This window comes from Phyllobates terribilis, unplaced genomic scaffold, assembly GCF_046119375.1.
Source record: "Phyllobates terribilis strain yellow unplaced genomic scaffold, ASM4611937v1 Scaffold_24__1_contigs__length_18792416, whole genome shotgun sequence".
Lineage (NCBI taxonomy): Eukaryota > Metazoa > Chordata > Amphibia > Anura > Dendrobatidae > Phyllobates > Phyllobates terribilis.
The window spans coordinates 8,597,921-8,670,009 of NW_027362784.1; positions in this window are offsets into that span (position 1 = coordinate 8,597,921).

Below are 72,089 nucleotides of genomic sequence, written 5' to 3' on the forward strand. Positions count from 1 at the left end.
TCACTGACATTTGCCCTATCTGAAAGTCTGATAAACTCCGGAAAAATGACTAAGTCCAAAAAAAAATTTTTTTCAACTTTTTTCAATTTTACCCCCGTGGGATATATATTCTACCCACACACATTTTTAACTCTCCTGGGGTACCCTCACACATATTATTCCCTCATTTAGTGGATATTTAAAAAAAAAAGTGAAATTTTCAAAAATCCAGAAAATTGGCTGAAAACGGCTAAATATCATGGGCTCATTAGGCGAATCGCTCTGGAACTGAAATCGGAATGCTCACTGACATTTCCTCTATCTGAAAGTCTGATAAATGCCGGAAAAATGACTAAGCCCAAAAAAAAATTTTTTTCAACTTTTTTCAATTTTACCCCCGTGGGATATATATTCTACCCACACACATTTGGAACTCTCCTGGGGTACCCTCACACATATTATTCCCTCATTTAGTGGATATTTTCACAAAAAAGTGAAATTTTCAAAAATCCAGAAAATTGGCTGAAAACGACTAAATATCAAGGACTCATTGGGCGAATCGCTCTGGAACTGAAATCAGAACGCTCACTGACATTTCCCCTATCTGAAAGTCTGATAAACGCCGGAAAAATGACTAAGTCCAAAAAAATTTTTTTTTTTACTTTTTTCAATTTTACCCCCGTGGGATATATATTCTACCCACACACATTTTTAACTCTCCTGGGGTACCCTCACACATATTATTCCCTCATTTAGTGGATATTTTCACAAAAAAGTGAAATTTTCAAAAATTCAGAAAATTGGCTGAAAACGACTAAATATCAAGGGCTCATTAGGCGAACCGCTCTGGAACTGAAATCGGAATGCTCACTGACATTTCCCCTATCTGAAAGTCTGATAAACGCCGGAAAAATGACTAAGTCCAAAAAAAAAAGTTTTTAAACTTTTTTCAATTTTACCCCCATGGGACATACAGTACAGACCAAAAGTTTGGACACACCTTCTCATTTAAAGATTTGTCTGTATTTTCATGACTATGAAAATTGTACATTCACACTGAAGGCATCAAAACTATGAATTAACACATGTGGAATTATATACTTAACAAAAAAGTGTGAAACAATTGAAAATATGTCTTATATTCTAGGTTCTTTAAAGTAGCCACCTTTTGCTTTGATGACTGCTTTGCACACTCTTGGCATTCTCTTGATGAGCTTCTAGAGATAGTCACCAGAAATGGTCTTCCAACAATCTTGAAGGAGTTCCCAGAGATGCTTAGCGCTAATGGCCCTTTTGCCTTCACTCTGCGGTCCAACTCACCCCAAACCATCTCGATTGGGTTCAGGTCTGGTGACTGTGGAGGCCAGGTCATCTGGCGTAACACCCCATCACTCTCCTTCTTGGTCAAATAGCCCTTACACTGCCTGGAGGTGTGTTTGGGGCCATTGTCCTGTTGAAAAATAAATGATGGTCCAACTAAACGCAAACCGGATGGAATAGCATGCCGCTGCAAGATGCTGTGGTAGCCATGCTCATTCAGTATGCCTTCAGTTTTGAATAAATCCCCAACAATATCACCAGCAAAGCACCCCCACACCATCACACCTCCTCCTCCATGCTTCACGGTGGGAACCAGGCATGTAGAGTCCATCCATTCACCTTTTCTGCGTTGCACAAAGACACGGTGGTTGGAACCAAAGATCTCAAATTTGGACTCATCAGACCAAAGAACAGATTTCTACTGGTCTAATGTCCATTCCTTGTGTTCTTTAGCCCAAACAAGTCTCTTCTGCTTGTTGCCTGTCCTTAGCAGTTGTTTCCTAGCAGTTATTTTACCATGAAGGCATGCTGCACAAAGTCTCCTCTTAACAGTTGTTGTAGAGATGTGTCTGCTGCTAGATCTCAGTGTGGCATTGACCTGGTCTCTAATCTGAGCTGCTGTTAACCTGCGATTTCTGAGGCTGGTAACTTAGATAAACTTATCCTCAGAAGCAGAGGTGACTCTTGGTCTTCCTTTCCTGGGGCGGTCCTCATGTGAGCCAGTTTCTTTGTAGCGCTTGATGGTTTTTGCAACTGCACTTGGGGACACTTTCAAAGTTTGCCCAATTTTTCGGACTGACTGACCTTCATTTCTTAAAGTAATGATGGCCACTCGTTTTTCTTTACTTAGCTGCTTTTTTCTTGCCATAATACAAATTCTAAACGTCTATTCAGCTGTATATCCACCTGACTTCTGCACAACACAACACAACTGATGGTCCCAACCCCATTTATAAGGCAAGAAATCCCACTTATTAAACCTGACAGGGCACACCTGTGAAGTGAAAACCATTTCCGGTGACTACATCTTGAAGCTCCTCAAGAGAATGCCAAGAGTGTGCACAGCAGTCATCAAAGGAAAAGGTGGCTATTTTGAAGAACTTAGAATATAAGACATATTTTCAGTTGTTTCACACTTTTTTGTTAAGTATATAATTCCACATTTGTTAATTCATAGTTATGGTGCTTTCAGTGTGAATGTACAATTTTCATAGTCATGAAAATACAGAAAAATCTTTAAATGAGAAGGTGTGTCTAAACTTTTGGTCTGTACTGTATATTCTACCCACACACATTTTTTAACTCTCCTGGGGTACCCTCACACATATTATTCCATCATTTAGTGGATATTTTCACAAAAAAGTGACATGTTTGAAAAATCCAAAATATTGGCTGAAAACTAGTCAATATCAAGGACTCATTGGGCGAATCGCTCTGGAACTGAAATCGGAATGCTCACTGACATTTATTCTATCTGAAAGTCTGATAAATGCCGGAAAAATGACTAAGCCCAAAAAAAAATTTTTTTCAACTTTTTTCAATTTTACCCCCGTGGGATATATATTCTACCCACACACATTTGGAACTCTCCTGGGGTACCCTCACACATATTATTCCATCATTTAGTGGATATTTTCACAAAAAAGTGACATGTTTGAAAAATCCAAAATATTGGCTGAAAACTAGTCAATATCAAGGACTCATTGGGCGAATCGCTCTGGAACTGAAATCGGAATGCTCACTGACATTTATTCTATCTGAAAGTCTGATAAATGCCGGAAAAATGACTAAGCCCAAAAAAAAATTTTTTTCAACTTTTTTCAATTTTACCCCCGTGGGATATATATTCTACCCACACACATTTGGATCTCTCCTGGGGTACCCTCACACATATTATTCCCTCATTTAGTGGATATTTTCACAAAAAAGTGAAATTTTGAAAAATCCAGAAAATTGGCGGAAAACGGCTAAATATCAAGGGCTCATTAGGCGAATCACTCTGGAACTGAAATCGGAATGCTCACTGACATTTCCTCTATCTGAAAGTCTGATAAATGCCGGAAAAATTACTAAGTCAAAAAAAAAAATTTTTTAAACTTTTTTCAATTTTACCCCCGTGGTATATATATTCTACCCACACACATTTGGAACTCTCCTGGGGTACCCTCACACATATTATTCCCTCATTTAGTGGATATTTTCACAAAAAAGTGACATGTTTGAAAAATCCAAAATATTGGCTGAAAACTAGTCAATATCAAGGACTCATTGGGCGAATCGCTCTGGAACTGAAATCGGAATGCTCACTGACATTTATTCTATCTGAAAGTCTGATAAATGCCGGAAAAATGACTAAGCCCAAAAAAAAATTTTTTTCAACTTTTTTCAATTTTACCCCCGTGGGATATATATTCTACCCACACACATTTGGAACTCTCCTGGGGTACCCTCACACATATTATTCCCTCATTTAGTGGATATTTTCACAAAAAAGTGAAATTTTCAAAAATCCAGAAAATTGGCTGAAAACGACTAAATATCAAGGACTCATTGGGCGAATTGCTCTGGAACGGAAATCAGAACGCTCACTGACATTTCCCCTATCTGAAAGTCTGATAAACGCCGGAAAAATGACTAAGTCCAAAAAAAATTTTTTTTAACTTTTTTCAATTTTACCCCCGTGGGATATATATTCTACCCACACACATTTTTAACTCTCCTGGGGTACCCTCACACATATTATTCCCTCATTTAGTGGATATTTTCACAAAAAAGTGACATTTTCAAAAATCCAGAAAATTGTCTGAAAACGACTAAATAGCAAGAACTCATTGGGCGAATCGCTCTGGAACTGAAATAAGAATGCTCACTGACATTTCCCCTATCTGAAAGTCTGATAAACGCCGGAAAAATGACTAAGTCCAAAAAAAATTTATTTTTAACTTTTTTCAATTTTACCCCCGTGGGATATATATTCTACCCACACACATTTTTAACTCTCCTGGGGTACCCTCACACATATTATTCCCTCATTTAGTGGATATTTTCACAAAAAAGTGAAATTTTCAAAAATGCAGAAAATTGGCTGAAAACGGCTAAATATCAAGGGCTCATTAGGCGAATCACTCTGGAACTGAAATCGGAACGCTCACTGACATTTCCTCTATCTGAAAGTCTGATAAATGCCGGAAAAATTACTAAGTCAAAAAAAAAAATTTTTAAAACTTTTTTCAATTTTACCCCCGTGGTATATATATTCTACCCACACACATTTGGAACTCTCCTGGGGTACCCTCACACATATTATTCCCTCATTTAGTGGATATTTTCACAAAAAAGTGACATGTTTGAAAAATCCAAAATATTGGCTGAAAACTAGTCAATATCAAGGACTCATTGGGCGAATCGCTCTGGAACTGAAATCGGAATGCTCACTAATATTTGCCAAATCTGAAAGTCTGATAAACGGCAGAAAAATGACTAAGTCCAAAAAAAATTTTTTTTCAACTTTTTTCAATTTTACCCCCGTGGGATATATATTCTACCCACACACATTTGGAACTCTCCTGAAGTACCCTCACACATATTATTCCCTCATTTAGTGGATATTTTCACAAAAAAGTGAAATTTTCAAAAATCCAGAAAATTGGCTGAAAACGACTAAATATCAAGGACTCATTGGGCGAATCGCTCTGGAACTGAAATCGGAACGCTCACTGCCATTTGCCCTATCTGAAAGTCTGATAAACGCCAGAAAAATGACTAAGTACAAAAAAAAAATTTGCAACTTATTTCAATTTTACCCCCGTGGGATATATATTCTACCCACACACATTTTTAACTCTCCTGGGGTACCCTCACACATATTATTCCCTCATTTAGTGGATATTTTCACAAAAAAGGGAAATTTTCAAAAATCCAGAAAATTGGCTGAAAACGTCTAAATATCAAGGACTCATTGGGCGAATCGCTCTGGAACTGAAATCAGAATGCTCACTGATATTTCCCGTATCTGAAAGTCTGATAAACGCTGGAAAAATGACTAAGTCCAAAAAAAGAATTTGCAACTTTTTTCAATTTTACCCCCGTGGGATATATATTCTACCCACACACATTTTTAACTCTCCTGGGGTCCCCTCACACATATTATTCCCTCATTTAGTGGATATTTTCACAAAAAAGTGAAATTTTGAAAAATCCAGAAAATTGGCTGAAAACGACTAAATATCAAGAACTCATTGCGCGAATCGCTCTGGGACTGAAATCAGAATGTTCACTGACATTTCCCCTATCTGAAAGTCTGATAAATGCCGGAAAAATGACTAAGTCCAAAAAAAAAATGTTTTCAACTTTTTTCAATTTTACCCCGTGGGATAAATATTCTATCCACACACATATGGAACTCTCCTGGGGTACCTTCACACATATTATTCCCTCATTTTGTGGATATTTTCACAAAAAAGTGAAATTTTGAAAAATCCAGAAAATTGGCTGAAAACGACTAAATATCAAGGACTCATTGGGCGCATCGCTCTGGAACTGAAATCAGAACACTCACTGATATTTCCCCTATCTGAAAGTCTGATAAACGCCGGAAAAATGACGAAGTCCAAAAAAAAATTTTTTTCAACTTTTTTCAATTTTACCCCCGTGGGATATAAATTCTACCCACACACATTTGGAACTCTACTGGGGCACCCTCACACATATTTTTCCCTCATTTAGTGGATATTTTCACAAAAAAGTGAAATTTTCAAAAATCCAGAAAATTGCCTGAAAATGACTAAATATCAAGGACTCATTGGGCGAATCGCTCTGGAACTGAAATCGGAACGCTCACTGACATTTGCCCATATCTGAAAGTCTGATAAATGCCGGAAAAATGACTAAGTAAAAAAAAAAAAATTTTTCAACTTTTTTCAATTTTACCCCCTTGGGATATATATTCTACCCACACACATTTGGAACTCTCCTGGGGTACCCTCACACATATTATTCCCTCATTTAGTGGATATTTTCACAAAATTGAAATTTTCAAAAATCCAGAAAATTGGCTGAAAACGACTAAATATCAAGGACTCATTGGGCGAATCGCTCTGGAACTGAAATCAGGACGCTCACTGAGATTTGCACTATTTGAAAGTCTGATAAACGCCGGAAAAATGACGAAGTCCAAAAAAATAATTTTTTCAACTTTTTTCAATTTTACCCCCGTGGGATATATTTTCTACCCACACACATTTGGAACTCTCCTGGTGAACCCTCACACATATTATTCCCTCATTTAGTGGATATTTTCACAAAAAAGTGAAATTTTCAAAAATGCAGAAAATTGGCTGAAAACGACTAAATATCAAGGACTCATTGGGCGAATCGCTCTGGAACTGAAATCGAAACGCTCACTGACATTTACTCTATCTGAAAGTCTGATAAACGCTGGAAAAATGACTAATTATAAAAAAAAATTTGCAACTTTTTTCAATTTTACCCCCGTGTGATATATATTCTACCCACACACATTTTTAACTCTCCTGGGGTACCCTCACACATATTATTCCCTCATTTAGTGGATATTTTCACAAAAAAGTGAAATTTTCAAAAATCCAGAAAATTGGCTGAAAACGACTAAATATCAAGGACTCATTGGGCGAATCGCTCTGGAACTGAAATCAGAATGCTCACTGACATTTCCCCTATCTGAAAGTCTGATAAACGCCGGAAAAATGACTAAGTCCAAAAAAAAAATGTTTTCAACTTTTTTCACTTTTACCCCCGTGGGATATATATATTCTACCCACACACATGTGGAACTCTCCTGGGGTACCCTCACACATATTATTCCCTCATTTAGTGGATATTTTCACAAAAAAGTGAAATTTTCAAAAATCCAGAAAATTGGCTGAAAACAACTAAATATCAAGGACTCATTGGGCGAATCGCTCTGGAACTGAAATCAGAACGCTCACTGACATTTTCCCTATCTGAAAGTCTGATAAACGTCGGAAAAATGACTAAGTACAAAAAAAAAAATTTGCAACTTTTTTCTATTTTACCCCCGTGGGATATATTCTACCCACACACATTTGGAACTCTCCTGGGGTACCCTCACACATATTACTCCCCATTTAGTGGATATTTTCACAAAAAAGTGAAATTTTCAAAAATCCAAAATATTGGCTGAAAATTACTAAGTATCAAGGACTCATTGGGCGAATCGCTCTGGAACTGAAATCGGAATGCTCACTGACATTTCCCCTATCTGAAAGTCTGATAAACGCCGGAAAAATGACAAAGTCCAAAAAAAAAATGTTTTCAACTTTTTTCAATTTTACCCCGTGGGATAAATATTCTACCCACACACATTTGGAACTCTCCTGGGGTACCCTCACACATATTATTCGCTCATTTAGTGGATAATTTCACAAAAAAAGTGAAATTTTCAAAAATCCAGAAAATTGGCTGAAAACAACTAAATATCAAGGGCTCACTGGGCGAATCGCTCTGGAACTGAAATCGGAATGCTCACTGTCATTTTACTTATCTGAAAGACTGATAAACGCCGGAAAAATGACTAAGTCCAAAAAATAAAATTTTTCAACTTTTTTCCATTTTACCCCCGTGGGATATATAGTCTGCCCACACACATTTGGAACTCTCCTGGGGTACTCTCACACATATTATTCCCTCATTTAGTGGATATTTTCACAAAAAAGTGAAATTTTCAAAAATCCAGAAAATTGGTTGAAAACGACTAAATATCAAGGACTCATTGGGCGCATCGCTCTGGAACTGAAATCAGAACGCTCACTGACATTTCCCCTATCTGAAAGTCTGATAAACGCCGGAAAAATGACGAAGTCCAAAAAAAAATTTTTTTCAACTTTTTTCAATTTTACCCCCGTGGGATATAAATTCTACCCACACACATTTGGAACTCTACTGGGGCACCCTCACACATATTTTTCCCTCATTTAGTGGATATTTTCACAAAAAAGTGAAATTTTCAAAAATCCAGAAAATTGCCTGAAAACGACTAAATATCAAGGACTCATTGGGCGAATCGCTCTGGAACTGAAATCGGAAAGCTCACTGACATTTGCCCTATCTGAAAGTCTGATAAACGCTGGAAAAATGACTAAGTCAAAAAAAAAAAATTTTTCAACTTTTTTCAATTTTACCCCCTTGGGATATATATTCTACCCACACACATTTGGAACTCTCCTGGGGTACCCTCACACATATTATTCCCTCATTTAGTGGATATTTTCACAAAATTGAAATTTTCAAAAATCCAGAAAATTGGCTGAAAACGACTAAATATCAAGGACTCATTGGGCAAATCGCTCTGGAACTGAAATTGGAAAGCTCACTGACATTTCCCCTATCTGAAATTCTGATAAAAGCCGGAAAAATGACTAAGTACAAAAAAAAAATTTTTTTCAACTTTTTTCAATTTTACCCCGTGGGATATATATTCTACCCACACACATTTGGAACTCTCCTGGGGTACCCTCACACACATTATTCCCTCATTTAGTGGATATTTTCACAAAAAAGTGAAATTTTCAAAAATCCAAAATATTGGCTGAAAATGACTAAATATCAAGGACTCATTGGGCGAATCGCTCTGGAACTGAAGTCGGAATGCTCACTGACATTTCCCCTATCTGAAAATCTGATAAACGCTGGAAAAATGACTAAGTCCAAAAAAAATATTTTTTCAACTTTTTTCAATTTTACCCCCTTGGGATATATATTCTACCCACACACATTTGGAACTCTCCTGGGGTACCCTCACACATATTATTCCCTCATTTAGTGGATATTTTCACAAAATTGAAATTTTCAAAAATCCAGAAAATTGGCTGAAAACGACTAAATATCAAGGACTCATTGGGCGAATCGCTCTGGAACTGAAATCAGGACGCTCACTGAGATTTGCACTATTTGAAAGTCTGATAAACGCCGGAAAAATGACGAAGTCCAAAAAAATAATTTTTTCAACTTTTTTCAATTTTACCCCCGTGGGATATATTTTCTACCCACACACATTTGGAACTCTCCTGGTGAACCCTCACACATATTATTCCCTCATTTAGTGGATATTTTCACAAAAAAGTGAAATTTTCAAAAATGCAGAAAATTGGCTGAAAACGACTAAATATCAAGGACTCATTGGGCGAATCGCTCTGGAACTGAAATCGAAACGCTCACTGACATTTACTCTATCTGAAAGTCTGATAAACGCTGGAAAAATGACTAATTATAAAAAAAAAATTTGCAACTTTTTTCAATTTTACCCCCGTGGGATATAAATTCTACCCACACACATTTGGAACTCTACTGGGGCACCCTCACACATATTTTTCCCTCATTTAGTGGATATTTTCACAAAAAAGTGAAATTTTCAAAAATCCAGAAAATTGGCTGAAAACGACTAAATATCAAGGACTCATTAGGAGAATCGCTCTGGAACTGAAATCGGAACGCTCACTGACATTTCCCCTATCTGAAAGTCTGATAAACGCCGGAAAAATGACTAAGTCCAAAAAAAAAAATTTTTCCACTTTTTTCAATTTTACCCCCGTGGGATATATATTCTACCCACACACATTTGGAACTCTCCTGGGGTACCCTCACACATATTATTCCCTCATTTCGTGGATATTTTCACAAAAAAGTGAAATTTTCAAAAATCCAGAAAATTGGCTGAAAACTACTAAATATCAAGGACTCATTGGGCGAATCGCTCTGGAACTGAAATCAGAACGCTCACTGACATTTCCCCTATCTGAAAGTCTGATAAACGCCGGAAAAATGACTAAGTCCAAAAAAATAAGTTTTTAAACTTTTTTCAATTTTACCCCCGTGGGATAAATATTCTACCCACACACATTTTCAACTCTCCTGGGGAACCCTCACACATATTATTCCCTCATTTAGTGGATATTTTCACAAAAAAGTGAAATTTTCAAAAATCCAGAAAATTGGTTGAAAACGACTAAATATCAAGGACTCATTGGGCGAATCGCTCTGGAATTGAATTCAGAACGCTCACTAACATTTCCCCTATCTGAAAGTCTGATAAACGCTGGAAAAATGACTAAGTCCAAAAAAATTATTTTTTTAACTTTTTTCAATTTTACCCCCGTGGGATATATATTCTACCCACACACATTTGGAACTCTCCTGGGGTACCCTCACACATATTATTCCCTCATTTCGTGGATATTTTCACAAAAAAAGTGAAATTTTCAAAAATCCAGAAAATTGGCTGAAAACGACTAAATATCAAGGACTCATTGGGCGAATCGCTCTGGAACTGAAATCAGAACGCTCACTGACATTTCCCCTATCTGAAAGTCTGATAAACGCCGGAAAAATGACTAAGTCCAAAAAAAAATGTTTTCAACTTTTTTCAATTTTACCCCCGTGGGATATATATTCTACCCACACACATTTGAAACTCTCCTGGGGTACCTCACACACATTATTCCCTCATTTAGTGGATATTTTCACAAAAAAGGGAAATTTTCAAAAATCCAGAAAATTGGCTGAAAACGACTAAATATCAAGGGCTCATTAGGCGAATCGCTCTGGAACTGAAATTGGAACGCTCACTGACATTTCCCCTATCTGAAAGTCTGATAAACGGCGGAAAAATGACTAAGTCCAAAAAAAAATTATTTTTAACTTTTTTCAATTTTACCCCCGTGGGATAAATATTCTACCCACACACATTTTTAACTCTCCTGGGGTACCCTCACACATATTATACACTCATTTAGTGGATATTTTCACAAAAAAGTGAAATTTTCAAAAATCCAGAAAATTGGCTGAAAACGACTAAATATCAAGGACTCATTGGGCGAATCGCTCTGGAACTGAAATCGGAACGCTCACTGACATTTCCCCTATCTGAAAGTCTGATAAATGCCGGAAAAATGTCTAAGTCCAAAAAAAAATTTCTTTCAACTTTTTTCAATTTTACCCCCGTGGGATATATATTCTACCCACACACATTTGGATCTCTCCTGGGGTACCCTCACACATATTATTTCCTCATTTAGTGGATATTTTCACAAAAAAGTGAAATTTTCAAAAATCCAGAAAATTGGCTGAAAACGACTAAATATCAAGGACTCATTGGGCAAATTGCTCTGGAACTGAAATCAGAACGCTCACTGACATTTCCCCTATCTGAAAGTCTGATAAACGGCGGAAAAATGACTAAGTCCAAAAAAAAAATTTTTTCAACTTTTTTCAATTTTACCCCCCTGGGATATATATTCTACCCACACACATTTTTAACTCTCCTGGGGTACCCTCACACATATTATACACTCATTTAGTGGATATTTTCACAAAAAAGTGAAATTTTCAAAAATCCAGAAAATTGGCTGAAAACGACTAAATATCAAGGACTCATTGGGCGAATCGCTCTGGAACTGAAATCGGAACGCTCACTGACATTTCCCCTATCTGAAAGTCTGATAAATGCCGGAAAAATGTCTAAGTCCAAAAAAAAATTTCTTTCAACTTTTTTCAATTTTACCCCCGTGGGATATATATTCTACCCACACACATTTGGATCTCTCCTGGGGTACCCTCACACATATTATTTCCTCATTTAGTGGATATTTTCACAAAAAAGTGAAATTTTCAAAAATCCAGAAAATTGGCTGAAAACGACTAAATATCAAGGACTCATTGGGCAAATCGCTCTGGAACTGAAATCAGAACGCTCACTGACATTTCCCCTATCTGAAAGTCTGATAAACGGCGGAAAAATGACTAAGTCCAAAAAAAAAATTTTTTCAACTTTTTTCAATTTTACCCCCCTGGGATATATATTCTACCCACACACATTTTTAACTCTCCTGGGGTACCCTCACACATATTATTCCCTCATTTAGTGGATATTTTCACAAAAAAGTGAAATTTTGAAAAATCCAGAAAATTGGCTGAAAACGACTAAATATCAAGGACTCATTGGGCGAATCGCTCTGGAACTGAAATCGGAACGCTCACTGACATTTCCCCTATCTGAAAGTCTGATAAACTCCGGAAAAATGACTAAGTCCAAAAAAAAATTTTTTTCAACTTTTTTCAATTTTACCCCCGTGGGATATATATTCTACCCACACACATTTTTAACTCTCCTGGGGTACCCTCACACATATTATTCCCTCATTTATTGGATATTTAAAAAAAAAAGTGAAATTTTCAAAAATCCAGAAAATTGGCTGAAAACGGCTAAATATCATGGGCTCATTAGGCGAATCGCTCTGGAACTGAAATCGGAATGCTCACTGACATTTCCTCTATCTGAAAGTCTGATAAATGCCGGAAAAATGACTAAGCCCAAAAAAAAATTTTTTTCAACTTTTTTCAATTTTACCCCCGTGGGATATATATTCTACCCACACACATTTGGAACTCTCCTGGGGTACCCTCACACATATTATTCCCTCATTTAGTGGATATTTTCACAAAAAAGTGAAATTTTCAAAAATCCAGAAAATTGGCTGAAAACGACTAAATATCAAGGACTCATTGGGCGAATCGCTCTGGAACTGAAATCAGAACGCTCACTGACATTTCCCCTATCTGAAAGTCTGATAAACGCCGGAAAAATGACTAAGTCCAAAAAAATTTTTTTTTTTACTTTTTTCAATTTTACCCCCGTGGGATATATATTCTACCCACACACATTTTTAACTCTCCTGGGGTACCCTCACACATATTATTCCCTCATTTAGTGGATATTTTCACAAAAAAGTGAAATTTTCAAAAATTCAGAAAATTGGCTGAAAACGACTAAATATCAACTGCTCATTAGGCGAACCGCTCTGGAACTGAAATCGGAATGCTCACTGACATTTCCCCTATCTGAAAGTCTGATAAACGCCGGAAAAATGACTAAGTCCAAAAAAAAAAGTTTTTAAACTTTTTTCAATTTTACCCCCATGGGACATACAGTACAGACCAAAAGTTTGGACACACCTTCTCATTTAAAGATTTGTCTGTATTTTCATGACTATGAAAATTGTACATTCACACTGAAGGCATCAAAACTATGAATTAACACATGTGGAATTATATACTTAACAAAAAAGTGTGAAACAATTGAAAATATGTCTTATATTCTAGGTTCTTTAAAGTAGCCACCTTTTGCTTTGATGACTGCTTTGCACACTCTTGGCATTCTCTTGATGAGCTTCTAGAGATAGTCACCAGAAATGGTCTTCCAACAATCTTGAAGGAGTTCCCAGAGATGCTTAGCGCTAATGGCCCTTTTGCCTTCACTCTGCGGTCCAACTCACCCCAAACCATCTCGATTGGGTTCAGGTCTGGTGACTGTGGAGGCCAGGTCATCTGGCGTAACACCCCATCACTCTCCTTCTTGGTCAAATAGCCCTTACACTGCCTGGAGGTGTGTTTGGGGCCATTGTCCTGTTGAAAAATAAATGATGGTCCAACTAAACGCAAACCGGATGGAATAGCATGCCGCTGCAAGATGCTGTGGTAGCCATGCTCATTCAGTATGCCTTCAGTTTTGAATAAATCCCCAACAATATCACCAGCAAAGCACCCCCACACCATCACACCTCCTCCTCCATGCTTCACGGTGGGAACCAGGCATGTAGAGTCCATCCATTCACCTTTTCTGCGTTGCACAAAGACACGGTGGTTGGAACCAAAGATCTCAAATTTGGACTCATCAGACCAAAGAACAGATTTCTACTGGTCTAATGTCCATTCCTTGTGTTCTTTAGCCCAAACAAGTCTCTTCTGCTTGTTGCCTGTCCTTAGCAGTTGTTTCCTAGCAGTTATTTTACCATGAAGGCATGCTGCACAAAGTCTCCTCTTAACAGTTGTTGTAGAGATGTGTCTGCTGCTAGATCTCAGTGTGGCATTGACCTGGTCTCTAATCTGAGCTGCTGTTAACCTGCGATTTCTGAGGCTGGTAACTTAGATAAACTTATCCTCAGAAGCAGAGGTGACTCTTGGTCTTCCTTTCCTGGGGCGGTCCTCATGTGAGCCAGTTTCTTTGTAGCGCTTGATGGTTTTTGCAACTGCACTTGGGGACACTTTCAAAGTTTGCCCAATTTTTCGGACTGACTGACCTTCATTTCTTAAAGTAATGATGGCCACTCGTTTTTCTTTACTTAGCTGCTTTTTTCTTGCCATAATACAAATTCTAAACGTCTATTCAGCTGTATATCCACCTGACTTCTGCACAACACAACACAACTGATGGTCCCAACCCCATTTATAAGGCAAGAAATCCCACTTATTAAACCTGACAGGGCACACCTGTGAAGTGAAAACCATTTCCGGTGACTACATCTTGAAGCTCCTCAAGAGAATGCCAAGAGTGTGCACAGCAGTCATCAAAGGAAAAGGTGGCTATTTTGAAGAACTTAGAATATAAGACATATTTTCAGTTGTTTCACACTTTTTTGTTAAGTATATAATTCCACATTTGTTAATTCATAGTTATGGTGCTTTCAGTGTGAATGTACAATTTTCATAGTCATGAAAATACAGAAAAATCTTTAAATGAGAAGGTGTGTCTAAACTTTTGGTCTGTACTGTATATTCTACCCACACACATTTTTTAACTCTCCTGGGGTACCCTCACACATATTATTCCATCATTTAGTGGATATTTTCACAAAAAAGTGACATGTTTGAAAAATCCAAAATATTGGCTGAAAACTAGTCAATATCAAGGACTCATTGGGCGAATCGCTCTGGAACTGAAATCGGAATGCTCACTGACATTTATTCTATCTGAAAGTCTGATAAATGCCGGAAAAATGACTAAGCCCAAAAAAAAATTTTTTTCAACTTTTTTCAATTTTACCCCCGTGGGATATATATTCTACCCACACACATTTGGAACTCTCCTGGGGTACCCTCACACATATTATTCCCTCATTTCGTGGATATTTTCACAAAAAAAGTGAAATTTTCAAAAATCCAGAAAATTGGCTGAAAACGACTAAATATCAAGGACTCATTGGGCGAATCGCTCTGGAACTGAAATCAGAACGCTCACTGACATTTCCCCTATCTGAAAGTCTGATAAACGCCGGAAAAATGACTAAGTCCAAAAAAAAATGTTTTCAACTTTTTTCAATTTTACCCCCGTGGGATATATATTCTACCCACACACATTTGAAACTCTCCTGGGGTACCTCACACACATTATTCCCTCATTTAGTGGATATTTTCACAAAAAAGGGAAATTTTCAAAAATCCAGAAAATTGGCTGAAAACGACTAAATATCAAGGGCTCATTAGGCGAATCGCTCTGGAACTGAAATTGGAACGCTCACTGACATTTCCCCTATCTGAAAGTCTGATAAACGGCGGAAAAATGACTAAGTCCAAAAAAAAATTATTTTTAACTTTTTTCAATTTTACCCCCGTGGGATAAATATTCTACCCACACACATTTTTAACTCTCCTGGGGTACCCTCACACATATTATACACTCATTTAGTGGATATTTTCACAAAAAAGTGAAATTTTCAAAAATCCAGAAAATTGGCTGAAAACGACTAAATATCAAGGACTCATTGGGCGAATCGCTCTGGAACTGAAATCGGAACGCTCACTGACATTTCCCCTATCTGAAAGTCTGATAAATGCCGGAAAAATGTCTAAGTCCAAAAAAAAATTTCTTTCAACTTTTTTCAATTTTACCCCCGTGGGATATATATTCTACCCACACACATTTGGATCTCTCCTGGGGTACCCTCACACATATTATTTCCTCATTTAGTGGATATTTTCACAAAAAAGTGAAATTTTCAAAAATCCAGAAAATTGGCTGAAAACGACTAAATATCAAGGACTCATTGGGCAAATTGCTCTGGAACTGAAATCAGAACGCTCACTGACATTTCCCCTATCTGAAAGTCTGATAAACGGCGGAAAAATGACTAAGTCCAAAAAAAAAATTTTTTCAACTTTTTTCAATTTTACCCCCCTGGGATATATATTCTACCCACACACATTTTTAACTCTCCTGGGGTACCCTCACACATATTATACACTCATTTAGTGGATATTTTCACAAAAAAGTGAAATTTTCAAAAATCCAGAAAATTGGCTGAAAACGACTAAATATCAAGGACTCATTGGGCGAATCGCTCTGGAACTGAAATCGGAACGCTCACTGACATTTCCCCTATCTGAAAGTCTGATAAATGCCGGAAAAATGTCTAAGTCCAAAAAAAAATTTCTTTCAACTTTTTTCAATTTTACCCCCGTGGGATATATATTCTACCCACACACATTTGGATCTCTCCTGGGGTACCCTCACACATATTATTTCCTCATTTAGTGGATATTTTCACAAAAAAGTGAAATTTTCAAAAATCCAGAAAATTGGCTGAAAACGACTAAATATCAAGGACTCATTGGGCAAATCGCTCTGGAACTGAAATCAGAACGCTCACTGACATTTCCCCTATCTGAAAGTCTGATAAACGGCGGAAAAATGACTAAGTCCAAAAAAAAAAATTTTTTCAACTTTTTTCAATTTTACCCCCCTGGGATATATATTCTACCCACACACATTTTTAACTCTCCTGGGGTACCCTCACACATATTATTCCCTCATTTAGTGGATATTTTCACAAAAAAGTGAAATTTTGAAAAATCCAGAAAATTGGCTGAAAACGACTAAATATCAAGGACTCATTGGGCGAATCGCTCTGGAACTGAAATCGGAACGCTCACTGACATTTGCCCTATCTGAAAGTCTGATAAACGGCGGAAAAATGACTAAGTCCAAAAAAAAAATTTTTTCAACTTTTTTCAATTTTACCCCCCTGGGATATATATTCTACCCACACACATTTTTAACTCTCCTGGGGTACCCTCACACATATTATTCCCTCATTTAGTGGATATTTTCACAAAAAAGTGAAATTTTGAAAAATCCAGAAAATTGGCTGAAAACGACTAAATATCAAGGACTCATTGGGCGAATCGCTCTGGAACTGAAATCGGAACGCTCACTGACATTTCCCCTATCTGAAAGTCTGATAAACTCCGGAAAAATGACTAAGTCCAAAAAAAAATTTTTTTCAACTTTTTTCAATTTTACCCCCGTGGGATATATATTCTACCCACACACATTTTTAACTCTCCTGGGGTACCCTCACACATATTATTCCCTCATTTAGTGGATATTTAAAAAAAAAAGTGAAATTTTCAAAAATCCAGAAAATTGGCTGAAAACGACTAAATATCAAGGACTCATTGGGCGAATCGCTCTGGAACTGAAATCAGAACGCTCACTGACATTTCCCCTATCTGAAAGTCTGATAAACGCCGGAAAAATGACTAAGTCCAAAAAAATTTTTTTTTTTACTTTTTTCAATTTTACCCCCGTGGGATATATATTCTACCCACACACATTTTTAACTCTCCTGGGGTACCCTCACACATATTATTCCCTCATTTAGTGGATATTTTCACAAAAAAGTGAAATTTTCAAAAATTCAGAAAATTGGCTGAAAACGACTAAATATCAAGGGCTCATTAGGCGAACCGCTCTGGAACTGAAATCGGAATGCTCACTGACATTTCCCCTATCTGAAAGTCTGATAAACGCCGGAAAAATGACTAAGTCCAAAAAAAAAAGTTTTTAAACTTTTTTCAATTTTACCCCCATGGGACATACAGTACAGACCAAAAGTTTGGACACACCTTCTCATTTAAAGATTTGTCTGTATTTTCATGACTATGAAAATTGTACATTCACACTGAAGGCATCAAAACTATGAATTAACACATGTGGAATTATATACTTAACAAAAAAGTGTGAAACAATTGAAAATATGTCTTATATTCTAGGTTCTTTAAAGTAGCCACCTTTTGCTTTGATGACTGCTTTGCACACTCTTGGCATTCTCTTGATGAGCTTCTAGAGATAGTCACCAGAAATTGTCTTCCAACAATCTTGAAGGAGTTCCCAGAGATGCTTAGCGCTAATGGCCCTTTTGCCTTCACTCTGCGGTCCAACTCACCCCAAACCATCTCGATTGGGTTCAGGTCTGGTGACTGTGGAGGCCAGGTCATCTGGCGTAACACCCCATCACTCTCCTTCTTGGTCAAATAGCCCTTACACTGCCTGGAGGTGTGTTTGGGGCCATTGTCCTGTTGAAAAATAAATGATGGTCCAACTAAACGCAAACCGGATGGAATAGCATGCCGCTGCAAGATGCTGTGGTAGCCATGCTCATTCAGTATGCCTTCAGTTTTGAATAAATCCCCAACAGTATCACCAGCAAAGCACCCCCACACCATCACACCTCCTCCTCCATGCTTCACGGTGGGAACCAGGCATGTAGAGTCCATCCATTCACCTTTTCTGCGTTGCACAAAGACACGGTGGTTGGAACCAAAGATCTCAAATTTGGACTCATCAGACCAAAGAACAGATTTCTACTGGTCTAATGTCCATTCCTTGTGTTCTTTAGCCCAAACAAGTCTCTTCTGCTTGTTGCCTGTCCTTAGCAGTTGTTTCCTAGCAGTTATTTTACCATGAAGGCATGCTGCACAAAGTCTCCTCTTAACAGTTGTTGTAGAGATGTGTCTGCTGCTAGATCTCAGTGTGGCATTGACCTGGTCTCTAATCTGAGCTGCTGTTAACCTGCGATTTCTGAGGCTGGTAACTTAGATAAACTTATCCTCAGAAGCAGAGGTGACTCTTGGTCTTCCTTTCCTGGGGCGGTCCTCATGTGAGCCAGTTTCTTTGTAGCGCTTGATGGTTTTTGCAACTGCACTTGGGGACACTTTCAAAGTTTGCCCAATTTTTCGGACTGACTGACCTTCATTTCTTAAAGTAATGATGGCCACTCGTTTTTCTTTACTTAGCTGCTTTTTTCTTGCCATAATACAAATTCTAAACGTCTATTCAGCTGTATATCCACCTGACTTCTGCACAACACAACACAACTGATGGTCCCAACCCCATTTATAGGCAAGAAATCCCACTTATTAAACCTGACAGGGCACACCTGTGAAGTGAAAACCATTTCCGGTGACTACATCTTGAAGCTCCTCAAGAGAATGCCAAGAGTGTGCACAGCAGTCATCAAAGGAAAAGGTGGCTATTTTGAAGAACTTAGAATATAAGACATATTTTCAGTTGTTTCACACTTTTTTGTTAAGTATATAATTCCACATTTGTTAATTCATAGTTATGGTGCTTTCAGTGTGAATGTACAATTTTCATAGTCATGAAAATACAGAAAAATCTTTAAATGAGAAGGTGTGTCTAAACTTTTGGTCTGTACTGTATATTCTACCCACACACATTTTTTAACTCTCCTGGGGTACCCTCACACATATTATTCCATCATTTAGTGGATATTTTCACAAAAAAGTGACATGTTTGAAAAATCCAAAATATTGGCTGAAAACTAGTCAATATCAAGGACTCATTGGGCGAATCGCTCTGGAACTGAAATCGGAATGCTCACTGACATTTATTCTATCTGAAAGTCTGATAAATGCCGGAAAAATGACTAAGCCCAAAAAAAAATTTTTTTCAACTTTTTTCAATTTTACCCCCGTGGGATATATATTCTACCCACACACATTTGGAACTCTCCTGGGGTACCCTCACACATATTATTCCCTCATTTAGTGGATATTTTCACAAAAAAGTGAAATTTTCAAAAATCCAGAAAATTGGCTGAAAACGACTAAATATCAAGGACTCATTGGGCGAATTGCTCTGGAACGGAAATCAGAACGCTCACTGACATTTCCCCTATCTGAAAGTCTGATAAACGCCGGAAAAATGACTAAGTCCAAAAAAAATTTTTTTTAACTTTTTTCAATTTTACCCCCGTGGGATATATATTCCACCCACACACATTTTTAACTCTCCTGGGGTACCCTCACACATATTATTCCCTCATTTAGTGGATATTTTCACAAAAAAGTGACATTTTCAAAAATCCAGAAAATTGTCTGAAAACGACTAAATAGCAAGAACTCATTAGGCGAATCGCTCTGGAACTGAAATCGGAATGCTCACTGACATTTCCCCTATCTGAAAGTGTGATAAACGCCGGAAAAATGTCTAAGTCCAAAAAAAAATTTTTTTCAACTTTTTTCAATTTTACCCCCGTGGGATATATATTCTACCCACACACATTTGGATCTCTCCTGGGGTACCCTCACACATATTATTCCCTCATTTAGTGGATATTTTCACAAAAAAGTGAAATTTTGAAAAATCCAGAAAATTGGCGGAAAACGGCTAAATATCAAGGGCTCATTAGGCGAATCACTCTGGAACTGAAATCGGAATGCTCACTGACATTTCCTCTATCTGAAAGTCTGATAAATGCCGGAAAAATTACTAAGTCAAAAAAAAAAATTTTTTAAACTTTTTTCAATTTTACCCCCGTGGTATATATATTCTACCCACACACATTTGGAACTCTCCTGGGGTACCCTCACACATATTATTCCCTCATTTAGTGGATATTTTCACAAAAAAGTGACATGTTTGAAAAATCCAAAATATTGGCTGAAAACTAGTCAATATCAAGGACTCATTGGGCGAATCGCTCTGGAACTGAAATCGGAATGCTCACTGACATTTATTCTATCTGAAAGTCTGATAAATGCCGGAAAAATGACTAAGCCCAAAAAAAAATTTTTTTCAACTTTTTTCAATTTTACCCCCGTGGGATATATATTCTACCCACACACATTTTTAACTCTCCTGGGGTACCCTCACACATATTATTCCCTCATTTAGTGGATATTTTCACAAAAAAGTGACATTTTCAAAAATCCAGAAAATTGTCTGAAAACGACTAAATAGCAAGAACTCATTGGGCGAATCGCTCTGGAACTGAAATAAGAATGCTCACTGACATTTCCCCTATCTGAAAGTCTGATAAACGCCGGAAAAATGACTAAGTCCAAAAAAAATTTATTTTTAACTTTTTTCAATTTTACCCCCGTGGGATATATATTCTACCCACACACATTTTTAACTCTCCTGGGGTACCCTCACACATATTATTCCCTCACTTAGTGGATATTTTCACAAAAAAGTGAAATTTTCAAAAATGCAGAAAATTGGCTGAAAAAGGCTAAATATCAAGGGCTCATTAGGCGAATCACTCTGGAACTGAAATCGGAACACTCACTGACATTTCCTCTATCTGAAAGTCTGATAAATGCCGGAAAAATTACTAAGTCAAAAAAAAAAATTTTTAAAACTTTTTTCAATTTTACCCCCGTGGTATATATATTCTACCCACACACATTTGGAACTCTCCTGGGGTACCCTCACACATATTATTCCCTCATTTAGTGGATATTTTCACAAAAAAGTGACATGTTTGAAAAATCCAAAATATTGGCTGAAAACTAGTCAATATCAAGGACTCATTGGGCGAATCGCTCTGGAACTGAAATCGGAATGCTCACTAATATTTGCCAAATCTGAAAGTCTGATAAACGGCAGAAAAATGACTAAGTCCAAAAAAAATTTTTTTTCAACTTTTTTCAATTTTACCCCCGTGGGATATATATTCTACCCACACACATTTGGAACTCTCCTGAAGTACCCTCACACATATTATTCCCTCATTTAGTGGATATTTTCACAAAAAAGTGAAATTTTCAAAAATCCAGAAAATTGGCTGAAAACGACTAAATATCAAGGACTCATTGGGCGAATCGCTCTGGAACTGAAATCGGAACGCTCACTGCCATTTGCCCTATCTGAAAGTCTGATAAACGCCAGAAAAATGACTAAGTACAAAAAAAAAATTTGCAACTTATTTCAATTTTACCCCCGTGGGATATATATTCTACCCACACACATTTTTAACTCTCCTGGGGTACCCTCACACATATTATTCCCTCATTTAGTGGATATTTTCACAAAAAAGGGAAATTTTCAAAAATCCAGAAAATTGGCTGAAAACGTCTAAATATCAAGGACTCATTGGGCGAATCGCTCTGGAACTGAAATCAGAATGCTCACTGATATTTCCCGTATCTGAAAGTCTGATAAACGCTGGAAAAATGACTAAGTCCAAAAAAAGAATTTGCAACTTTTTTCAATTTTACCCCCGTGGGATATATATTCTACCCACACACATTTTTAACTCTCCTGGGGTCCCCTCACACATATTATTCCCTCATTTAGTGGATATTTTCACAAAAAAGTGAAATTTTGAAAAATCCAGAAAATTGGCTGAAAACGACTAAATATCAAGAACTCATTGCGCGAATCGCTCTGGGACTGAAATCAGAATGTTCACTGACATTTCCCCTATCTGAAAGTCTGATAAATGCCGGAAAAATGACTAAGTCCAAAAAAAAAATGTTTTCAACTTTTTTCAATTTTACCCCGTGGGATAAATATTCTATCCACACACATATGGAACTCTCCTGGGGTACCTTCACACATATTATTCCCTCATTTTGTGGATATTTTCACAAAAAAGTGAAATTTTGAAAAATCCAGAAAATTGGCTGAAAACGACTAAATATCAAGGACTCATTGGGCGCATCGCTCTGGAACTGAAATCAGAACACTCACTGATATTTCCCCTATCTGAAAGTCTGATAAACGCCGGAAAAATGACGAAGTCCAAAAAAAAATTTTTTTCAACTTTTTTCAATTTTACCCCCGTGGGATATAAATTCTACCCACACACATTTGGAACTCTCCTGGGGTACCCTCACACATATTATGCCCTCATTTAGTGGATATTTTCACAAAAAAGTGAAATTTTCAAAAATCCAAAATATTGGCTGAAAACGATTAAATATCAAGGACTCATTGGGCGAATCGCTCTGGAACTGAAATCGGAGCGCTCACTGACATTTCCCTTATCTGAAAGTCTGATAAACGCCGGAAAAATGACTAAGTCCAAAAAAAATTTTTTTTAAACTTTTTTCAATTTTACCCACGTGGGATATATATTCTACCCACACACATTTGGAACTCTCCTGGGGTACCCTCACACAGATTATTCCCTCATTTAGTGGATATTTTCACAAAAAATTGAAATTTTCAAAAATCCAAAATATTGGCTGAAAACGACTAAATATGAAGGACTCATTGAGCGAATCGCTCTGGAACTGAAATTGGAATGCTCACTGACATTTGCTCTAGCTGAAAGTCTGATAAACACTGGAAAAATGACTAAGTCCAAAAAAAATTTTTTTTAAACTTTTCTCAATTTTACCCACGTGGGATATATATTCTACCCACACACATTTGGAACTCTCCTGGGGTACCCTCACACATATTATTCCCTCATTTAGTGGATATTTTCACAAAAAAGTGAAATTTTCAAAAATCCAGAAAATTGGCTGAAAACGACTAAATATCAAGGACTCATTGGGCGAATCGCTCTGGAACTGAAATCGTAATGCTCACTGACATTTGCCCTATCTGAAAGTCTGATAAACGCCGGAAAAAAAACTAAGTCCAAAAAAAATTTTTTTCAACTTTTTGCAATTTTACCCCCGTGGGATATATATTTTACCCACACACATTTGGAACTCTCCTGGGGTACCCTCACACATATTATTCCCTCATTTAGTGGATATTTTCCCAAAAAAGTGAAATTTTCAAAAATCCAAAATATTGGCTGAAAACGACTAAATATCAAGGACTCATTGGGCAAATTCCTCTGTAACTGAAATCGGAAAGCTCACTGACATTTCCCCTATCTGAAAGTCTGATAAACGCCGGAAAAATGACTAAGTCCAAAAAAAAAAATTTTCAACTTTTTTCAATTTTACCCCCGTGGGATATATATTCTACCCACACACATTTGGAACTCTCCTGGGGTACCCCCACACATATTATTCCCTCATTTAGTGGATATTTTCACAAAAAAATGAAATTTTCAAAAATCCAAAATATTGGCTGAAAACGACTAAATATCAAGGACTCATTGGGCGAATCGCTCTGGAACTGAAATTGGAATGCTCACTGACATTTGCCCTAGCTGAAAATCTAATAAACGCTGGAAAAATGACTAAGTCCAAAAAAAAATTGTTTTCAACTTTTTTCAATTTTACCCACGTGGGATTTATATTCTACCCACACACATTTGGAACTCTTCTGGGGTACCCTCACACATATTATTCCCTCATTTAGTGGATATTTTCCCAAAAAAGTGAAATTTTCAAAAATCCAAAATATTGGCTGAAAACGACTAAATATGAAGGACTCATTGAGCGAATCGCTCTGGAACTGAAATTGGAATGCTCACTGACATTTGCCCTATCTGAAATTCTGATAAACGCCGGAAAAATGACTAAGTCCCAAAAAAATTTTTTTCAACTTTTTTCAATTTTACCCCGTGGGATATATATTTTACCCACACACATTTGGAACTCTCCTGGGGTACCCTCACACATATTATTCCATCATTTAGTGGATATTTTCCTAAAAAAGTGAAATTTTCAAAAATCCAAAATATTGGCTGAAAATGACTAAATATCAAGGACTCATTGGGCAAATCGCTCTGGAACTGAAATTGGAAAGCTCACTGACATTTCCCCTATCTGAAAGTCTGATAAACGCCGGAAAAATGGCTAAGTCCAAAAAAAATTTTTTTCAACTTTTTTCAATTTTACCCCCGTGGGATATATATTCTACCCACGCACATTTGGAACTCTCGTGGGGTACCCTCACACATATTATTCCCTCATTTAGTGGATATTTTCACAAAAAAGTGAAATTTTCAAAAATCCAAAATATTGGCTGAAAACGACTAAATATCAAGGAGTCATTGGGTGAATCGCTCTGGAACTGAAATCGTAATGCTCACTGACATTTGCCCTATCTGAAAGTCTGATAAACGCCGGAAAAAAAACTAAGTCCAAAAAAAATTTTTTTCAACTTTTTGCAATTTTACCCCCGTGGGATATATATTTTACCCACACACATTTGGAACTCTCCTGGCGTACCCTCACACATATTATTCCCTCATTTAGTGGATATTTTCCCAAAAAAGTGAAATTTTCAAAAATCCAAAATATTGTCTGAAAACGACTAAATATGAAGGACTCATTGAGCGAATCGCTCTGGAACTGAAATTGGAATGCTCACTGACATTTGCCCTAGCTGAAAGTCTGATAAACGCTGGAAAAATGACTAGATCCAAAAAAAAATTTTTTTCAACTTTTTTCAATTTTACCCACGTGGGATATATATTCTACCCACACACATTTGGAACTCTCCTGGGGTACCCTCACACATATTATTCCATCATTTAGTGGATATTTTCCTAAAAAAGTGAAATTTTCAAAAATCCAAAATATTGGCTGAAAATGACTAAATTTCAAGGACTCATTGGGCAAATCGCTCTGGAACTGAAATTGGAAAGCTCACTGACATTTCCCGTATCTGAAAGTCTGATAAACGCCGGAAAAATGACTAAGCCCAAAAAAAAATTTTTTTCAACTTTTTTCAATTTTACCCACGTGGGATATATATTCTACCCACACACATTTGGAACTCTCCTGGAGTACCCTCACACATATTATTCCCTCATTTAGTGGATATTTTCCCAAAAAAGTGAAATTTTCAAAAATCCAAAATATTGGCTGAAAACGACTAAATATGAAGGACTCATTGAGCGAATCGCTCTGGAACTGAAATTGGAATGCTCACTGACATGTGCCCTAGCTGAAAGTCTGATAAACACTGGAAAAATGACTAAGTCCAAAAAAAAAAATTTTCAACTTTTTTCAATTTTACCCACGTGGGATATATATTCTACCCACACACATTTGGAACTCTCCTGGGGTACCCTCACACATATTATTCCCTCATTTAGTGGATATTTTCCCAAAAAAGTGAAATTTTCAAAAATCCAAAATATTGGCTGAAAACGACTAAATATGAAGGACTCATTGAGCGAATCGCTCTGGAACTGAAATTGGAATGCTCACTGACATGTGCCCTAGCTGAAAGTCTGATAAACACTGGAAAAATGACTAAGTCCAAAAAAAAAAATTTTCAACTTTTTTCAATTTTACCCACGTGGGATATATATGCTACCCACACACATTTGGAACTCTCCTGGGGTACCCTCACACATATTATGCCCTCATTTAGTGGATATTTTCACAAAAAAGTGAAATTTTCAAAAATCCAAAATATTGGCTGAAAACGACTAAATATCAAGGACTCATTGGGCGAATCGCTCTGGAACTGAAATCGGAGCACTCACTGACATTTCCCTTATCTGAAAGTCTGATAAACGCCGGAAAAATGACTAAGTCCAAAAAAAATTTTTTTTAAACTTTTTTCAATTTTACCCACGTGGGATATATATTCTACCCACACACATTTGGAACTCTCCTGGGGTACCCTCACACAGATTATTCCCTCATTTAGTGGATATTTTCACAAAAAATTGAAATTTTCAAAAATCCAGAAAATTGGCTGAAAACGACTAAATATCAAGGACTCATTGGGCGAATCGCTCTGGAACTGAAATCGTAATGCTCACTGACATTTGCCCTATCTGAAAGTCTGATAAACGCCGGAAAAAAAACTAAGTCCAAAAAAAATTTTTTTCAACTTTTTGCAATTTTACCCCCGTGGGATATATATTTTACCCACACACATTTGGAACTCTCCTGGCGTACCCTCACACATATTATTCCCTCATTTAGTGGATATTTTCCCAAAAAAGTGAAATTTTCAAAAATCCAAAATATTGTCTGAAAACGACTAAATATGAAGGACTCATTGAGCGAATCGCTCTGGAACTGAAATTGGAATGCTCACTGACATTTGCCCTAGCTGAAAGTCTGATAAACGCTGGAAAAATGACTAGATCCAAAAAAAAATTTTTTTCAACTTTTTTCAATTTTACCCACGTGGGATATATATTCTACCCACACACATTTGGAACTCTCCTGGGGTACCCTCACACATATTATTCCCTCATTTAGTGGATATTTTCCTAAAAAAGTGAAATTTTCAAAAATCCCAAATATTGGCTGAAAACGACTAAATATCAAGGACTCATTGGGCAAATCGCTCTGGAACTGAAATCGGAAAGCTCACTGACATTTCCCCTATCTGAAAGTCTGATAAACGCCGGAAAAATGACTAAGTCCAAAAAAAAAAATTTTCAACTTTTTTCAATTTTACCCCCGTGGGATATATATTCTACCCACACACATTTGGAACTCTCCTGGGGTACCCCCACACATATTATTCCCTCATTTAGTGGATATTTTCACAAAAAAATGAAATTTTCAAAAATCCAAAATATTGGCTGAAAACGACTAAATATCAAGGACTAATTGGGCGAATCGCTCTGGAACTGAAATTGGAATGCTCACTGACATTTGCCCTAGCTGAAAATCTAATAAACGCTGGAAAAATGACTAAGTCCAAAAAAAAATTGTTTTCAACTTTTTTCAATTTTACCCACTTGGGATTTATATTCTACCCACACACATTTGGAACTCTCCTGGGGTACCCTCACACATATTATTCCCTCATTTAGTGGATATTTTCCCAAAAAAGTGAAATTTTCAAAAATCCAAAATATTGGCTGAAAACGACTAAATATGAAGGACTCATTGAGCGAATCGCTCTGGAACTGAAATTGGAATGCTCACTGACATTTGCCCTATCTGAAATTCTGATAAACGCCGGAAAAATGACTAAGTCCCAAAAAAATTTTTTTCAACTTTTTTCAATTTTACCCCGTGGGATATATATTTTACCCACACACATTTGGAACTCTCCTGGGGTACCCTCACACATATTATGCCCTCATTTAGTGGATATTTTCACAAAAAAGTGAAATTTTCAAAAATCCAAAATATTGGCTGAAAACGACTAAATATCAAGGACTCATTGGGCGAATCGCTCTGGAACTGAAATCGGAGCGCTCACTGACATTTCCCTTATCTGAAAGTCTGATAAACGCCGGAAAAATGACTAAGTCCAAAAAAATTTTTTTTTAAACTTTTTTCAATTTTACCCACGTGGGATATATATTCTACCCACACACATTTGGAACTCTCCTGGGGTACCCTCACACATATTATTCCCTCATTTAGTGGATATTTTCACAAAAAAGTGAAATTTTCAAAAATCCATTAAATTGGCTGAAAACGACTAAATATCAAGGACTCATTGGGCAAATCGCTCTGGAACTGAAATCGTAATGCTCACTGACATTTGCCCTATCTGAAAGTCTGATAAACGCCGGAAAAATGACTAAGTCCAAAAAAAAAAATTTTCAACTTTTTTCAATTTTACCCCCGTGGGATATATATTCTACCCACACACATTTGGAACTCTCCTGGGGTACCCTCACACATATTATGCCCTCATTTAGTGGATATTTTCACAAAAAAGTGAAATTTTCAAAAATCCAAAATATTGGCTGAAAACGACTAAATATCAAGGACTCATTGGGTGAATCGCTCTGGAGCTGAAATCGGAGCGATCACTGACATTTCCCTTATCTGAAAGTCTGATAAACGCCGGAAAAATGACTAAGTCCAAAAAAAAATTTGTTTCAACTTTTTTCAATTTTACCCACGTGGGATATATATTCTACCCACACACATTTGGAACTCTCCTGGGGTACCCTCACACATATTATTCCCTCATTTAGTGGATATTTTCCCAAAAAAGTGAAATTTTCAAAAATCCAAAATATCGGCTGAAAACGACTAAATATGAAGGACTCATTGAGCGAATCGCTCTGGAACTGAAATTGGAATGCTCACTGACATTTGCCCTAGCTGAAAGTCTGATAAACGCTGGAAAAATGACTAAGTCCAAAAAAAAATTTTTTTCAACTTTTTTCAATTTTACCCACGTGGGATATATATTCTACCCACACACATTTGGAACTCTCCTGGGGTACCCTCACACATATTATTCCCTCATTTAGTGGATATTTTCCCAAAAAAGTGAAATTTTCAAAAATCCAAAATATTGGCTGAAAACGACTAAATATGAAGGACTCATTGAGCGAATCGCTCTGGAACTGAAATTGGAATGCTCACTGACATGTGCCCTAGCTGAAAGTCTGATAAACACTGGAAAAATGACTGAGTCCAAAAAAAAAAATTTTCAACTTTTTTCAATTTTACCCACGTGGGATATATATTCTACCCACACACATTTGGAACTCTCCTGGGGTACCCTCACACATATTATGCCCTCATTTAGTGGATATTTTCACAAAAAAGTGAAATTTTCAAAAATCCAAAATATTGGCTGAAAACGACTAAATATCAAGGACTCATTGGGCGAATCGCTCTGGAACTGAAATCGGAGCGCTCACTGACATTTCCCTTATCTGAAAGTCTGATAAACGCCGGAAAAATGACTAAGTCCAAAAAAATTTTTTTTTAAACTTTTTTCAATTTTACCCACGTGGGATATATATTCTACCCACACACATTTGGAACTCTCCTGGGGTACCCTCACACATATTATTCCCTCATTTAGTGGATATTTTCACAAAAAATTGAAATTTTCAAAAATCAAAAATATTGGCTGAAAACGACTAAATATGAAGGACTCATTGAGCGAATCGCTCTGGAACTGAAATTGGAATGCTCACTGACATTTGCCCTAGCTGAAAGTCTGATAAACACTGGAAAAATGACTAATTCCAAAAAAAATTTTTTTTTAACTTTTTTCAATTTTACCCACGTGGGATATATATTCTACCCACACACATTTGGAACTCTCCTGGGGTACCCTCACACATATTATTCCCTCATTTAGTGGATATTTTCCCAAAAAAGTGAAATTTTCAAAAATCCAAAATATTGGCTGAAAACGACTAAATATGAAGGACTCATTGAGCGAATCGCTCTGGAACTGAAATTGGAATGCTCACTGACATTTGCCCTAGCTGAAAGTCTGATAAACGCTGGAAAAATGACTAAGTCCAAAAAAAAATTTTTTTCAACTTTTTTCAATTTTACCCACGTGGGATATATATTCTACCCACACACATTTGGAACTCTCCTGGGGTACCCTCACACATATTATTCCCTCATTTAGTGGATATTTTCACAAAAAAAGTGAAATTTTCAAAAATCCAGAAAATTGGCTGAAAATGACTAAATATCAAGGACTCATTGGGCGAATCGCTCTGGAACTGAAATCGTAATGCTCACTGACATTTGCCCTATCTGAAAGTCTGATAAACGCCGGAAAAATGACTAAGTCCCAAAAAAAATTTTTTCAACTTTTTTCAATTTTACCCCCGTGGGATATATATTTTACCCACACACATTTGGAACTCTCCTGGGGTACCCTCACACATATTATTCCCTCATTTAGTGGATATTTTCCTAAAAAAGTGAAATTTTCAAAAATCCCAAATATTGGCTGAAAACGACTAAATATCAAGGACTCATTGGGCAAATCGCTCTGGAACTGAAATCGGAAAGCTCACTGACATTTCCCCTATCTGAAAGTCTGATAAACGCCGGAAAAATGACTAAGTCCAAAAAAAAAAAATTTTCAACTTTTTTCAATTTTACCCCCGTGGGATATATATTCTACCCACACACATTTGGAACTCTCCTGGGGTACCATCACACATATTATTCCCTCATTTAGTGGATATTTTCACAAAAAAATGAAATTTTCAAAAATCCAAAATATTGGCTGAAAACGACTAAATATCAAGGACTCATTGGGCGAATCGCTCTGGAACTGAAATTGGAATGCTCACTGACATTTGCCCTAGCTGAAAATCTAATAAACGCTGGAAAAATGACTAAGTCCAAAAAAAAATTGTTTTCAACTTTTTTCAATTTTACCCACGTGGGATTTATATTCTACCCACACACATTTGGAACTCTCCTGGGGTACCCTCACACATATTATTCCCTCATTTAGTGGATATTTTCCCAAAAAAGTGAAATTTTCAAAAATCCAAAATATTGGCTGAAAACGACTAAATATGAAGGACTCATTGAGCGAATCGCTCTGGAACTGAAATTGGAATGCTCACTGACATTTGCCCTATCTGAAATTCTGATAAACGCCGGAAAAATGACTAAGTCCCAAAAAAATTTTTTTCAACTTTTTTCAATTTTACCCCGTGGGATATATATTTTACCCACACACATTTGGAACTCTCCTGGGGTACCCTCACACATATTATTCCATCATTTAGTGGATATTTTCCTAAAAAAGTGAAATTTTCAAAAATCCAAAATATTGGCTGAAAATGACTAAATATCAAGGAGTCATTGGGTGAATCGCTCTGGAACTGAAATCGGAGCGCTCACTGACATTTCCTTTATCTGAAAGTCTGATAAACGCCGGAAAAATGACTAAGTCCAAAAAAAAATTTTTTTCAACGTTTTTCAATTTTACCCACGTGGGATATATAATCTACCCACACACATTTGGAACTCTCCTGGGGTACCCTCACACATATTATTCCCTCATTTAGTGGATATTTTCCCAAAAAAGTGAAATTTTCAAAAATCCAAAATATTGGCTGAAAACGACTAAATATGAAGGACTCATTGAGCGAATCGCTCTGGAACTGAAATTGGAATGCTCACTGACATGTGCCCTAGCTGAAAGTCTGATAAACACTGGAAAAATGACTAAGTCCAAAAAAAAAATTTTTCAACTTTTTTCAATTTTACCCACGTGGGATATATATTCTACCCACACACATTTGGAACTCTCCTGGGGTACCCTCACACATATTATGCCCTCATTTAGTGGATATTTTCACAAAAAAGTGAAATTTTCAAAAATCCAAAATATTGGCTGAAAACGACTAAATATCAAGGACTCATTGGGCGAATCGCTCTGGAACTGAAATCGGAGCGCTCACTGACATTTCCCTTATCTGAAAGTCTGATAAACGCCGGAAAAATGACTAAGTCCAAAAAAATTTTTTTTTAAACTTTTTTCAATTTTACCCACGTGGGATATATATTCTACCCACACACATTTGGAACTCTCCTGGGGTACCCTCACACATATTATTCCCTCATTTAGTGGATATTTTCACAAAAAAAGTGAAATTTTCAAAAATCCAGAAAATTGGCTGAAAATGACTAAATATCAAGGACTCATTGGGCAAATCGCTCTGGAACTGAAATCGGAAAGCTCACTGACATTTCCCCTATCTGAAAGTCTGATAAACGCCGGAAAAATGACTAAGTCCAAAAAAAAAAATTTTCAACTTTTTTCAATTTTACCCCCGTGGGATATATATTCTACCCACACACATTTGGAACTCTCCTGGGGTACCCCCACACATATTATTCCCTCATTTAGTGGATATTTTCACAAAAAAATGAAATTTTCAAAAATCCAAAATATTGGCTGAAAACGACTAAATATCAAGGACTCATTGGGCGAATCGCTCTGGAACTGAAATTGGAATGCTCACTGACATTTGCCCTAGCTGAAAATCTAATAAACGCTGGAAAAATGACTAAGTCCAAAAAAAAATTGTTTTCAACTTTTTTCAATTTTACCCACGTGGGATTTATATTCTACCCACACACATTTGGAACTCTCCTGGGGTACCCTCACACATATTATTCCCTCATTTAGTGGATATTTTCCCAAAAAAGTGAAATTTTCAAAAATCCAAAATATTGGCTGAAAACGACTAAATATGAAGGACTCATTGAGCGAATCGCTCTGGAACTGAAATTGGAATGCTCACTGACATTTGCCCTATCTGAAATTCTGATAAACGCCGGAAAAATGACTAAGTCCCAAAAAAATTTTTTTCAACTTTTTTCAATTTTACCCCGTGGGATATATATTTTACCCACACACATTTGGAACTCTCCTGGGGTACCCTCACACATATTATTCCATCATTTAGTGGATATTTTCCTAAAAAAGTGAAATTTTCAAAAATCCAAAATATTGGCTGAAAATGACTAAATATCAAGGAGTCATTGGGTGAATCGCTCTGGAACTGAAATCGGAGCGCTCACTGACATTTCCTTTATCTGAAAGTCTGATAAACGCCGGAAAAATGACTAAGTCCAAAAAAAAATTTTTTTCAACGTTTTTCAATTTTACCCACGTGGGATATATAATCTACCCACACACATTTGGAACTCTCCTGGGGTACCCTCACACATATTATTCCCTCATTTAGTGGATATTTTCCCAAAAAAGTGAAATTTTCAAAAATCCAAAATATTGGCTGAAAACGACTAAATATGAAGGACTCATTGAGCGAATCGCTCTGGAACTGAAATTGGAATGCTCACTGACATGTGCCCTAGCTGAAAGTCTGATAAACACTGGAAAAATGACTAAGTCCAAAAAAAAAATTTTTCAACTTTTTTCAATTTTACCCACGTGGGATATATATTCTACCCACACACATTTGGAACTCTCCTGGGGTACCCTCACACATATTATGCCCTCATTTAGTGGATATTTTCACAAAAAAGTGAAATTTTCAAAAATCCAAAATATTGGCTGAAAACGACTAAATATCAAGGACTCATTGGGCGAATCGCTCTGGAACTGAAATCGGAGCGCTCACTGACATTTCCCTTATCTGAAAGTCTGATAAACGCCGGAAAAATGACTAAGTCCAAAAAAATTTTTTTTTAAACTTTTTTCAATTTTACCCACGTGGGATATATATTCTACCCACACACATTTGGAACTCTCCTGGGGTACCCTCACACATATTATTCCCTCATTTAGTGGATATTTTCACAAAAAAAGTGAAATTTTCAAAAATCCAGAAAATTGGCTGAAAATGACTAAATATCAAGGACTCATTGGGCGAATCGCTCTGGAACTGAAATCGTAATGCTCACTGACATTTGCCCTATCTGAAAGTCTGATAAACGCCGGAAAAATGACTAAGTCCCAAAAAAAATTTTTTCAACTTTTTTCAATTTTACCCCCGTGGGATATATATTTTACCCACACACATTTGGAACTCTCCTGGGGTACCCTCACACATATTATTCCCTCATTTAGTGGATATTTTCCTAAAAAAGTGAAATTTTCAAAAATCCCAAATATTGGCTGAAAACGACTAAATATCAAGGACTCATTGGGCAAATCGCTCTGGAACTGAAATCGGAAAGCTCACTGACATTTCCCCTATCTGAAAGTCTGATAAACGCCGGAAAAATGACTAAGTCCAAAAAAAAAAATTTTCAACTTTTTTCAATTTTACCCCCGTGGGATATATATTCTACCCACACACATTTGGAACTCTCCTGGGGTACCCCCACACATATTATTCCCTCATTTAGTGGATATTTTCACAAAAAAATGAAATTTTCAAAAATCCAAAATATTGGCTGAAAACGACTAAATATCAAGGACTAATTGGGCGAATCGCTCTGGAACTGAAATTGGAATGCTCACTGACATTTGCCCTAGCTGAAAATCTAATAAACGCTGGAAAAATGACTAAGTCCAAAAAAAAATTGTTTTCAACTTTTTTCAATTTTACCCACGTGGGATTTATATTCTACCCACACACATTTGGAACTCTCCTGGGGTACCCTCACACATATTATTCCCTCATTTAGTGGATATTTTCCCAAAAAAGTGAAATTTTCAAAAATCCAAAATATTGGCTGAAAACGACTAAATATGAAGGACTCATTGAGCGAATCGCTCTGGAACTGAAATTGGAATGCTCACTGACATTTGCCCTATCTGAAATTCTGATAAACGCCGGAAAAATGACTAAGTCCCAAAAAAAATTTTTTCAACTTTTTTCAATTTTACCCCGTGGGATATATATTTTACCCACACACATTTGGAACTCTCCTGAGGTACCCTCACACATATTATGCCCTCATTTAGTGGATATTTTCACAAAAAAGTGAAATTTTCAAAAATCCAAAATATTGGCTGAAAACGACTAAATATCAAGGACTCATTGGGCGAATCGCTCTGGAACTGAAATCGGAGCGCTCACTGACATTTCCCTTATCTGAAAGTCTGATAAACGCCGGAAAAATGACTAAGTCCAAAAAAATTTTTTTTTAAACTTTTTTCAATTTTACCCACGTGGGATATATATTCTACCCACACACATTTGGAACTCTCCTGGGGTACCCTCACACATATTATTCCCTCATTTAGTGGATATTTTCACAAAAAATTGAAATTTTCAAAAATCAAAAATATTGGCTGAAAACGACTAAATATGAAGGACTCATTGAGCGAATCGCTCTGGAACTGTAATTGGAATGCTCACTGACATTTGCCCTAGCTGAAAGTCTGATAAACACTGGAAAAATGACTAAGTCCAAAAAAAATTTTTTTTTAACTTTTTTCAATTTTACCCACGTGGGATATATATTCTACCCACACACATTTGGAACTCTCCTGGGGTACCCTCACACATATTATTCCCTCATTTAGTGGATATTTTCACAAAAAAGTGAAATTTTCAAAAATCCATTAAATTGGCTGAAAACGACTAAATATCAAGGACTCATTGGGCAAATCGCTCTGGAACTGAAATCGTAATGCTCACTGACATTTGCCCTATCTGAAAGTCTGTTAAACGCCGGAAAAATGACTAAGTCCAAAAAAAAAAATTTTCAACTTTTTTCAATTTTACCCCCGTGGGATATATATTCTACCCACACACATTTGGAACTCTCCTGGGGTACCCTCACACATATTATGCCCTCATTTAGTGGATATTTTCACAAAAAAGTGAAATTTTCAAAAATCCAAAATATTGGCTGAAAACGACTAAATATCAAGGACTCATTGGGTGAATCGCTCTGGAGCTGAAATCGGAGCGATCACTGACATTTCCCTTATCTGAAAGTCTGATAAACGCCGGAAAAATGACTAAGTCCAAAAAAAAATTTGTTTCAACTTTTTTCAATTTTACCCACGTGGGATATATATTCTACCCACACACATTTGGAACTCTCCTGGGGTACCCTCACACATATTATTCCCTCATTTAGTGGATATTTTCCCAAAAAAGTGAAATTTTCAAAAATCCAAAATATTGGCTGAAAACGACTAAATATGAAGGACTCATTGAGCGAATCGCTCTGGAACTGAAATTGGAATGCTCACTGACATGTGCCCTAGCTGAAAGTCTGATAAACACTGGAAAAATGACTGAGTCCAAAAAAAAAAATTTTCAACTTTTTTCAATTTTACCCACGTGGGATATATATTCTACCCACACACATTTGGAACTCTCCTGGGGTACCCTCACACATATTATGCCCTCATTTAGTGGATATTTTCACAAAAAAGTGAAATTTTCAAAAATCCAAAATATTGGCTGAAAACGACTAAATATCAAGGACTCATTGGGTGAATCGCTCTGGAGCTGAAATCGGAGCGATCACTGACATTTCCCTTATCTGAAAGTCTGATAAACGCCGGAAAAATGACTAAGTCCAAAAAAAAATTTGTTTCAACTTTTTTCAATTTTACCCACGTGGGATATATATTCTACCCACACACATTTGGAACTCTCCTGGGGTACCCTCACACATATTATTCCCTCATTTAGTGGATATTTTCCCAAAAAAGTGAAATTTTCAAAAATCCAAAATATTGGCTGAAAACGACTAAATATGAAGGACTCATTGAGCGAATCGCTCTGGAACTGAAATTGGAATGCTCACTGACATTTGCCCTAGCTGAAAGTCTGATAAACGCTGGAAAAATGACTAAGTCCAAAAAAAATTTTTTTTCAACTTTTTTCAATTTTACCCACGTGGGATATATATTCTACCCACACACATTTGGAACTCTCCTGGGGTACCCTCACACATATTATTCCCTCATTTAGTGGATATTTTCACAAAAAAAGTGAAATTTTCAAAAATCCAGAAAATTGGCTGAAAATGACTAAATATCAAGGACTCATTGGGCGAATCGCTCTGGAACTGAAATCGTAATGCTCACTGACATTTGCCCTATCTGAAAGTCTGATAAACGCCGGAAAAATGACTAAGTCCCAAAAAAAATTTTTTCAACTTTTTTCAATTTTACCCCCGTGGGATATATATTTTACCCACACACATTTGGAACTCTCCTGGCGTACCCTCACACATATTATTCCCTCATTTAGTGGATATTTTCCTAAAAAAGTGAAATTTTCAAAAATCCCAAATATTGGCTGAAAACGACTAAATATCAAGGACTCATTGGGCAAATCGCTCTGGAACTGAAATCGGAAAGCTCACTGACATTTCCCCTATCTGAAAGTCTGATAAACGCCGGAAAAATGACTAAGTCCAAAAAAAAAAAATTTTCAACTTTTTTCAATTTTACCCCCGTGGGATATATATTCTACCCACACACATTTGGAACTCTCCTGGGGTACCCTCACACATATTATTCCCTCATTTAGTGGATATTTTCACAAAAAAATGAAATTTTCAAAAATCCAAAATATTGGCTGAAAACGACTAAATATCAAGGACTCATTGGGCGAATCGCTCTGGAACTGAAATTGGAATGCTCACTGACATTTGCCCTAGCTGAAAATCTAATAAACGCTGGAAAAATGACTAAGTCCAAAAAAAAATTGTTTTCAACTTTTTTCAATTTTACCCACGTGGGATTTATATTCTACCCACACACATTTGGAACTCTCCTGGGGTACCCTCACACATATTATTCCCTCATTTAGTGGATATTTTCCCAAAAAAGTGAAATTTTCAAAAATCCAAAATATTGGCTGAAAACGACTAAATATGAAGGACTCATTGAGCGAATCGCTCTGGAACTGAAATTGGAATGCTCACTGACATTTGCCCTATCTGAAATTCTGATAAACGCCGGAAAAATGACTAAGTCCCAAAAAAATTTTTTTCAACTTTTTTCAATTTTACCCCGTGGGATATATATTTTACCCACACACATTTGGAACTCTCCTGGGGTACCCTCACACATATTATTCCATCATTTAGTGGATATTTTCCTAAAAAAGTGAAATTTTCAAAAATCCAAAATATTGGCTGAAAACGACTAAATATCAAGGACTCATTGTGCAAATCGCTCTGGAACTGAAATCGGAAAGCTCACTGACATTTCCCCTATCTGAAAGTCTGATAAACGCCGGAAAAATGACTAAGTCCAAAAAAACAAGTTTTCAACTTTTTTCAATTTTACCCCCGTGGGATATATATTCTACCCACACACATTTGGAACTCTCCTGGGGTACCCTCACACATATTATTCCCTCATTTAGTGGATATTTTCACAAAAAAGTGAAATTTTCAAAAATCCAGAAAATTGACGGAAAACGATTAAATATCAAGGACTGATTGGGCGAATCGCTCTGGAACTGAATCGTAATGCTCACTGACATTTGCCCTATCTGAAAGTCTGATAAACGCCGGAAAAATGACTAAGTCAAAAAAAAATTTTTTTTTAAACTTTTTTCAATTTTACCCACGTGGGATATATATTCTACCCACACACATTTGGCACTCTCCTGCTACATGTTCACAGATTTGCCAGTGGAAAAGCCAAACTTCACATGCCAGAAATGCAAGTTTGTGTCCCTGTTGGAGGAAAAGTTGCGAAATCTAGAAGAGAGGTTAACTACCTTGAAAATCATTAAGGAAGGTGAAGAGTTCTTAGACAGAGCAGAATTATCTCTTCATGATTCAGAAAGAGAAGAAATTTGAACTGCACCTGACGAAACAGAGGAATGGAAGCATGTGACCCACAGAAGCAAGAGGATCGAGAGGCAGTCAGCACCCATACTGCTCAGGAACCAGTACCAGGCTCTCTCGCAGGAGAACCATGAAGAAATACAGCAAGATAAGACTTTGCCAGCAATGAATAACCTTGTAAGCCCTCAGAATCCTCCTGGATGGAGAAAGAAGAATGTTGTGAAGAAAAAACGGAGAGTGGTGGTCATGGGGGATTCCCTGTTAAGAGGAACAGAGGCCGCTATCTGCAGACCAGACATAACCTCAAGAGAAATGTGCTGTCTTCCTGGAGCAAAAATTAAAGATGTGTCTGACAGGATATCAAAACTCTTCAGACCTACAGATCACTACCCATTCCTGCTAATACATGTGGGGACAAATTACTCCGCAAGAAAGGACCTGGAAACCATCTGCAGTGACTTTGAAGACTTAGGCAAGAAAGTGAAAGAATTGGGAGCGCAGGTGGTCTTCTCATCCATCCTCCCAGTGGATGGCCATGGAACAATGAGGTGGAATAAGATTCTACAGGTGAACAACTGGCTACGTCGATGGTGCCGTCAACAAGGATTTGGATTTCTGGATCACGGAATGAATTACCTATACGATGGACTACTTGCTAGAGATGGGGTGAACCTTACGAAGACTGGAAAACATGTATTTGGAAGTCGCCTTGCTACACTCATCAGAAGAGCTTTAAACTAGAACAATGTGGGAAGGGAAGCAAAAGGCCAGAAAAAGCCATACAGCTGACAAATACTATTGAGATCTCTGCTACTGGAAGTGGAAAGAAAGAACAAAGACAAAAAAATCTAAAAAAAAATATGGGAGGAAGAGAAACCAATCACAAACTAAAATGTTTTTATACAAATGCACAAAGCATGGGCAACAAACAAGGAGAATTGGAACTACTAATGCAGGAAAAGAAATATGATGTCATTGGAATCACTGAAACTTGGTGGGACGATACACATGATTGGAATAAAAGGCTAAAAGGATACAACTTATTTGCAAGAAACAGAATTGATAAACGAGGAGGAGGTGTCGCATTGTATGTTAGAAAAGCATATATCTGCACAGAGATTGAAGCTTCAGAGACTGGGAGTTCTGTGGAAACTGTTTGGGTAAGAATACAAGGAGAGAACAACGGAAAGGACACCATTGTAGGCATTTACTACAGGCCACCTGGGCAAGCTGAAGATATGGATGAACTCTTTATGTATCAAATGACCAAGTTCTCCAAAAAATATGACGTAGTGGTCATGGGAGATTTCAACTATCCAGACATTTGTTGGGAATCTCTCTCAAGTAAAACTAACAGGTCAAGCAAATTCTTATCCTCTATTGCTGACAACTTTATCTTCCAAAAGGTAGGGGAGAAAACAAGGGGATCTGCTACTTTGGATCTAATCCTTATAAACAGGGAGGAAATGGTTGAGGAGGTAAAGGTGGCTGGGACCCTAGGAGGCAGCGATCATGCTATTATAGAATTTTGGATAACTAGAGGAGGAAGACATGTGAAGACTCAAACTTCAAGGTTAGATTTTAGAAAGGCAGATTTTAAGAGACTCAGAAAGAGAATAGGAGGGATCCAATGGCTGGATGTCCTTAAGGACAAAAATGTCCAGGAAGGATGGGAAATTTTTAAAAATGAGATTCTCAAAGCACAATCGTTAACAATCCCGAAAAGTAGGAAGAATGGGAAGCATTTAAGGAAACCAGGATGGATGAACACAGAACTTAAACACATTCTAAAATGAAAGAAAGAAATGTTTATTAATTGGAAAGAGGGAGGCATATCTAAAGAAGATTATAATGCAGTCTGCAGATCCTGCAGGGCACGTATCAGGTTAGCTAAAGCTGACAATGAATTAAGGCTTGCAAGAGATGTCAAAAGCAATAAAAAAGGATTTTGGGGGTATGTCAAAAGTAAAAGAAAAGTCAAAGATGCTATAGGATTTTTACAGGATGAAAATGGAGAAATGGTAAGACAGGATGTTGAGAAGGCCGAACTTTTTAATTCCTATTTTGCATCTGTTTTCTCTCAGAAAGAAAATGTAACATCAACTGATCTTCACTGTCCTTTTAAAGGAATAGAAGAATCAAAGTTATCTGTAAACAGAAAGATTGTGAAGGAATATTTAGCTAACATAAATGAGTTCAAGTCTCCAGGTCCAGATGAATTACACCCCAGAGTACTGAAGGAGATCGTAGAAGAAATTTTAGAACCACTCTCCATAATCTTTGAAAATTCTTGGAGAACAGGAGAAGTCCCAGAAGACTGGAGAAGAGCAAATGTTGTTCCTATCTTCAAAAAGGGGAAGAAGGTGGACCCAGGGAACTATAGGCCGGTGAGTCTGACTTCTATACCAGGAAAGATCTTTGAACAAATTATTAAACAACATGTATGTAAATACCTGGATAAGAATGAAGTGATTAACCAGAGTCAGCATGGGTTTGTAACTAACAAGTCATGTCAGACTAACTTAATTTCCTTCTATGACAGAATCACTCACTGGGTGGATCAGGGAAATGCTGTAGATATAGTATATCTTGACTTCAGCAAAGCATTTGACAAAGTATCTCACGCCATCCTTATTGAAAAAATGACCAAGTATGCAATGGACCAGGCAACTGTTAGGTGGATTCATAACTGGCTTAGTGATCGGACTCAAAGGGTGGTTGTAAATGGCTTCACATCCAGCTGGATGAATGTCTCAAGTGGGGTACCACAGGGCTCTGTCCTGGGACCTGTATTGTTCAACATCTTCATCAATGATTTAGATGAAGGAATTGAGGGTAAACTGATTAAATTTGCTGATGACACAAAGCTAGTAGGGATAGCTAATACTAGAGAAGAGAGAGTGAGGATTCAAAAAGACCTAAATAAACTGGAGCAGTGGGCAGCAACCAACAGAATGTTTTTTAACAGGGAAAAATGCAAAGTACTACATCTGGGCAATAAAAATGAAAAAAGCATATACAGAATGGGAGGAATAGAGCTAAGCAACAGTACATGTGAAAAAGACTTAGGTATACTAATAGATCATAGACTGAACATGAGTCAACAGTGTGATGCAGCAGCAAAAAAGGCAAATACAATTCTGGGATGTATTAACAGAAGCATACAGTCTAGATCACGTGAAGTCCTCATCTGGAATACTGTGTCCAGTTTTGGGCACCACATGTTAAAAAAGACATCGACAAACTGGAGCAAGTTCAGAGAAGAGCGACCAGAATGGTGACTGGTCTGCAAACCATGTCCTATGAGGAACGGTTGCAGGATTTGGGAATGTTTAGCTTGCAAAAAAGAAGACTGAGAGGAGACTTAATAGCTGTCTACAAATATGTCAAGGGCTGTCACATTGTAGAAGGATCATCTTTATTCTCATTTGCACAAGGAAATACTAGAAGCAATGGGATGAAACTAAATGGGAGGAGACACAGATTAGATATTAGAAAAAACTTTTTGACAGTTAGGGTGATTAATGAGTGGAACAGGCTGCCAACGAGAGGTGGTGAGTTCCCCTTCAATGGACGTCTTCAAATAGAGGCTGGACAGACATCTGTCTGAGATGATTTAGTGAATCCTGCTTTGAGCAGCGGGTTGGACCAGATGACCCAGGAGGTCCCTTCCAACTCTACCATTTTATGATTTATGATTTATGATTCTCCTGGGGTACCGTCACACATATTATTCCCTCATTTAGTGGATATTATAAAACGACTAAATATCAAGGACTCATAGGGTGAATCGCTCTGAAGCTGAAATCGGAGCGCTCACTGAAATTTCCCTTATCTGAAAGTCTGATAAAAGTCGGAAAAATGACTAAGTCCAAAAAAAAAATTTTTTCAACTTTTTTCAATTTTACCCACGTGGGATACATATTCTACCCACACACATTTGGAACTCTCCTGGGGTACCCTCACACATATTATTCCCTCATTTAGTGGATATTTTCACAAAAAAGTGACATTTTCTAAAATCCAAAATATTGGCTGAAAACGACTAAATATCAAGGACTCATTGGGTGAATCGCTCTGGAACTGAAATCGGAATGCTCACTGACATTTGCCCTATCTGAAAGTCTGATAAATGCCAGAAAAATGACCAAGTCCAAAAAAAAATTTTTTTAAACTTTTTTCAATTTTACCCACGTGGGATATATATTCTACCCACACACATTTGAAACTCTCCTGTGTTACCCTCACACATATTATGCCCTCATTTAGTGGATATTTTCACAAAAAAGTGACATTTTCAAAAATGCAAAATATTGGCTGAAAACGACTAAATATCAAGGACTCATTGGGTGAATCGCTCTGGAACTGAAATCGTAATGCTCACTGACATTTGCCCTATCTGAAAGTCTGATAAACGCCGGAAAAATGACTAAGTCCAAAAAAAAATTGTTTTAAACTTTTTTCGATTTTACCCCCGTGGGATATATATTCTACCCACACACATTTGGAACTCTCCTGGGGTACCCTCACACATATTATACCCTCATTTAGTGGATATTTTCACAAAAAAGTGAAATTTTCAAAAGTCCAGAAAATTGACTGAAAACCACTAAATATCAAGGACTCTTTGGGCGAATCGCTCTGGAACTGAAATCGGAATGCTCACTGACATTTCCCCTATCTGAAAGTCTGATAAACGCCGGAAAAATGACAAAGTCCAAAAATAAAAAATTTCAACTTTTTTCAATTTTACTCACGTAGGACATATATTCTACCCCCACACATTTGGAACTCTCCTGGGGTACCCTCACACATATTATTCCCTCATTTAGTGAATATTTTCACAAAAAAGTGAAATTTTCAAAAGTCCAGAAAATTGACTGAAAACCACTAAATATCAAGGACTGATTGGGCGAATCGCTCTGGAACTGAATCGTAATGCTCACTGACATTTCCCCTATCTGAAAGTCTGATAAACGCCGGAAAAATGACTAAGTCCAAAAAAAAAAAAATTTAAACTTTTTTCAATTTTAACCACGTGGGATATATATTCTACCCACACACATTTGGAACTCTCCTGGGGTATCGTCAAACATATTATTCCCTCATTTAGTGGATATTGTCACAAAAAAGTGAAATTTTCAAAAATCCAGAAAATTGACTGAAAACGACTAAATATCAAGGACTGATTGGGCGAATCGCTCTGGAACTGAATCGTAATGCTCACTGACATTTGCCCTATCTGAAAGTCTGATAAACGCCGGAAAAATGACAGTCAAAAAAAAAAAATTTTTTAAACTTTTTTCAATTTTACCCACGTGGGATATATATTCTACCCACACACATTTGGCACTCTCCTGGGGTACCGTCACACATATTATTCCCTCATTTAGTAGATATTTTCACAAAAAAAGTGAAATTTTCAAAAATCCAGAAAATTGGCTGAAAACGACTAAATATCAAGGAATCATTGGGCGAATCGCTCTGGAACTGAATCGTAATGCTCACTGACATTTGCCCTATCTGAAAGTCTGATAAACGCCGGAAAAATGACTAAGTCCAAAAAAAAATTTTTTTAAACTTTTTTCAATTTTACGCACGTGGGATATATATTCTACCCACACACATTTGGAACTCTCCTGGGGTACCATCAAACATATTATTCCCTCATTTAGTGGATATTTTCCCAAAAAAGTGAAATTTTCAAAAATCCAGAAAATTGGCTGAAAACAGCTAAATATCAAGGACTCATTGGGCGATTCGCTCTGGAACTGAAATCGGAATGCTCACTGACATTTGCTCTATCTGAAAGTCTGATAAACGCCGGAAAAATGACTAAGTCAAAAAAAAAAATTGTTTTTCACTTTTTTCAATTTTACCCCCGTGGGATATATATTCTACCCCCACACATTTGGAACTCTCCTGGGGTACCCTCACACATATTATTCCCTCATTTAGTGGATATTTTCACAAAAAAGTGAAATTTTCAAAAATCCAGAAAATTGGCTGAAAACGACTAAATATCAAGGACTCATTGGGCGAATCGCTCTGGAACTGAAATCGGAACGCTCACTGACATTTCCCCTATCTGAAAGTCTGATAAACGCCGGAAAAATGACAAAGTCCAAAAAAAAAAAAATTTCAACTTTTTTCAATTTTACTCACGTGGGACATATATTCTACCCCCACACATTTGGAACTCTCCTGGGGTACCCTCACACATATTATTCCCTCATTTAGTGAATATTTTCACAAAAAAGTGAAATTTTCAAAAATCCAGAAAATTGACTGAAAACGACTAAATATCAAGGACTGATTGGGCGAATCGCTCTGGAACTGAATCGTAATGCTCACTGACATTTGCCCTATCTGAAAGTCTGATAAACGCCGGAAAAATGACTAAGTTCAAAAAAAAATTTTTTTCAACTTTTTTCAATTTTACCCACGTGGGATATATATTCTACCCACACACATTTGGAACTCTCCTGGGGTACCGGCACACATATTGTTCCCTCATTTAGTGGATATTTTCACAAAAAAGTGACATTTTCAAAAAACCTGAAAATTGGCTGAAAACAACTAAATATCAAGGGCTCATTAGTCGAATCGCTCTGGAACTGAAATCGGAACGCTCACTGACATTTGCCCTATCTGAAAGTCTGATAAACACCGGAAAAATGACTAAGTCAAAAAAAAATTTTTTTTCAACTTTTTTCAATTTTACCCACGTGGGATATATATTCTACCCACACACATTTGGAACTCTCCTGGGGTACCCTCACACATATTATACCCTCATTTAGTGGATATTTTCACAAAAAAGTGAAATTTTCAAAAGTCCAGAAAATTGACTGAAAACCACTAAATATCAAGGACTGATTGGGCGAATCGCTCTGGAACTGAATCGTAATGCTCACTGACATTTCCCCTATCTGAAAGTCTGATAAACGCCGGAAAAATGACTAAGTCCAAAAAAAAAAAAAATTAAACTTTTTTCAATTTTAACCCCGTGGGATATATATTCTACCCACACACATTTGGAACTCTCCTGGGGTACCGTCAAACATATTATTCCCTCATTTAGTGGATATTGTCACAAAAAAGTGAAATTTTCAAAAATCCAGAAAATTGAATGAAAACGACTAAATATCAAAGACTGATTGGGCGAATCGCTCTGGAACTGAATCGTAATGCTCACTGACATTTGCCCTATCTGAAAGTCTGATAAACGCCGGAAAAATGACAGTCAAAAAAAAAAAATTTTTTAAACTTTTTTCAATTTTACCCACGTGGGATATATATTCTACCCACACACATTTGGCACTCTCCTGGGGTACCGTCACACATATTATTCCCTCATTTAGTGGATATTTTCACAAAAAAAGTGAAATTTTCAAAAATCCAGAAAATTGGCTGAAAACGACTAAATATCAAGGAATCATTGGGCGATTCACTCTGGAACTGAATCGTAATGCTCACTGACATTTGCCCTATCTGAAAGTCTGATAAACGCCGGAAAAATGACTAAGTCCAAAAAAAAATTTTTTTAAACTTTTTTCAATTTTACGCACGTGGGATATATATTCTACCCACACACATTTGGAACTCTCCTGGGGTACCATCAAACATATTATTCCCTCATTTAGTGGATATTTTCCCAAAAAAGTGAAATTTTCAAAAATCCAGAAAATTGGCTGAAAACAGCTAAATATCAAGGACTCATTGGGCGATTCGCTCTGGAACTGAAATCGGAATGCTCACTGACATTTGCTCTATCTGAAAGTCTGATAAACGCCGGAAAAATGACTAAGTCAAAAAAAAAATTGTTTTTCACTTTTTTCAATTTTACGCACGTGGGATATATATTCTACCCACACACATTTGGAACTCTTCTGGGTTACCCTCACACATATTATTCCCTCATTTAGTGGATATTTTCACAAAAAAGTGAAATTTTCAAAAATCCAAAATATTGGCAGAAAACGACTAAATATCAAGGACTCATTGGACGAATCACTCTGGAAGTGAAATTGGAATGCTCACTGACATTTCCCCTATCTGAAAGTCTGATAAACGCCGGAAAAATGACTAAGTCCTTAAAAAAAATTTTTCAACTTTTTTCAATTTTACCCACGTGGGATATATATTCTACCCACATACATTTGGAACTCTCCTGGGGTACCCTCACACATATTATTCCCTCATTTAGTGGATATTTTCACAAAAAAGTTAAATTTTCAAAAATCCAGAAAATTGGCTGAAAACGACTAAATATCAAGGACTGATTGGGCGAATCGCTCTGGAACTGAATCGTAATGCTCACTGACATTTGCCCTATCTGAAAGTCTGATAAACGCCGGAAAAATGACTAAGTTCAAAAAAAAATTTTTTTCAACTTTTTTCAATTTTACCCACGTGGGATATATATTCTACCCACACACATTTGGAACTCTCCTGGGGTACCGGCACACATATTATTCCCTCATTTAGTGGATATTTTCACAAAAAAGTGACATTTTCAAAAAACCAGAAAATTGGCTGAAAACAACTAAATATCAAGGGCTCATTAGTCGAATCGCTCTGGAACTGAAATCGGAACGCTCACTGACATTTGCCCTATCTGAAAGTCTGATAAACACCGGAAAAATGACTAAGTCAAAAAAAAAATTTTTTTCAACTTTTTTCAATTTTACCCACGTGGGATATATATTCTACCCACACACATTTGGAACTCTCCTGGGGTACCCTCACACATATTATTCCCTCATTTAGTGGATATTTTCACAAAAAAGTGAAATTTTCAAAAATCCAAAAAATTGACTGAAAACGACTAAATATCAAGGACTGATTGGGCGAATCGTTCTGGAACTGAATCGTAATGCTCACTGACATTTGCCCTATCTGAAAGTCTGATATACGCCGGAAAAAAGAATAAGTCCAAAAAAAATGTTTTTCAACTTTTTTCATTTTTACCCACGTGGGATATATATTCTACCCACACACATTTGGAACTCTCCTGGGGTACCCTCACACATATTATTCCCTCATTTAGTGGATATTTTCACAAAAAAGTGAAATTTTCAAAAATCCAAAATATTGGCAGAAAACGACTAAATATCAAGGACTGATTGGGAGAATCGCTCTGGAACTGAATCGTAATGCTCACTGACATTTGCCCTATCTGAAAGTCTGATAAACGCCGGAAAAATGACTAAGTCCAAAAAAAAATTTTTTTCAACTTTTTTCAATTTTACCCACGTGGGATATATATTCTACCCACACACATTTGGAACTCTCCTGGGGTACCGTCACACATATTATTCCCTCATTTAGTGGATATTTTCACAAAAAAGTGACATTTTCAAAAATCCAGAAAATTGGCTGAAAACGACTAAATATCAAGGGCTCATTAGGCGAATCGCTCTGGAACTGAAATCGGAATGCTCACTGACATTTGCCCTATCTGAAAGTCTGATAAACGCCGGAAAAATGACTAAGTCAAAAAAAAATTTTTTTTCAACTTTTTCAATTTTACCCACGTGGGATATATATTCTACCCACACACATTTGGAACTCTCCTGGGGTACCCTCACACATATTATTCCCTCATTTAGTGGATATTTTCACAAAAAAGTGAAATTTTCAAAAATCCAGAAAATTGACTGAAAACGACTAAATATCAAGGACTGATTGGGCGAATCGCTCTGGAACTGAATCGTAATGCTCACTGACATTTGCCCTATCTGAAAGTCTGATAAACGCCGGAAAAATGACTAAGTCAAAAAAAAAATTTTTTTCAACTTTTTTCAATTTTACCCACGTGGGATATATATTCTACCCACACACATTTGGAACTCTCCTGGGGTACCCTCACACATATTATTCCCTCATTTAGTGGATATTTTCACAAAAAAGTGAAATTTTCAAAAATCCAAAAAATTGACTGAAAACGACTAAATATCAAGGACTGATTGGGCGAATCGTTCTGGAACTGAATCGTAATGCTCACTGACATTTGCCCTATCTGAAAGTCTGATATACGCCGGAAAAAAGAATAAGTCCAAAAAAAATGTTTTTCAACTTTTTTCATTTTTACCCACGTGGGATATATATTCTACCCACACACATTTGGAACTCTCCTGGGGTACCCTCACACATATTATTCCCTCATTTAGTGGATATTTTCACAAAAAAGTGAAATTTTCAAAAATCCAAAATATTGGCAGAAAACGACTAAATATCAAGGACTGATTGGGAGAATCGCTCTGGAACTGAATCGTAATGCTCACTGACATTTGCCCTATCTGAAAGTCTGATAAACGCCGGAAAAATGACTAAGTCCAAAAAAAAATTTTTTTCAACTTTTTTCAATTTTACCCACGTGGGATATATATTCTACCCACACACATTTGGAACTCTCCTGGGGTACCGTCACACATATTATTCCCTCATTTAGTGGATATTTTCACAAAAAAGTGACATTTTCAAAAATCCAGAAAATTGGCTGAAAACGACTAAATATCAAGGGCTCATTAGGCGAATCGCTCTGGAACTGAAATCGGAATGCTCACTGACATTTGCCCTATCTGAAAGTCTGATAAACGCCGGAAAAATGACTAAGTCAAAAAAAAATTTTTTTTCAACTTTTTCAATTTTACCCACGTGGGATATATATTCTACCCACACACATTTGGAACTCTCCTGGGGTACCCTCACACATATTATTCCCTCATTTAGTGGATATTTTCACAAAAAAGTGAAATTTTCAAAAATCCAGAAAATTGACTGAAAACGACTAAATATCAAGGACTGATTGGGCGAATCGCTCTGGAACTGAATCGTAATGCTCACTGACATTTGCCCTATCTGAAAGTCGGATAAACGCCGGAAAAATGACTAAGTCCAAAAAAAAATTTTTTTGAACTTTTTTAAATTTTACCCTCGTGGGATATATATTCTACCCACACACATTTGGAACTCTCCTGGGGTACCGTCACACATATTATTCCCTCATTTAGTGGATATTTTCACAAAAAAGTGACATTTTCAAAAATCCAGAAAATTGGCTGAAAACGACTAAATATCAAGGGCTCATTAGGCGAATCGCTCTGGAAATGAAATCGGAACGCTCACTGACATTTGCCCTATCTGAAAGTCTGATAAACGCCGGAAAAATGACTAAGTCAAAAAAAAATTTTTTTTCAACTTTTTTCAATTTTACCCACGTGGGATATATATTCTACCCACACACATTTGGAACTCTCCTGGGGTACCCTCACACATATTATTCCCTCATTTAGTGGATATTTTCACAAAAAAAGTGAAATTTTCAAAAATCCAAAATATTGGCAGAAAATGACTAAGTATCAAGGACTCATTGGGCGAATCACTCTGGAACTGAGATCGTAATGCTCACTGACATTTGCCCTATCTGAAAGTCTGATAAACGCCGGAAAAATGACTAAGTCAAAAAAAAATTTTTTTTCAACTTTTTTCAATTTTACCCACGTGGGATATATATTCTACCCACACACATTTGGAACTCTCCTGGGGTACCCTCACACATATTATTCCCTCATTTAGTGGATATTTTCACAAAAAAAGTGAAATTTTCAAAAATCCAAAATATTGGCAGAAAACGACTAAATATCAAGGACTCATTGGATGAATCGCTCTGGAACTGAAATTGGAATGCTCACTGACATTTGCCCTATCTGAAAGTCTGATAAACTCCGGAAAAATGACTAAGTCTTTAAAAAAAAATTTTCAACTTTTTTCAATTTTACCCACGTGGGATATATAGTCTACCCACACACATTTGGAACTCTCTTGGGGTACCCTCACACATATTATTCCCTCATTTAGTGGATATTTTCACAAAAAAGTGAAATTTTCAAAAATCCAAAATATTGGCAGAAAACGACTAAATATCAAGGACTCATTGGACGAATCGCTCTGGAACTGAAATTGGAATGCTCACTGACATTTGCCCTATCTGAAAGACTGATAAACGCCGGAAAAATGACTAAGTCCCAAAAAAAATTTTTTTCAACTTTTTTCAATTTTACCCTCGTGGGATATATATTCTACCCACACACATTTGGAACTCTCCTGGGGTACCGTCACACATATTATTCCCTCATTTAGTCGATATTTTCACAAAAAAGTGACATTTTCAAAAATCCAGAAAATTGGCTGAAAATAACTAAATATCAAGGGCTCATTAGGCGAATCGCTCTGGAACTGAAATCGGAACGCTCACTGACATTTGCCGTATCTGAAAGTCTGATAAACGCCGGAAAAATGACTAAGTCAAAAAAAAAAATTTTTTCAACTTTTTTCAATTTTACCCACGTGGGATATATATTCTACCCACAGACATTTGGAACTCTCCTGGGGTACCCTCACACATATTATTCCCTCATTTAGTGGATATTTTCACAAAAAAGTAAAATTTTCAAAAATCCAGAAAATTGGCTGAAAACAACTAAATATCAAGGACTCATTGGGCGAATCGCTCTGGAACTGAAATCGGAATGCTCACTGACATTTGCCCTATCTGAAAGTCTGATAAACGGGGGAAAAATGACTAAGTCCAAAAAAAAATTGTTTTCAACTTTTTTCAATTTTACCCACGTGGGATATATAGTCTACCCACACACATTTGGAACTCTCTTGGGGTACCCTCACACATATTATTCCCTCATTCAGTGGATATTTTCACAAAAAAGTGAAATTTTCAAAAATCCAAAATATTGGCAGAAAACGACTAAATATCAAGGACTCATTGGACGAATCGCTCTGGAACTGAAATTGGAATGCTCACTGACATTTGCCCTATCTGAAAGACTGATAAACGCCGGAAAAATGACTAAGTCCCAAAAAAAATTTTTTTCAACTTTTTTCAATTTTACCCTCGTGGGATATATATTCTACCCACACACATTTGGAACTCTCCTGGGGTACCGTCACACATATTATTCCCTCATTTAGTCGATATTTTCACAAAAAAGTGACATTTTCAAAAATCCAGAAAATTGGCTGAAAATAACTAAATATCAAGGGCTCATTAGGCGAATCGCTCTGGAACTGAAATCGGAATGCTCACTGACATTTGCCGTATCTGAAAGTCTGATAAACGCCGGAAAAATGACTAAGTCAAAAAAAAAAATTTTTTCAACTTTTTTCAATTTTACCCACGTGGGATATATATTCTACCCACAGACATTTGGAACTCTCCTGGGGTACCCTCACACATATTATTCCCTCATTTAGTGGATATTTTCACAAAAAAAGTGAAATTTTCAAAAATCCAAAATATTGGCAGAAAATGACTAAGTATCAAGGACTCATTGGGCGAATCACTCTGGAACTGAGATCGTAATGCTCACTGACATTTGCCCTATCTGAAAGTCTGATAAACGCCGGAAAAATGACTAAGTCCAAAAAAAAATTTTTTCAACCTTTTTCAATTTTACCCCCGAGGGATATATATTGTACCCACACACATTTGGAACTCTCCTGGGGTACCCTCACACATATTATTCCCTCATTTAGTGAATATTTTCACAAAAAAGTGAAATTTTCAAAAATCCAAAATATTGGCAGAAAACGACTAAATATCAAGGACTCATTGGACGAATCGCTCTGGAACTGAAATTGGAATGCTCACTGACATTTGCCCTATCTGAAAGTCTGATAAACTCCAAAAAAATGACAAAGTCCAAAAAAAAAAAAATTTCAACTTTTTTCAATTTTACTCCCGTGGGACATATATTCTACCCCCACACATTTGGAACTCTCCTGGGGTACTCTCACACATATTATTCCCTCATTTAGTGAATATTTTCACAAAAAAGTGAAATTTTCAAAAATCCAGAAAATTGACTGAAAACGACTAAATATCAAGGACTGATTGGGCGAATCGCTCTGGAACTGAATCGTAATGCTCACTGACATTTGCCCTATCTGAAAGTCTGATAAACGCCGGAAAAATGACTAAGTCAAAAAAAAAATTTTTTTCAACTTTTTCAATTTTACCCACGTGGGATATATATTCTACCCACACACATTTGGAACTCTCCTGGGGTACCCTCACACATATTATTCCCTCATTTAGTGGATATTTTCACAAAAAAGTGAAATTTTCAAAAATCCAGAAAATTGTCTGAAAACGACTAAATATCAAGGACTGATTGGGCGAATCGCTCTGGAACTGAATCGTAATGCTCACTGACATTTGCCCTATCTGAAAGTCTGATAAACGCCGGAAAAATGACTAAGTCCAAAAAAATTTTTTTTTGAACTTTTTTAAATTTTACCCTCGTGGGATATATATTCTACCCACACACATTTGGAACTCTCCTGGGGTACCCTCACACATATTATTCCCTCATTTAGTGGATATTTTCACAAAAAAAGTGAAATTTTCAAAAATCCAAAATATTGGCAGAAAACGACTAAATATCAAGGACTCATTGGACGAATCGCTCTGGAACTGAAATTGGAATGCTCACTGACATTTGCCCTATCTGAAAGTCTGATAAACTCCGGAAAAATGACTAAGTCCTTAAAAAAAAATTTTCAACTTTTTTCAATTTTACCCACGTGGGATATATAGTCTACCCACACACATTTGGAACTCTCTTGGGGTACCCTCACACATATTATTCCCTCATTTAGTGGATATTTTCACAAAAAAGTGAAATTTTCAAAAATCCAAAATATTGGCAGAAAACGACTAAATATCAAGGACTCATTGGACGAATCGCTCTGGAACTGAAATTGGAATGCTCACTGACATTTGCCCTATCTGAAAGACTGATAAACGCCGGAAAAATGACTAAGTCCCAAAAAAAATTTTTTTCAACTTTTTTCAATTTTACCCTCGTGGGATATATATTCTACCCACACACATTTGGAACTCTCCTGGGGTACCGTCACACATATTATTCCCTCATTTAGTTGATATTTTCACAAAAAAAGTAAAATTTTCAAAAATCCAAAATATTGGCAGAAAACGACTAAATATCAAGGACTCATTGGGCGAATCACTCTGGAACTGAGATCGTAATGCTCACTGACATTTGCCCTATCTGAAAGTCTGATAAACGCCGGAAAAATGACTAAGTCCAAAAAAAAATTTTTTCAACTTTTTTCAATTTTACCCCCTTGGGATATATATTCTACCCACACACATTTGGAACTCTCCTGGGGTACCCTCACACATATTATTCCCTCATTTAGTGGATATTTTCACAAAAAAGTAAAATTTTCAAAAATCCAGGAAATTGTCTGAAAACGACTACATATCAAGGACTCATTGGGCGAATCGCTCTGGAACTGAAATCGGAATGCTCACTGACATTTGCCCTATCTGAAAGTCTGATAAACGCCGGAAAAATGACAAAGTCCAAAAAAAAAAAAAATTTCAACTTTTTTCAATTTTACTCCCGTGGGACATATATTCTGCCCCCACACATTTGGAACTCTCCTGGGGTACCGTCACACATATTATTCCCTCATTTAGTGGATATTTTCACAAAAAAGTGACATTTTCAAAAATCCAGAAAATTGGCTGAAAACGACTAAATATCAAGGGCTCATTAGGCGAATCGCTCTGGAAATGAAATCGGAACGCTCACTGGCATTTGCCCTATCTGAAAGTCTGATAAACGCCGGAAAAATGACTAAGTCAAAAAAAAATTTTTTTTCAACTTTTTTCAATTTTACCCACGTGGGATATATATTCTACCCACACACATTTGGAACTCTCCTGGGGTACCCTCACACATATTATTCCCTCATTTAGTGGATATTTTCACAAAAAAAGTGAAATTTTCAAAAATCCAAAATATTGGCAGAAAATGACTAAGTATCAAGGACTCATTGGGCGAATCACTCTGGAACTGAGATCGTAATGCTCACTGACATTTGCCCTATCTGAAAGTCTGATAAACGCCGGAAAAATGACTAAGTCCAAAAAAAAATTTTTTCAACTTTTTTCAATTTTACCCCCGAGAGATATATATTGTACCCACACACATTTGGAACTCTCCTGGGGTACCGTCACACATATTATTCCCTCATTTAGTGGATATTTTCACAAAAAAGTGACATTTTCAAAAATCCAGAAAATTGGCTGAAAACGACTAAATATCAAGGGCTCATTAGGCGAATCGCTCTGGAAATGAAATCGGAACGCTCACTGACATTTGCCCTATCTGAAAGTCTGATAAACGCCGGAAAAATGACTAAGTCAAAAAAAAATTTTTTTTCAACTTTTTTCAATTTTACCCACGTGGGATATATATTCTGCCCACACACATTTGGAACTCTCCTGGGGTACCCTCACACATATTATTCCCTCATTTAGTGGATATTTTCACAAAAAAGTGAAATTTTCAAAAATCCAAAATATTGGCAGAAAACGACTAAATATCAAGGACTCATTGGACGAATCGCTCTGGAACTGAAATTGGAATGCTCACTGACATTTGCCCTATCTGAAAGTCTGATAAACTCCGGAAAAATGACTAAGTCCTTAAAAAAAATTTTTCAACTTTTTTCAATTTTACCCACGTGGGATATATATTCTACCCCCATACATTTGGAAATCTCCTGGGGTACCCTCACACATATTATTCCCTCATTTAGTGGATATTTTCACAAAAAAGTAAAATTTTCAAAAATCCAGAAAATTGGCTGAAAACGACTAAATATCAAGGACTCATTGGGCGAATCGCTCTGGAACTGAAATCGGAATGCTCACTGACATTTGCCCTATCTGAAAGTCTGATAAACGCCGGAAAAATGACAGTCCAAAAAAAAATAGTTTTCAACTTTTTTAAATTTTACCCCCGTGGGATATATATTCTAACCACACACATTTGGAACTCTCCTGGGGTACCCTCACACATATTATTCCCTCATTTAGTGGATATTTTCACAAAAAAGTGAAATTTTCAAAAATCCAGAAAATTGACTGAAAACGACTAAATATCAAGGACTGATTAGGCGAATCGCTCTGGAACTGAATTGTAATGCTCACTGACATTTGCCCTATCTGAAAGTCTGATAAACGCCGGAAAAATGACAAAGTCCAAAAAAAAAAAAAATTTCAACTTTTGTCAATTTTACTCTCGTGGGACATATATTCTACCCCCACACATTTGGAACTCTCCTGGGGTACCGTCACACATATTATTCCCACATTTAGTGGATATTTTCACAAAAAAGTGACATTTTCAAAAATCCAGAAAATTGGCTGAAAACGACTAAATATCAAGGGCTCATTAGGCGAATCGCTCTGGAAATGAAATCGGAACGCTCACTGACATTTGCCCTATCTGAAAGTCTGATAAACGCCGGAAAAATGACTAAGTCAAAAAAAAATTTTTTTTCAACTTTTTTCAATTTTACCCACGTGGGATATATATTCTGCCCACACACATTTGGAACTCTCCTGGGGTACCCTCACACATATTATTCCCTCATTTAGTGGATATTTTCACAAAAAAGTGAAATTTTCAAAAATCCAAAATATTGGCAGAAAACGACTAAATATCAAGGACTCATTGGACGAATCGCTCTGGAACTGAAATTGGAATGCTCACTGACATTTGCCCTATCTGAAAGTCTGATAAACGCCGGAAAAATGACAGTCCAAAAAAAAATTGTTTTCAACTTTTTTAAATTTTACCCCCGTGGGATATATATTCTAACCACACACATTTGGAACTCTCCTGGGGTACCCTCACACATATTATTCCCTCATTTAGTGGATATTTTCACAAAAAAGTGAAATTTTCAAAAATCCAGAAAATTGACTGAAAACGACTAAATATCAAGGACTGATTAGGCGAATCGCTCTGGAACTGAATTGTAATGCTCACTGACATTTGCCCTATCTGAAAGTCTGATAAACGCCGGAAAAATGACTAAGTCCTTAAAAAAAATTTTTCAACTTTTTTCAATTTTTGCCCACGTGGGATATATATTCTACCCACACACATTTGGAACTCTCCTGGGGTACCGTCACACATATTATTCCCTCATTTAGTGGATATTTTCACAAAAAAGTGACATTTTCAAAAATCCAGAAAATTGGCTGAAAACTAAATATCAATGGCTCATTAGGCGAATCGCTATGGAACTGAAATCGGAACGCTCACTGACATTTGCCCTATCTGAAAGTCTGATAAACGCCGGAAAAATGACTAAGTCCAAAAAAAAATTGTTTTCAACTTTTTTCAATTTTACCCACGTGGGATATATATTCTACCCACACACATTTGGAACTCTCCTGGGGTACCGTCACACATATTATTCCCTCATTTAGTGGATATTTTCACAAAAAAGTGACATTTTCAAAAATCCATAAAATTGGCTGAAAACAACTAAATATCAAGGGCTCATTAGGCGAATCACTCTGGAACTGAAATCGGAATGCTCACTGACATTTGTCCTATCTGAAAGTCTGATAAACGCCGGAAAAATGACTAAGTAAAAAAAAAATTTTTTTTCAACTTTTTTCAATTTTACCCACGTGGGATATATATTCTACCCACATACATTTGGAACTCTCCTGGGGTACCCTCACACATATTATTCCCTCATTTAGTGGATATTTTCACAAAAATGTAAAATTTTCAAAAATCCAGAAAATTGGCTGAAAACTACTAAATATCAAGGACTGATTGGGGGAATCGTTCTGGAACTGAATCGTAATGCTCACTGACATTTGCCCTATCTGAAAGTCTGATAAACGCCGGAAAAATGACTAAGTCCACAAAAAAAATTTTTTTAACTTTTTTCAATTTTACCCACGTGGGATATATATTCTACCCACACACATTTGGAACTCTCCTGGGGTACCGTCACACATATTATTCCCTCATTTAGTGGATATTTTCACAAAAAAAGTGAAATTTTCAAAAATCCAAAATATTGGCAGAAAATGACTAAATATCAAGGACTCATTGGGCGAATCGCTCTGGAACTGAAACGGAATGCTCACTGACATTTGCCCTATCTGAAAGTCTGATAAATGCCGGAAAAATGACTAAGTCCAAAAAAAAATAGTTTTCAACTTTTTTCAATTTTACCCACGTGGGATATATATTCTACCCACACACATTTGGAACTCTCCTGGGGTACCGTCACACATATTATTCCCTCATTTAGTGGATATTTTCACAAAAAAGTGAAATTTTTCAAAAATCCAGAAAATTGGCTGAAAACGACTAAATATCAAGGGCTCATTAGGCGAATCGCTCTGGAACTGAAATCGGAACGCTCACTGACATTTGCCCTATCTGAAAGTCTGATAAATGCCGGAAAAATGACTAAGTCCAAAAAAAAATTGTTTTCAACTTTTTTCAATTTTACCCACGTGGGATATATATTCTACCCACACACATTTGGAACTCTCCTGGGGTACCGTCACACATATTATTCCCTCATTTAGTGGATATTTTCACAAAAAAAGTGAAATTTTCAAAAATCCAAAATATTGGCAGAAAACGACTAAATATCAAGGACTCATTGGACGAATTGCTCTGGAACTGAAATTGGAATGCTCACTGACATTTGCCCTATCTGAAAGTCTGATAAACGCCGGAAAAATGACTAAGTCCTTAAAAAAATTTTTTCAACTTTTTTCAATTTTACCCACGTGGGATATATATTCTACCCACATACATTTGGAACTCTCCTGGGGTACCCTCACACATATTATTCCCTCATTTAGTGGATATTTTCACAAAAAAAGTGAAATTTTCAAAAATCCAAAATATTGCCAGAAAACGACTAAATATCAAGGACTCATTGGACGAATCGCTCTGGAACTGAAATTGGAATGCTCACTGACATTTGCCCTATCTGAAAGTCTGATAAACGCCGGAAAAATGACTAAGTCCTTGAAAAATTTTTTTCAACTTTTTTCAATTTTACCCACGTGGGATATATATTCTACCCACATACATTTGGAACTCTCCTGGGGTACCCTCACACATATTATTCCCTCATTTAGTGGATATTTTCACAAAAATGTAAAATTTTCAAAAATCCAGAAAATTGACTGAAAACTACTAAATATCAAGGACTGATTGGGGGAATCGCTCTGGAACTGAATCGTAATGCTCACTGACATTTGCCCTATCTGAAAGTCTGATAAACGCCGGAAAAATGACTAAGTCCACAAAAAAATTTTTTTCAACTTTTTTCAATTTTACCCACGTGGGATATATATTCTACCCACATACATTTGGAACTCTCCTGGGGTACCCTCACACATATTATTCCCTCATTTAGTGGATATTTTCACAAAAAAGTGACATTTTCAAAAATCCAGAAAATTGGCTGAAAACAACTAAATATCAAGGGCTCATTAGGCGAATCGCTCTGGAACTGAAATCGGAACGCTCACTGACATTTGCCCTATCTGAAAGTCTGATAATCGCCGGAAAAATGACTAAGTCAAAAAAAAATTTTTTTTCAACTTTTTTCAATTTTACCCACGTGGGATATATATTCTACCCACACACATTTGGAACTCTCCTGGGGTACCCTCACACATATTATTCCCTCATTTAGTGGATATTTTCACAAAAAATTGAAATTTTCAAAAATCCAAAATATTGGCAGAAAACGACTAAATATCAAGGACTCATTGGGCGAATCGTTCTGGAACTGAATCGTAATGCTCACTGACATTTGCCCTATCTGAAAGTCTGATAAACGCCGGAAAAATGACTAAGTCCACAAAAAAATTTTTTTTAACTTTTTTCAATTTTACCCACGTGGGATATATATTCTACCCACACACATTTGGAACTCTCCTGGGGTACCGTCACACATATTATTCCCTCATTTAGTCGATATTTTCACAAAAAAGTGAAATTTTCAAAAATCCAGAAAATTGGCTGAAAACAACTAAATATCAAGGGCTCATTAGGCGAATCGCTCTGGAACTGAAATCGGAACGCTCACTGACATTTGCCCTATCTGAAAGTCTGATAATCGCCGGAAAAATGACTAAGTCAAAAAAAAATTTTTTTTCAACTTTTTTCAATTTTACCCACGTGGGATATATATTCTACGCACACACATTTGGAACTCTCCTGGGGTACCCTCACACATATTATTCCCTCATTTAGTGGATATTTTCACAAAAAAAGTGAAATTTTCAAAAATCCAAAATATTGGCAGAAAACGACTAAATATCAAGGACTCATTGGGCGAATCGCTCTAGAACTGAAACGGAATGCTCACTGACATTTGCCCTATCTGAAAGTCTGATAAATGCCGGAAAAATGACTAAGTCCAAAAAAAAATAGTTTTCAACTTTTTTCAATTTTACCCACGTGGGATATATATTCTACCCACACACATTTGGAACTCTCCTGGGGTACCGTCACACATATTATTCCCTCATTTAGTGGATATTTTCACAAAAAAGTGAAATTTTCAAAAATCCAGAAAATTGGCTGAAAACGACTAAATATCAAGGGCTCATTAGGCGAATCGCTCTGGAACTGAAATCGGAACGCTCACTGACATTTGCCCTATCTGAAAGTCTGATAAACGCCGGAAAAATGACTAAGTCCAAAAAAAAATTGTTTTCAACTTTTTTCAATTTTACCCACGTGGGATATATATTCTACCCACACACATTTGGAACTCTCCTGGGGTACCGTCACACATATTATTCCCTCATTTAGTGGATATTTTCACAAAAAAAGTGAAATTTTCAAAAATCCAAAATATTGGCAGAAAACGACTAAATATCAAGGACTCATTGGACGAATCGCTCTGGAACTGAAATTGGAATGCTCACTGACATTTGCCCTATCTGAAAGTCTGATAAACGCCGGAAAAATGACTAAGTCCTTGAAAAATTTTTTTCAACTTTTTTCAATTTTACCCACGTGGAATATATATTCTACCCACATACATTTGGAACTCTCCTGGGGTACCCTCACACATATTATTCCCTCATTTAGTGGATATTTTCACAAAAATGTAAAATTTTCAAAAATCCAGAAAATTGACTGAAAACTACTAAATATCAAGGACTGATTGGGGGAATCGCTCTGGAACTGAATCGTAATGCTCACTGACATTTGCCCTATCTGAAAGTCTGATAAACGCCGGAAAAATGACTAAGTCCACAAAAAATTTTTTTTCAACTTTTTTCAATTTTACCCACGTGGGATATATATTCTACCCACATACATTTGGAACTCTCCTGGGGTACCCTCACACATATTATTCCCTCATTTAGTGGATATTTTCACAAAAAAGTGACATTTTCAAAAATCCAGAAAATTGGCTGAAAACAACTAAATATCAAGGGCTCATTAGGCGAATCGCTCTGGAACTGAAATCGGAACGCTCACTGACATTTGCCCTATCTGAAAGTCTGATAATCGCCGGAAAAATGACTAAGTCAAAAAAAAATTTTTTTTCAACTTTTTTCAATTTTACCCACGTGGGATATATATTCTACCCACACACATTTGGAACTCTCCTGGGGTACCCTCACACATATTATTCCCTCATTTAGTGGATATTTTCACAAAAAAATTGAAATTTTCAAAAATCCAAAATATTGGCAGAAAACGACTAAATATCAAGGACTCATTGGGCGAATCGCTCTGGAAATGAAACGGAATGCTCACTGACATTTGCCCTATCTGAAAGTCTGATAAATGCCGGAAAAATGACTAAGTCCAAAAAAAAATAGTTTTCAACTTTTTTCAATTTTACCCACGTGGGATATATATTCTACCCACACACATTTGGAACTCTCCTGGGGTACCGTCACACATATTATTCCCTCATTTAGTGGATATTTTCACAAAAAAGTGAAATTTTCAAAAATCCAGAAAATTGGCTGAAAACGACTAAATATCAAGGGCTCATTAGGCGAATCGCTCTGGAACTGAAATCGGAACGCTCACTGACATTTGCCCTATCTGAAAGTCTGATAAACGCCGGAAAAATGACTAAGTCCAAAAAAAAATTGTTTTCAATTTTTTTCAATTTAACCCCCGTGGGATATATATTCTACCCACACACATTTGGAACTCTCCTGGGGTACCCTCAAACATATTATTCCCTCATTTAGTGAATATTTTCACAAAAAAGTGAAATTTTCAAAAATCCAGAAAATTGACTGAAAACGACTAAATATCAAGGACTCATTGGGCGAATCGCTCTGGAACTGAATTGTAATGCTCACTGACATTTGCCCTATCTGAAAGTCTGATAAACGCCGGAAAAATGACTAAGTCCAAAAAAAAATAGTTTTCAATTTTTTTCAATTTAACCCCCGTGGGATATATATTCTACCCACACACATTTGGAACTCTCCTGGGGTACCGTCACACATATTATTCCCTCATTTAGTGGATATTTTCACAAAAAAGTGACATTTTCAAAAATCCAGAAAATTGGCTGAAAACTAAATATCAAGGGCTCATTAGGCGAATCGCTATGGAACTGAAATCGGAACGCTCACTGACATTTGCCCTATCTGAAAGTCTGATAAATGCCGGAAAAATGACTAAGTCAAAAAAAAAATTTTTTTCAACTTTTTTAAATTTTACCCACGTGGGATATATATTCTACCCACACACATTTGGAACTCTCCTGGGGTACCCTCACACATATTATTCCCTCATTTAGTGGATATTTTCACAAAAAAAGTGAAATTTTCAAAAATCCAAAATATTGGCAGAAAACGACTAAATATCAAGGACTCATTGGGCGAATCGCTCTGGAACTGAAACGGAATGCCCACTGACATTTGCCCTATCTGAAAGTCTGATAAACGCCGGAAAAATGACTAAGTCCAAAAAAAAATTGTTTTCAACTTTTTTCAATTTTACCCACGTGGGATATATATTCTACCCACATACATTTGGAACTCTCCTGGAGTACCCTCACACATATTATTCCCTCATTTAGTGGATATCTTCACAAAAAAGTGAAATTTTCAAAAATCCAGAAAATTGACTGAAAACGACTAAATATCAAGGACTGATTGGGCGAATCGCTCTGGAACTGAATTGTAATGCTCACTGACATTTGCCCTATCTGAAAGTCTGATAAACGCCGGAAAAATGACTAAGTCCAAAAAAAAATTTTTTTTAACTTTTTTCAATTTTACCCTCGTGGGATATATATTCTACCCACACACATTTGGAACTCTCCTGGGGTACCGTCACACATATTATTCCCTCATTTAGTTGATATTTTCACAAAAAAGTAACATTTTCAAAAATCCAGAAAATTGGCTGAAAACAACTAAATATCAAGGGCTCATTAGGCGAATCGCTCTGGAACTGAAATCGGAATGCTCACTGACATTTGCCGTATCTGAAAGTCTGATAAACGCCAGAAAAATGACTAAGTCGAAAAAAAAATTTTTTTCAACTTTTTTCAATTTTACCCACGTGGGATATATATTCTACCCACACACATTTGGAACTCTCCTGGGGTACCCTCACACATATTATTCCCTCATTTAGTGGATATTTTCACAAAAAAGTGAAATTTTCAAAAATCCAAAATATTGGCAGAAAACGACTAAATATCAAGGACTCATTGGACGAATCGCTCTGGAACTGAAATTGGAATGCTCACTGACATTTGCCCTATCTGAAAGTTTGATAAACTCCGGAAAAATGACTAAGTCCTTAAAAAAATTTTTTCAACTTTTTTCAATTTTACCCATGTGGGATATATATTCTACCCCCATACATTTGGAAATCTCCTGGGGTACCCTCACACATATTATTCCCTCATTTAGTGGATATTTTCACAAAAAAGTAAAATTTTCAAAAATCCAGAAAATTGTCTGAAAACGACTACATATCAAGGACTCATTGGGCGAACCGCTCTGGAACTGAAATCGGAATGCTCACTGACATTTGCCCTATCTGAAAGTCTGATAAACGCCGGAAAAATGACTAAGTCCAAAAAAAAATTGTTTTCAACTTTTTTCAATTTTACCCCCGTGGGATATATATTCTAACCACACACATTTGGAACTCTCCTGGGGTACCCTCACACATATTATTCCCTCATTTAGTGGATATTTTCACAAAAAAGTGAAATTTTCAAAAATCCAGAAAATTGACTAAAAACGACTAAATATCAAGGACTGATTGGGCGAATCGCTCTGGAACTGAATTGTAATGCTCACTGACATTTGCCCTATCTGAAAGTCTGATAAACGCCGGAAAAATGACTAAGTCCACAAAAATTTTTTTTTTAACTTTTTTCAATTTTACCCACGTGGGATATATATTCTACCCACACACATTTGGAACTCTCCTGGGGTACCGTCACACATATTATTCCCTCATTTAGTGGATATTTTCACAAAAAAGTGAAATTTTCAAAAATCCAAAATATTGGCAGAAAACGACTAAATATCAAGGACTCATTGGGCGAATCGCTCTGGAACTGAAACGGAATGCTCACTGACATTTGCCCTATCTGAAAGTCTGATAAACGCCGGAAAAATTACTAAGTCCAAAAAAAAATTGTTTTCAACTTTTTTCAATTTTACCCACGTGGGATATATATTGTACACACACACATTTGGAACTCTCCTGGGGTACCGTCACACACATTATTCCCTCATTTAGTGGATATTTTCACAAAAAAGTGAAATTTTCAAAAATTCAGAAAATTGGCTGAAAACGACTAAATATCAAGGGCTTATTAGGCGAAGCGCTCTGGAACTGAAATCGGAACGCTCACTGACATTTGCCCTATCTGAAAGTATGATAAACACCGGAATAATGACTAAGTCCAAAAAAAAAATTTTTTCAACTTTTTTCAATTTTACCCCCGTGGGATATATATTCTACCCACACACATTTGGAACTCTCCTGGGGTACCCTCACACATATTATTCCCTCATTTAGTGGATATTTTCACAAAAAAGTGAAATTTTCAAAAGTCCAAAATATTGGCAGAAAACGACTAAATTTCAAGGACTCATTGGACGAATCGCTCTGGAACTGAAATTGGAATGCTCACTGACATTTGACCTATCTGAAAGTCTGATAAACGCCGGAAAAATGACTAAGTCCTTAAAAAAATTTTTTCAACTTTTTTCAATTTTACCCACGTGGGATATATATTCTACCCACACACATTTGGAACTCTCCTGGGGTACCGTCACACATATTATTCCCTCATTTAGTGGATATTTTCACAAAAAAGTGACATTTTCAAAAATCCAGAAAATTGGCTGAAAACTAAATATCAAGGGCTCATTAGGCGAATCGCTATGGAACTGAAATCGGAACGCTCACTGACATTTGCCCTATCTGAAAGTCTGATAAACGCCGGAAAAATGACTAAGTCCTTAAAAAAATTTTTTCAACTTTTTTCAATTTTACCCACGTGGGATATATATTCTACCCACATACATTTGGAACTCTCCTGGGGTACCCTCAGACATATTATTCCCTCATTTAGTGGATATTTTCACAAAAAAAGTGAAATTTTCAAAAATCCAAAATATTGCCAGAAAACGACTAAATATCAAGGACTCATTGGACGAATCGCTCTGGAACTGAAATTGGAATGCTCACTGACATTTGCCCTATCTGAAAGTCTGATAAACGCCGGAAAAATGACTAAGTCCTTGAAAAATTTTTTTCAACTTTTTTCAATTTTACCCACGTGGGATATATATTCTACCCACATACATTTGGAACTCTCCTGGGGTACCCTCACACATATTATTCCCTCATTTAGTGGATATTTTCACAAAAATGTAAAATTTTCAAAAATCCAGAAAATTGACTGAAAACTACTAAATATCAAGGACTGATTGGGGGAATCGCTCTGGAACTGAATCGTAATGCTCACTGACATTTGCCCTATCTGAAAGTCTGATAAACGCCGGAAAAATGACTAAGTCCACAAAAAATTTTTTTTTTACTTTTTTCAATTTTACCCACGTGGGATATATATTCTACCCACACACATTTGGAACTCTCCTGGGGTACCCTCACACATATTATTCCCTCATTTAGTCGATATTTTCACAAAAAAGTGACATTTTCAAAAATCCTGAAAATTGGCTGAAAACAACTAAATATCAAGGGCTCATTAGGCGAATCGCTCTGGAACTGAAATCGGAATGCTCACTGACATTTGCCCTATCTGAAAGTCTGATAATCGCCGGAAAAATGACTAAGTAAAAAAAAAATTGTTTTCAACTTTTTTCAATTTTACCCACGTGGGATATATATTCTACACACACACATTTGGAACTCTCCTGGGGTACCGTCACACATATTATTCCCTCATTTAGTGGATATTTTCAAAAAAAAGTGAAATTTTCAAAAATTCAGAAAATTGGCTGAAAACGACTAAATATCAAGGGCTTATTAGGCAAAGCGCTCTGGAACTGAAATCGGAACGCTCACTGACATTTGCCCTATCTGAAAGTATGATAAACATCGGAATAATGACTAAGTCCAAAAAAAAATTTTTTTCAACTTTTTTCAATTTTACCCCCGTGGGATATATATTCTACCCACACACATTTGGAACTCTCCTGGGGTACCCTCACACATATTATTCCCTCATTTAGTGGATATTTTCACAAAAAAGTGAAATTTTCAAAAATCCAAAATATTGGCAGAAAACGACTAAATATCAAGGACTCATTGGACGAATCGCTCTGGAACTGAAATTGGAATGCTCACTGACATTTGCCCTATCTGAAAGTTTGATAAACGCCGGAAAAATGACTAAGTCCTTAAAAAAATTTTTTCAACTTTTTTCAATTTTACCCACGTGGGATATATATTCTACCCACACACATTTGGAACTCTCCTGGGGTACCGTCACACATATTATTCCCTCATTTAGTGGATATTTTCACAAAAAAGTGACATTTTCAAAAATCCAGTAAAAATTGGCTGAAAACTAAATATCAAGGGCTCATTAGGCGAATCGCTATGGAACTGAAATCGGAACGCTCACTGACATTTGCCCTATCTGAAAGTCTGATAAACGCCGGAAAAATGACTAAGTCAAAAAAAAAATTTTTTTCAACTTTTTTCAATTTTACCCACATGGGATATATATTCTACCCACACACATTTGGAACTCTCCTGGGGTACCCTCACACATATTATTCCCTCATTTAGTGGATATTTTCACAAAAAAAGTGAAATTTTCAAAAATCCAAAATATTGGCAGAAAACGACTAAATATCAAGGACTCATTGGGCGAATCGCTCTGGAACTGAAACGGAATGCTCACTGACATTTGCCCTATATGAAAGTCTGATAAACGCCGGAAAAATGACTAAGTCCAAAAAAAAATTGTTTTCAACTTTTTTCAATTTTACCCCTGTGGGATATATATTCTACCCACACACATTTGGAACTCTCCTGGGGTACCCTCACACATATTATTCCCTCATTTAGTGGATATTTTCACAAAAAAGTGAAATTTTCAAAAATTCAAAATATTGGCAGAAAACGACTAAATACCAAGGACTCATTGGACGAATCGCTCTGGAACTGAAATTGGAATGCTCACTGACATTTGCCCTATCTGAAAGTCTGATAAACGCCGGAAAAATGACTAAGTCCTTGAAATTTTTTTTTCAACTTTTTTCAATTTTACCCACGTGGGATATATATTCTACCCACATACATTTGGAACTCTCCTGGGGTACCCTCACACATATTATTCCCTCATTTAGTGGATATTTTCACAAAAAAGTAAAATTTTCAAAAATCCAGAAAATTGACTGAAAACTACTAAATATCAAGGACTGATTGGGCGAATCGCTCTGGAACTGAATCGTAATGCTCACTGACATTTGCCCTATCTGAAAGTCTGATAAACGCCGGAAAAATGACTAAGTCAAAAAAAAATTTTTTTTCAACTTTTTTCAATTTTACCCACGTGGGATATATATTCTACCCACACACATTTGGAACTCTCCTGGGGTACCCTCACACATATTATTCCCTCATTTAGTGGATATTTTCACAAAAAAGTGAAATCTTCAAAAATCCAGAAAATTGGCTGAAAACGACTAAATATCAAGGACTCATTGGGCAAATCGCTTTGGAACTGAAATCGGAATGCTCACTTACATTTGTCCTATCTGAAAGTCTGATAAACGCCGGAAAAATGACTAAGTCCAAAAAAAAATTGTTTTCAATTTTTTTCAATTTAACCCCCGTGGGATATATATTCTACCCACACACATTTGGAACTCTCCTGGGGTACCCTCAAACATATTATTCCCTCATTTAGTGAATATTTTCACAAAAAAGTGAAATTTTCAAAAATCCAGAAAATTGACTGAAAACGACTAAATATCAAGGACTGATTGGGCGAATCGCTCTGGAACTGAATCGTAATGCTCACTGACATTTGCCCTATCTGAAAGTCTGATAAACGCCGGAAAAATTACTAAGTCCAAAAAAAAATTGTTTTCAACTTTTTTCAATTTTACCCACGTGGGATATATATTCTACACACACACATTTGGAACTCTCCTGGGGTACCGTCACACATATTATTCCCTCATATAGTGGATATTTTAAAAAAAAAGTGAAATTTTCAAAAATTCAGAAAATTGGCTGAAAACGACTAAATATCAAGGGCTTATTAGGCGAAGCGCTCTGGAACTGAAATCGGAACGCTCACTGACATTTGCCCTATCTGAAAGTATGATAAACATCGGAATAATGACTAAGTCCAAAAAAAAAATTTTTTCAACTTTTTTCAATTTTACCCCCGTGGGATATATATTCTACCCACACACATTTGGAACTCTCCTGGGGTACCCTCACACATATTATTCCCTCATTTAGTGGATATTTTCACAAAAAAGTGAAATTTTCAAAAATCCAAAATATTGGCAGAAAACGACTAAATATCAAGGACTCATTGGACGAATCGCTCTGCAACTGAAATTGGAATGCTCACTGACATTTGCCCTATCTGAAAGTCTGATAAACGCCGGAAAAATGACTAAGTCCTTAAAAAAATTTTTTCAACTTTTTTCAATTTTACCCACGTGGGATATATATTCTACCCACACACATTTGGAACTCTCCTGGGGTACCGTCACACATATTATTCCCTCATTTAGTGGATATTTTCACAAAAAAGTGACATTTTCAAAAATCCAGTAAAAATTGGCTGAAAACTAAATATCAAGGGCTCATTAGGCGAATCGCTATGGAACTGAAATCGGAACGCTCACTGACATTTGCCCTATCTGAAAGTCTGATAAACGCCGGAAAAATGACTAAGTCAAAAAAAAAATTTTTTTCAACTTTTTTCAATTTTACCCACATGGGATATATATTCTACCCACACACATTTGGAACTCTCCTGGGGTACCCTCACACATATTATTCCCTCATTTAGTGGATATTTTCACAAAAAAAGTGAAATTTTCAAAAATCCAAAATATTGGCAGAAAACGACTAAATATCAAGGACTCATTGGGCGAATCGCTCTGGAACTGAAACGGAATGCTCACTGACATTTGCCCTATATGAAAGTCTGATAAACGCCGGAAAAATGACTAAGTCCAAAAAAAATTGTTTTCAACTTTTTTCAATTTTACCCCTGTGGGATATATATTCTACCCACACACATTTGGAACTCTCCTGGGGTACCCTCACACATATTATTCCCTCATTTAGTGGATATTTTCACAAAAAAGTGAAATTTTCAAAAATTCAAAATATTGGCAGAAAACGACTAAATACCAAGGACTCATTGGACGAATCGCTCTGGAACTGAAATTGGAATGCTCACTGACATTTGCCCTATCTGAAAGTCTGATAAACGCCGGAAAAATGACTAAGTCCTTGAAATTTTTTTTTCAACTTTTTTCAATTTTACCCACGTGGGATATATATTCTACCCACATACATTTGGAACTCTCCTGGGGTACCCTCACACATATTATTCCCTCATTTAGTGGATATTTTCACAAAAAAGTAAAATTTTCAAAAATCCAGAAAATTGACTGAAAACTACTAAATATCAAGGACTGATTGGGCGAATCGCTCTGGAACTGAATCGTAATGCTCACTGACATTTGCCCTATCTGAAAGTCTGATAAACGCCGGAAAAATGACTAAGTCAAAAAAAAATTTTTTTTCAACTTTTTTCAATTTTACCCACGTGGGATATATATTCTACCCACACACATTTGGAACTCTCCTGGGGTACCCTCACACATATTATTCCCTCATTTAGTGGATATTTTCACAAAAAAGTGAAATCTTCAAAAATCCAGAAAATTGGCTGAAAACGACTAAATATCAAGGACTCATTGGGCAAATCGCTTTGGAACTGAAATCGGAATGCTCACTTACATTTGTCCTATCTGAAAGTCTGATAAACGCCGGAAAAATGACTAAGTCCAAAAAAAAATTGTTTTCAATTTTTTTCAATTTAACCCCCGTGGGATATATATTCTACCCACACACATTTGGAACTCTCCTGGGGTACCCTCAAACATATTATTCCCTCATTTAGTGAATATTTTCACAAAAAAGTGAAATTTTCAAAAATCCAGAAAATTGACTGAAAACGACTAAATATCAAGGACTGATTGTGCGAATCGCTCTGGAACTGAATCGTAATGCTCACTGACATTTGCCCTATCTGAAAGTCTGATAAACGCCGGAAAAATTACTAAGTCCAAAAAAAAATTGTTTTCAACTTTTTTCAATTTTACCCACGTGGGATATATATTCTACACACACACATTTGGAACTCTCCTGGGGTACCGTCACACATATTATTCCCTCATTTAGTGGATATTTTCAAAAAAAAGTGAAATTTTCAAAAATTCAGAAAATTGGCTGAAAACGACTAAATATCAAGGGCTTATTAGGCGAAGCGCTCTGGAACTGAAATCGGAACGCTCACTGACATTTGCCCTATCTGAAAGTATGATAAACATCGGAATAATGACTAAGTCCAAAAAAAAAATTTTTTCAACTTTTTTCAATTTTACCCCCGTGGGATATATATTCTACCCACACACATTTGGAACTCTCCTGGGGTACCCTCACACATATTATTCCCTCATTTAGTGGATATTTTCACAAAAAAGTGAAATTTTCAAAAATCCAAAATATTGGCAGAAAACGACTAAATATCAAGGACTCATTGGACGAATCGCTCTGCAACTGAAATTGGAATGCTCACTGACATTTGCCCTATCTGAAAGTCTGATAAACGCCGGAAAAATGACTAAGTCCTTAAAAAAATTTTTTCAACTTTTTTGAATTTTACCCACGTGGGATATATATTCTACCCACACACATTTGGAACTCTCCTGGGGTACCGTCACACATATTATTCCCTCATTTAGTGGATATTTTCACAAAAAAGTGACATTTTCAAAAATCCAGTAAAAATTGGCTGAAAACTAAATATCAAGGGCTCATTAGGCGAATCGCTATGGAACTGAAATCGGAACGCTCACTGACATTTGCCCTATCTGAAAGTCTGATAAACGCCGGAAAAATGACTAAGTCAAAAAAAAAATTTTTTTCAACTTTTTTCAATTTTACCCACATGGGATATATATTCTACCCACACACATTTGGAACTCTCCTGGGGTACCCTCACACATATTATTCCCTCATTTAGTGGATATTTTCACAAAAAAGTGAAATCTTCAAAAATCCAGAAAATTGGCTGAAAACGACTAAATATCAAGGACTCATTGGGCAAATCGCTTTGGAACTGAAATCGGAATGCTCACTTACATTTGTCCTATCTGAAAGTCTGATAAACGCCGGAAAAATGACTAAGTCCAAAAAAAAATTGTTTTCAATTTTTTTCAATTTAACCCCCGTGGGATATATATTCTACCCACACACATTTGGAACTCTCCTGGGGTACCCTCAAACATATTATTCCCTCATTTAGTGAATATTTTCACAAAAAAGTGAAATTTTCAAAAATCCAGAAAATTGACTGAAAACGACTAAATATCAAGGACTGATTGGGCGAATCGCTCTGGAACTGAATCGTAATGCTCACTGACATTTGCCCTA